Here is a 72,089-nt window from a genome sequence, read left to right as displayed (position 1 = left end):
CAGTTCCTCTACATACATAACATGAGGTGACATTGAGAGACTGGGCTATATGCTCGGCTAATTGCAAAAACAAATTTCTTATTTTTCCTGGAATTTCTGGTACTGGCACATTCAGTTTATCATAGAAGGGTTGAAATACTGGCTCAGATGAGCGTTTATAAACTTCTCCTCTAACCACAATATTTACTTGAAGATCCAGTCCAGTCCCATCAATTTTTAGGGTTACGTGTTCCTCTTTTTCCTAGAGAAGATTAAAGGGGTTGATTATTCCTAGTTCTAATGGGTTACACTGACCACTGGTACAGGAAGGGCCACTTTTCCTTTTCTAAAGTGGACAGGATTTTTTCATTTTTTATCCAAGTAGTCTAAATGACACAAGATCAGTATCCACATTTATTTTTATACAGTCCTAATTTATCACAAATATACTTATTTTCTGCCATATAGCCTCTTTTTAAATTAAGAGAACCACATCCTATTTCTAACTTATTACTATTAATGACAGCACAGGCATCAAATTTCAAGGTGACTTGTTTGAGCACCTCTTTTTTTTGTTTTGTTTTGGCTAACATTTTACTCGTATTGTTTATGAGCACCCACCAGTCTTCAGTTCTTAATCTTATTTTTAAAACTGTGGTCATGGGAGGCTCAGATGGGTCATAACATGCATCAGGTTGGTAATTTCCTGGGCTACATACCTTGTGTAGAATAACATTATACAAGCAAGTTTGTTTTTAGAGTTCCAGTACACTTATAATAACTGTAAAATAATAGGACCGTAGCAACCTTTTGTCCTACCCCAGTGACTTGATGTATACACCGGGAACAGTCCTCAGTCTGAGGAAGGTCAGTTGAAGTCCTTACTGTACAAGTCCAAATTTTAAGGAAAATGAGTCCCGCGATGAGTTTCCTCATGATTTGGCCATGCATGGACCAGTCAGCTTCCGGGTGTGACTGGAGCAGGTCTTGTCGTCTTCTTCAGAGTCACTTTGCAGGGGCTGGTGATGCTGCTCCCGTCCACGTACAGCTCCCAGTCTACAGATGTTCAAGGATGGTCTTGGAAGTTGGGCCTGCTAGAATAAACTGAGTCCAATACCTCTACACAGTTATGTTTAACTGGGCTCTCTGATACCGGGAACAAGGTGGTGGGGTTTAGGGTATTGCAAATGTCAATGGTTATGTGGGGATTTTCACATAGCAAACTTTTGTACCTGGTTAATCTAGCATTTGTTAACCAATGATGTCCTTTGGTAGTCATTAAGGTTACCACAGCATGGAGGGCCTTTATATTCAGGTTTTGCCTAAGGGTTAATTTACCTACTTCTTGTGCTAACAGGGCCATTGCTACCAGGGCCCTTAGACATGGGGGGGGGCCAGCCGTTGGAAACCCCATCTAGTTGTTTGAGAGATAGGCCACTGGCCTTGGACAGGGACCCACAGTCTGGGTTAAAACTCCAACTGCCATTTTTTCTGTTTCTGACACATAGGGTATAAAGGGTTTTCTCAGGTCAGGTAGCCCCAGGGCTGGGGCTGACATGAGTTTTTTTGTTTTTTTGTTTTTTTTTTTTAACTCATGAAAAGCTTGTTGCTGTTGGTTGTAATAGATGTAGTTCATCTAATCTACATTTTTATTAACTGTCACCTACTAAAATATTGACTTAAATCCTGTAGTTATTTGATTTTAAGCTTTAAATTGATCTGGTATTCCTTGTGGGTCTCCAATTGCATCTAAATAGATGTGAGAGTTGAAAGACCCATAAGGGGCTTCTCTTGCTTTACAATGTCTTATTTTTTTTTTCCTTCTGGTTGATGAAATGCCAGGGTGAAAGGGATAGCCAAATGGACTAAAGCACAAGTGCCACTCCAGTTATTCGGCAGAGTGCCCAGTAAAGGTCCACCACAATACCACCACACTCTGCTCAGGGATGAACAACAGCTGACTGATTGATAAGCTCTTGAAAATTCTTAAGTTCATCGCATCCTTTCAGGTCTCCAAGGAATGCTGTTTCCTCCCTGTTGTGAGAGACACGAAGTGAACTTAGTTTTGGGAGATAAAAGCTGGATGGCCCTCAAGGGCTGACCCGCAGAGTGCCAGACTTCGGGATATAGCAGAGAGAGCTTGGCATGACTTATTACTCCAGGCTGTAGAATCCTGGAAAAGAGCTATCATGCAGCCTATGGCTGGTTGACTGGAGGGCCACCTGAGTGGAAGGGAGACAGTCTGGGCCTCTGGTCTGCCATAAGCACAAATATAACAATTGGTTTTGTTTAACATGCAGATGGAATATTTGATCCACTTTAACTAGGCATTTGCATCTTGATATCCTGTCTTAATTGCTAAAGTTTGTTTTAAGTCTTTAACTTCTATGATCCTCTGGCAAAATGAATGTATGATTTTAGGAAATTACAAAAACTGGTTGGGGCAGTCCATCCTTGCTCTTTAGTGCTCCACAGAATGTTGGATCAATTACAGCATAAAAGCTCTACATTGGGGGGTGCACCCAAGATGGCTGAATAGGAAGAGCTCCAGCCTCCAGGTCCCAGCATGAGCAACACAGAAGATGGGTGATTTCTGCATTTTCAACTGAGGTACCAGGTTCATCTCACTGGGGCGTGTCGGACAGTTGGCACTGGTCTGCGGGTGCAGCCCGACCAGCGAGAGCTGAAGCAGGGCGAGGCATCGCCTCACCTGGGAAGTGCAAGGGGGAAGGGAATTCCTTTTCCTAGCCAAAGGAAATTGAGACACACAGCACCTGGAAAATTGGGTAACTCCCACTCTAATACTGTGCTTTACCAAGGGTCTTAGCAAATGGCACACCAGGAGATTATATCCCACACCTGACCCAGAGGGTCCCATGCCCATGGAGCCTCCCTCATTGCTAGGACAGCAGTCTGAGATCTAACTGCAAGGTGGCAGCAAGGCTGGGGGAGGGGCACCCACCATTGCTGAGGCTTAAGTAGGTAAACAAAGCTGCTGGGAAGCTCGAATTGGGTGGAGCTCACCACAGCTCAAGGAGGCCGGCCTGCCTCTGTAGACTCTCCTCTGGGGACAGGGCATAGCTAAACAAAAAGCAGCAGAAACCTCAGCAGAGGTAACTGCGCCTGTCTGATAGCTTTGAAGAGAGCAGTGGATCTCCCAGCATGGAGGTTGAGATCTGAGAACGGACAGACTGCCTGCTCAAGTGGGTCCCTGACCCCTGAGTAGCCTAACTGGGAGACATCCCCCACTAGGTGCAGACCGACACCTCACACCTCACACAGCAGGGTATACCCCTGAGACGAAGCTTCCAGAGCAAGAATCAGACAGCAACACTCGCTGTTCAGCAATATTCTATCTTCTGCAGCCTCTGCTACTGATACCCAGGCAAACAGGGTCTGAAGTGGACCTCAAGCAAACTCCAACAGACCTACAACTGAGGGTCCTGACTGTTAGAAGGAAAACTAACAAACAGAAACGACACCCACACCAAAACCCCATCAGTATGTCATCATCATCAAAGACCAAAGACAGACAAAACCACAAAGATGGGGAAAAAGCAGGGCAGAAAAGCTGGAAATTCAAAAAATAAGAGCACATCTCCCCCTCCAAAGGAACACAGCTCATTGCCAGCAGTGGAACAAAGCTGGACAGAAAATGACTTTGACGAGTTGACAGAAGAAGGCTTCAGTCGATTAAGCTTCTCAGAGCCAAAGGCGGAACTACGTAACCAGTGCAAAGAAACTAAAAACCTTGAAAAAAGAATGAATGAATGGATAACTAGAATACTTAATGCAGAGAAGACCTGAAAAGAACTGATAGAGATGAAAACCATAACACAAGAACTACATGACAAATGCACAAGCTTCAGTAACTGACTCGATCAACTGGAAGAGTATCAGCGATTGAAGATCAAATGAATGAAATGAAGTGAGAAGAGAAGTGTAGAGAAAAAAGAGCAAAAAGAAATGAACAAAGCCTCCAAGAAATATGGGATTATGTGAAAAGACCAAATCTATGTCTGATTGGTGTGCCCGAAAGTGATGGGGAAAATGGAACCAAGTTGGAAAACACTCTACAGGATATCATCCAGGAGAATTCCCCAACCTAGTAAGTCAGGCCAACATTCAAATTCAGGAAATACAGAGAACACCACAAAGATACTCCTCGAGAAGAGCAACTCCAAGACACATAATTGTCAGATTCACCAAAGTTGAAATGAAGGAAAAAACGTTAAGGCAGCCAGAGAGAAAGGTTGGGTTACACACAAAGGAAAGCCCATCAGACTAACAGCAGATCTCTCAGCAGAAACTCTCCAAGCCAGAAGAGAGTGGGGGCCAATATTCAACATTATTAAAGAAAAGAATTTTCAACCCAGAATTTCATATCCAGCCAAACTAAGTTTCATAAGTGAAGGAGAAATAAAATCCTTTACAGACAAGCAAATGCTTAGAGATTTTGTCATCACAGCCTGCCCTACAAGAGATCCTGAAGGAAGCACTAAACATGGAAAGGAAGAACAGGTACTAGCCATTGCAAAAACATGTCAAAATGTATAGTCCATTGATGCTAAGAGGAAACTGCATCAACTAACGAGCAAAATAACCAGCTAATATCATAATGACAGGATCAAGTTCACACATAACAATATTAACCTTAAATGTAAATGGACTAAATGGTCCAATTAAAAGACACAGACTGGCAAATTGGATAAAGAGTCAAGACCCATCAGTTTGCTGTATTCAGGAGACCCATCTCACATGCAGAGACATACATAGGCTCAAAAAAAGGGATGGAGGAAGATCTACCAAGCAAATGGAAAAAAAAAAAAAAAAAGCAGGGGTTGCAATCCTAGTCTCTGATAAAACAGACTTTAAACCAACAAAGATCAAAGGGGCAAAGAAGGCCATTACATAATGGTAAAGGGATCAATTCATCAGGAAGAGCTAACTATCCTAAATATATATGCACCCAATACAGGAGCACCCAGATTCATAAAGCAAGTCCTTAGATACTTACAGAGAGACTTAGACTCCCATACAATAATAATGGGAGACTTTAACACCCGACTGTCAACATTAGACAGATCAAAGAGACAGAAAGTTAACAAGGATAACCAGGAATTGAACTCAGCTCTGCACCAAGCAGACCTAATAGACATCTACAGAATTCTCCGCCCCAAATCAACAGAATATACATTCTTCTCAGCACCACATCACACTTATTCCAAAATTGACCACAAAGTTGGAAGTAAAGCACTCCTCAGCAAATGTAAAAGAACAGAAATTATAACAAACTGTCTCTCAGACCACAGTGCAATCAAACTAGAATTCAGGACTAAGAAACTCAATCAAAACTGCTCAACTACATGGAAACTGAACAACCTGCTCCTGAATGACTACTGGGTACATAACGAAATGAAGGCAGAAATAAAGATGTTCTTTGAAACCAATGAGAACAAAGACACAACATACCAGAATCTCTGGGACACATTTAAAGCAGTGTGTAGAGGGAAATTTATAGCACTAAATGCCCACAAGAGAAAGCAGGAAAGATCTAAAATGGACACCCTAACATCACAATTAAAAGAACTAGAGAAGCAAGAGCAAATACATTCAAAAGCTAGCAGAAGGCAAGAAATAACTAAGATAAGAGCAGAACTGAAGGAGATAGAGACACAAAAAACCCTCCAAAAAATCAATGAATCCAGGAGCTGGTTTTTTGAAAAGATCAACAAAATTGATAGACCGCTAGCAAGACTAATAAAGAAGAAAAGAGAGAAGAATCAAATAGATGCAATAAAAAATGATAAAGGGGATATCACCACTGACCCCACAGAAATACAAACTACCATCAGAGAATACTATAAACACCTCTACGCAAATAAACTAGAAAACCTAGAAGAAATGGATAATTTCCTGGACACTTACACTCTCCCAGGACTAAACCAAGAAGAAGTTGAATCTCTGAATAGACCAATAACAGGCTCTGAAATTGAGGCAATAATTAATAGCCTACCAAGCAGAAAAATTCCAGGACCAGACGGATTCACAGCTGAATTCCACCAGAGATACAAGGAGGAGCTGGTACCATTCCTTCTGAAACTATTCCAAACAGTAGAAAAAGAGGGAATCCTCCCTAACTCATTTTATGAGGCCAACATCATCCTGATACCAAAGCCTGATAGAGATACAACAAAAAAGGAGAATTTTAGACCAATATCCTTGATGAATATTGATGCAAAAATCCTCAATAAAATACTGGCAAACTGAATCCAGCAGCACATCAAAAAGCTTATCCACCATGATCAAGTGGGCTTCATCCCTGGGATGTAAGGCTAGTTCAACATATGCAAATCAATAAACATAATCCAGTGTGTAAACAGAACCAAAGACAAAAACCACATGATTATCTCAATAGATGCAGAAAAGGCCTTCGACAAAATTCAACAGCCCTTCATGCTAAAAATTATCAATAAATTTGGTATTGATGGAATGTATCTCAAAATAATAAGAGCTATTTATGACAAACCCACAGCCAATACCATACTGAATGGGCAAAAACTGGAAGCATTCCCTTTGAAGACTCGCACAAGAGAGGAATGCCCTCTCTCACCACTCCTATTCAACATAGTGCTGGAAGTTCTGGCTAGGGCTATCAGGCAAGAGAAAGAAATAAAGGGTATTCAATTAGGAAAAGAAGAAGTCAAATTCTCCCTGTTTGCAGATGACATGATTGTATATTTAGAAAACCCCATTGTCTCAGCCCCAAATCTCCTGAAGCTGATAAGCAACTTCAGCAAAGTCTCAGGATACAAAATCAATGTGCAAAAATCACAAGCATTCTTATATACCAGTAACAGACAAACAGAGAGCCAAATCATGAATGAACTCCCATTCACAATAGCTTCAAAGAGAATAAAATACCTAGGAATCCAACTTATAAGGTATGTAAAGAACCTCTTCAAGGAGAACTACAAACCACTGCTCAGTGAAATAAAAGAGGACACAAACAAATGGAAGAACATATCATGCTCATGGATAGGAAGAATCAATATTGTGGAAATGGCCATACTGCCCAAGGTAATTTATAGATTCAATGCCATCCCCATTAAGCTACCAATGACTTTCTTCACAGAATTGGAAAAAACTGCTTTAAAGTTCATATGGAACCAAAAAAGAGCCCACATTGCCAAGATAATCCTAAGCCAAAAGAACAAAGCTGGAGGCATCACACTACCTGACTTCAAACTATACTACAAGGCTACAGTAACCAAAATAGGATGGTACTGGTACCAAAATAGAGATATAGACCAATGGAACAGAACACAGCCCTCAGAAATAATACCACACATCTACAGCCATCTGATCTTTGACAAACCTGACAAAAACAAGAAATGGGGAAAGGATTCCCTATTTAATAAATGGTGCTGGGAAAATTGGCTAGCCATAAGTAGAAAAATGAAACTGGATCCTTTCCTTACTCCTTATACGAAAATTAATTCAAGATGGATTAGAGACTTAAATGTTAGACCTAAACCCATAAAAACCCTAGAAGAAAACCTAGGTAATACCATTCAGTACATAGGCATGGGCAAGGACTTCATGTCTAAAACACCAAAAGCAATGGCAACAAAAGCCAAAACTGAAAAATGGATCTAATTAAACTAAAGAGCTTCTGAACAACAAAAGAAACTACCATCAGAGTGAACAGGCAACCTACAGAATGGAAGAAAATTTTTGCAATCTACTCATCTGACAAATGGCTAATATCCAGAACCTATAAAGAACTCAATCGAATTTACAAGAAAAAAAAAAACAACCCCATCAAAAAGTGGGCAAAGGATATGAACAGACACTTCTCAAAAGAAGACATTCATACAGCCAACAGACACATGAAAAAATGCTCATCATCACTTGCCATCAGAGAAATGCAAATCAAAACCACAATGAGATACCATCTCATACCAGTTAGAATGGCAATCATTACAAAATCAGGAAACAACAGGTGCTAGAGAGGATGTGGAGAAATAGGAACACTTTTACACGGTTGGTGGGACTGTAAACTAGTTCAAGAATTGTGGAAAACAGTATGGCAATTCCTCAAGGATCTAGAACTAGAAATACCATTTGACCCAGCCATCCCATTACTGGGGATAAACCCAAAGGATTATAAGTCATGCTGCTATAAAGACAGATGCACACATATGTTTATTGCAGCACTATTCACAATAGCAAAGACTTGGAATCAATCCAAATGTCCATCAGTGACAGACCGGATTAAGAAAATGTGGCACATATACACCATGGAATACTATGCAGTCATAAAAAAGGATGAATTCGTGTCCTTTGTAGGGACATGGATGCAGCTGGAAACCATCATTCTCAGCAAACTATCGCAAGAACAGAAAACCAAATACCGCATGTTTTCACTCATAGGTGGGAATTGAACAATGAGATCACTTGGACACAGGAAGGGGAACATCACACACCGGGTCCTATTGTGGAGCAGAGAAGGGATAGCATTAGGAGATATACCTAATGTAAATGATAAGTTAATGGGTGCAGCACACCAACATGGCACATGTATACATATGTAACAAACCTGCATGTTGTGCACAAGTACCCTAGAACTTAAAGTATAAAAAAAAAAAAAAAAAAAAAAGAAGTATAGAATGGGCAAGCCCTCCCAGACCTTGTTGGGGAGCTAACCACAAACCAACAGATTCTTAAGGAAAAATATTACTGTGCATTTTCAATTTATGTCTTGAATTCATTAGAGTGTCATGTTACGAATTTACTGTGATCATGATTTATTCAAATCTATTTTTTTTTTTGCTGTAGTGTCTAAAGTATGTTAGATCCAAGTTTGTTACCTACTTTTGATCTCTATCAGGAGCTACCAGTCCAGATTAAAGAACTCATGCTGTGAATTGAAAAGGCGAGAGTATTGCCTAAATACAAATAAAGTGCTTATTTCATTCCAAAATAAAAAAATCATATATCTCCTTCTCACAGTTACTCATGCAGTTACCCCTGTAAGAGGCTTCCCAGCACTATTACTTTATAATAAAATGTTCCAGAGTGTCTATATATAAACTGAAGCTCAACTTGTCCATGCAATCTAACTTGTTGCATATGTATTGCAAAGAAAAAAAACAAAAACAAAAACAAACAAACAAACAAAAGCTGTACATTGGGGGGCAAGACTCCTGGTTGTCACTGGGGTCTTTATCAAAATCTCCCCAGATTAAATGGTCCTAGTTTACTAATGCCAAGTCTGAGGAGAGTCAGGAGGGACAGAAGTCCTTTTCTGAAGTAGAGAGCTGTCTTTGACTTGGCAAGCCTCCACAGGGTATAACAAGGCAAACATTAAAAGCAATAATTGGAGGCAAAATTGACTTTGTTATGTTAATAACTAGATAGTTAGCAATAGAACGAGGAAAGAAGAAAGAGTAATAGAATAGATGAAAAGAGTTAAATTTTTCTTAGCTTTAGTTTGGTAGGGTTTTCCCCTGGGACTATGGCCCACGACTCTGGAGGGGGTGGCGCTTTCTTGACTCGGGTGTGATGAGTCCATCCTTTTTTGCTGTATGAACAGCAGTCTTGGGGGTTAGCAACACAAGGTAGGGTCCTTCCCAGGCTGGCTCGAGTTTTTCTTCTTTCCACCCTTTGATGAGAGCGTGATCTTCAGGTTGGTGCTGGTTTACCAGAAATTCTAGGGGTGGTACATGTGTTAAAGATGTTTAGTTTTTGAGAGAAAGGAAAGTGGAAGATAAATCAAGTATATAATTTTTAAGAAATTGACCTTTTGTTTTAAATGTGGGGACCTTGGCAGTGGACTTTATAATCCTCAGTGCCATTTTACTGAGAAATTTCCTTAAGCAACTATTTTTATTAGTTTTTAAACCAAAGAAAGCCAAATACCATTTTACATTTAACAATGCTTTTTGTATGATTTTTATAACAGATAAGCTAAATTATACCTTTATATTAGTGTGTTATTAATGTTAAACCTAATTTTAATAAAACCTTGTAGACATATTTATCCAATGTTTAATGTTTGACCATAAGCTAATATTTTATAGACTCTTTTTAACCTTTCATAATTTTTGCTAAAGAGCAGGTTGGTGCTTTAAGAAAAACCTGCTATGCTTTTATTTTAATGTCCAGTTTACAGAAAAGCTGGATGAAACCTCTTTAATTTTAGCCAATGTTTACACACAGAATTTTCTTTCCAATTAACATTTTAAAACTTGATTAAATCTTTAAAACAAAATACACATTTTTAAAACTTTTTAATGTAGGTAAAATTTACATTCTTATGCTTCCTTATAATCCTTTTACTAAAGGTATATTTTACTTTCCTTATACACCTTGTGCATAAACTTTTTTATTTAATAGTTTTACATTCGGGAGGCCTAGTTACTTTTATATTATACAACACTTCTTGCATAAATTCTTTTTTATTTTTATAACATTTTTCCCTTTCATGACTTTTGCAGACAATTCTTCGACATGCCTCAGCTTTCTGACTTATTACAAATATTTCTTTCTTTAAACAACCAGTTAATTTATTTCAGGACAAGAATTTACCATATAATACTCTATTTACATAAATTCTGCCCCCCCTTTTCTTCCTTTTTTTTGTTGAAGATGATAACCATTGTTTTCCAAAGCAAACTTCTTTTATGTCTGTAGACTAGACTGTCTAAGGCCACAAGAGTAGAAGCTGGTATAATACATGTTACACCATTAACTTTTAGCAAACTTTACTTTTGTTGAAAACCTTGTAAGTTTGGGATTTTAATTATCCTTTGCAATTAATAAGAACTTGTTTTGTCCAAATTAACTTAGAATTGGTATAGACGGCTTTTTTTTTTTTTTTTCCTTCAATTACCCGGTAGGAACTATCCATAGTCCCTGTCCTCAAGGGAGTTCCTGCTAGGTCTGGTTGGACCTTGGTATGGTAATTAAGATTTAGATCCCCTGTTAGGAAACCTGCTGGGTTAAGGGAATTTTCAGTGGTTAATGTTAAATCATTCTTTTTTGAAAATTTTCAACATAGTTTCTAGTAGGGTGGGCTTATTTGTGCCTGACCCATGCTTCTTCAAGACAAAACACCACGCTCACACCACACGCAAACCACAAAACAAAGAACGGGTAAAAAGGGCACACACATACTTTTGCAGTTTACACCAAACCAAAATCAAAACCAAAATCAGAGTATCCAGAAATCCAAGCCAGGTCAAAACCAAAACCAAAGTATCAAGCAATCCAAGTCAAGTCAAAAACAAAAACCAAAGCGTCAGTACAGGCCCACCATGGGTGATTAGGCCATACTTCTACTCAAATGGAGTAGGCAAGTTCCCAAGACCAGTCCTGTCAAGCAATTCAAACCAAGTCAAAACCAAAACCAAAACCAAACCAAAGTGCCAATAAAGGCATGCTGTGTGTGATCAGGCCACGCTTCCACTCAAATGGAGTGGGCAAGTTCTCGAGACCAGTCTTACCAAGTTTCAGATGTCCAGACTCCAAGTACCAGTTCCTTCCCGGTGTTCAGCCACTGCATTGATCCTCCATGGGGGCCTGCCACACACTGCTCTGGAGAGGCAACCCACTGGGGCAAATGCCTACACGGGAGCGCTCTCAGGATCCGTGTCACTCGGGCTGGTCGGAGTCCCCCACAGGAATGTTCCACAGGACATGCTTAAGCCCCCTAAGGGGCTGCCTTGACCATCCACCAGTCACCTCGCTTCCCGGTCAAGGAACTGAGAAATATAGCAGGATGAACCACAGAAAAAATTCCTCAGACACCGAGTTAAAGAAGGAAGGGGTTTATTTGGCTGGGAGCATCACAAGACTCCTGTCTCAGGAGCTGAGCTCCTCGAGTGAGCGATTCCTGCTCCTTTTAAGGGCTCACAACTTTAAGGGGGTGCGCATGAGAGGGTCATGATTGATTGAGCAAGCAGGGGGTGTGTGACTGGGGGCTGCATGCACCAGTAATCAGATCAGAACAGAACAGGACAGGGATTTTTACAATGCTTTTCCATACAATGTCTGGAATCTATAGATAACATAACCGGTTAGGTCAGGGATCGATCTTTAACTACCAGGCCCAGGGCACAGCACTGGGCTGTCTGCCTATGGATTTCATTTCTTCCTTTTAGTTTTTACTTCTTCTTTCTTTGGTGGCAGAAATTGGGCATAAGACAATATGAGGGGTGGTCTCCTCCCTTAGCAGAATCTCACTCTGTTGCCCAGGCTGGAATACAACAGCAAAATCTTGGCTCACTGCAACCTCCACCTCCTGGATTCAAGTGATTCACCTGCCTCATCCTCCTGAGTAGCTGGAATTACAGGCATGCGCCACCACACGCAGCTAATTTCTGCGTTTTTAGTAGCGATGGGGTTTCACCATATTGGCCAGGCTGTTCTTGAACTTCTGACCTCAAGTGATCCACCCACCTCAGCCTCCCAAAGTGCTTAGATTACAGGCGTAAGCCATGGTGCCCAGCCTATTGTGTTCTTTTCTCTTTTATTGTGAACGGTAGAAAAAGCTCTTCCTTTCTTTCTTCCTTCCTTCCTTCCTTCCTTCCTTCCTTCCTTCCTTCCTTCCTTCCTTCCTTCCTTCCTTCCTTCCTCTCTCTCTCTCTCTCTTTTTCTCTCTCTCTCTTTCTTTCTCTCTCTCTCTTTCTCTCTTTCTTTCTGAGACAGAGTCTTGTTCTTTTGCCCAGGCTGAAGTGCAGTGGCCCCATCTCAGCTCACTGCAACCTCCACCTGCTGGGTTCAAGCAATTCTCCTGCCTCAGCCTCCCAAGCAGCTGGGATTACAAGCACGTGCCACCACACCCAGCTAATTTTTGTATTTTTAATAAAGACAGAGTTCCACCATGTTGGCCAGGCTGGTCTCGAACTCCTGACCTCATGTGATCTGCCCACCTTGGCCCCCCCAAAGTGCTGGAATTACAGGTGTGAGCCACTGTGCTGGCTGAAAAAGTGTTCTTTATTGTGAGAGACTCATTTTCCCTCTTTACCAGGTTGTTGCTCAAGTCATATACTGCTAATATTGGCGCGCACACACGCACAAAAAGAAAACCAGTTATTTTCTTGACTAATTTATCAGTTTTAAACCAACAATTATTAATTAAAATTAGAAAAATACATCTTAATTTTAAAGATGTTCAGATTTAAAATACTTCATGTATGAAAGTTTGCATTTACCAGACCAAAAAGAAAAATTTACCTCACAGTTTGTTCTTTGTTTCACAGTTTTAAATTTTAAACACAAAAATTCCACACTGAATGACAGAATTGAAGTGACACAAGTTCTGTGTCATCTTTAAAACTACTTGGCTAATCCGTTTCAAACATAGGGATGTGTAAGACCACAGAGGAGTGCAGACACCAACCTCCCTGAGTAAACTTCAACAGTTACATGACATCCAGAACTCACTCTTGAAACTAATACATGTGGCTGAGTTGGGATAACTTTATAACTAGCTTCCCAAATTAGTTACCTTTACCACACAATGTTTATTAATGGGTAAGTGACCAGGCACGGTGGCTCATGCCTGAAACCCAGTGCTATGAGAGGCCGAGGCGGGAGGATTGCTTGAGCCTGGTTCGAGGCTGCAGTGAGCTCTGATTGCATCACTGAACTCTAGCCTAGGTGACAGAGCAAGACACTGTCTCTACTAAATAAATAAATTCATTAAGGATAAGTAACTGAAATGTACTAACTTGAACCTTAAATACATTATTAAAACCCAACAGTGGTGGGGCGTGGAACCTCACCCCTGTAATCCCAGCACTTTGGGAGGCTGAGTTGGGCAGATCACTTGAGGTCAGGAGTTCAAGACCAGCCTGGCCAACATAGTGAAACCCCATATCTACTAAAAATACAAACATTAGCCGGGTGTGGTTGTGAGCGCCTGTAGTCCCAGCTACTCAAGAGGCTGAGACAGGAGAATCGCTTGAACCCGGCAGGCAGAGGTTGCAGTGAGTGAGATGGCGCCACTGCACTCCAGCCTGGGTGACAGAGCAAGACTGTATCTCAAAAAATAAATAAATTGATTAAAATAAAATAAAATAAAGTTAATTTTTTTGCCTACGCTGATATTTAATTCTGCTTTCATCTCAAAACCTTAATAGCAGTCTTTTTCCTGCCACACCAAAGGGAAATTGACCTGCTTTATTTCCAGGCTCTTCAAAGTACAACCCCACCCACTTACCAGTAATTCTTCCAATTCTTCAACTTCCAGTGGATAGGACAACTCCCCACCCCCTGCCAATGTTCCCTGAACTTGCCTTGCTTGTTCCTGCTCCTGGGCATTTGCTCACCTTTCTTCTCTTGCCTGGGACACTCTTCCCTCGCCCAGCCACCCTACTCACCTTACTCACCCTGCAAACAGCTATGTCAGCTCTCATTTAATTAAAAAAAAAAAATGGCAGGAGTGAGAAAGACCTAGACTAAATGCTCCATACGCCCCCTAGATCCACTCTCCTCACCTCCCCACCCAGCTCTGAGCCCCAGGAGGCTGACCTGTAGAAACTACCCCAGTAGTCTGTTACTCTCTGGCTTCTGGTTGGAACTCTTACCCTCAAACTTTGTGAGGATTTTGTTGTTTTATTTCATTTTTTTGAGACAGGGTCTCTCTCTGTTGTCCAGGCTGGAGTGCAGTGGTGTGATCATGGCTCACTGCAGCCTGTACCTCTCAGACTCAAGAGATCCTCCTGCCTCAGCCTCCTGAGTAGCTGGGACCACAGGCACAAGCCACCATGCCCGGCTAATTTTTCATTTTTTTCCAGAGATGGGGTCTCACTCTATTGCCCAGGCTGGTCTTGAACCCCTGGGCTCAAGTGATCCTCCCATTTTGGTCTCCCAGAGTGCAGGGATATCAGGCATGAACCACTGCACCAGCCCTAACTCCTACTTTGTGAGATTGCCCTGGGATTGGTGGTGTCCCTTGACCAAAGGTCATTGTTCCCTTCAAGGTGGCCTCTTCTACATGAATGTCCTGATTCCAGTAATTATACTCTTCCCTAAATCCCTCCAGCCTGGACTTGGTAAAAGCTCTGCTACTACCAGCCCAGAGCTATCAAATTATCCCTCATGCTTCCCTTAGACTGCTATCTCTAGAAAGAGTGCCTTTATGAATAGATTTTTCTAACATTACCTTAATTTGAATGTCTTATCTCTTTTCTTTTGGAACTCTGTATCAGATACAGTTTACACACCTCCTCAGGTTCCCCTGGTCCCAGCTGTCTCCCGTGCCCTTGGTTGCTCACTTATGGAGACCCCCACCACCAGCCATCACTCCTCTCAGTGCCACATCATCCGCTGGACTGACAGCCCCCAAGCCTCCACCCAGGGGGATGCCCAGCTCCAACACAGCCCCCATTGCTCCCACTCTGATGGGAGTTGCAGCAGCTCTGATGCCCAGGCGTGACCAGACCTAGAAGGCTCTAGTCTTTTCTTTCACTGATAGATTTGGAGGAAGTGCTGATGTGTAGCGTGTGGAAACTGGCTTTCCCAGCAGCTGCGCGAAAGTGTCTGGAGACACAATCCAGAAAGACGGGAGAGTGAACACTCATGGGAGAACCCTGACCAGTGGGAGACAGGAGAGAGGAGAGAGAGAGAAAATAGATTCCTCTCCCTTTTCCCCTTCAATGGGCTGTACTGGGACACTGTGTTCTCTATGGCTTCTGTGAAGACAACCCGTGTGACTAAGCAACTAGCTGTGTGTTTTCCTGAAGCCATGACAAGTTCTGGAACGTGGCTCCTTTTATTTGCTTCCCCTCCCCTTCTGAGGCGATTCCCTCTTCCCACTTCCCACTTCCCTCTTTCCTTACTCTCACTAACCTGGAATTGGGCCTCCCATGACATGTTAGCAGTTCATTAAGCTTTGTCTGATGCTCACTTTTCTAGGAAGCCTGGTCCAAGAAAGACTCTTAACTAGCAAAAAATAAATAAATGAATAACAATTAATTAATTTAATTTAATTAAAGAAGCTTGAGGCCAGCCATAGTGGCTCACACCTGTAATCCCAACACCTTGGGAAACTGAGGCAGGACAATCATTTGGGCCCAGGAGTTCAAGACCGGCCTGGGCAACATCGCAAGACCCCATCTTTACCATTTTTTTTTAACTAGCAAGTTGTGGTGGTGCACATCTGTAGTCCTAGTTACTTGAGAGACTGAGGTGGGAGGATCCCTTGATTACAGGAGATCGAGGCAGCAGTGAGCCATTATTATGCTACTGCACTCCAGCCTGGACAATGGAGAGAGACCTTGTCTCAGAAAAATAAATAAATAAAAATTTTTTTAAAAGGAGTTTGAGCCAGGCACAGTGGCAGATGCCTGTAATCCTAGCACTTTGGGAGGCTGAGGTTGGTGGATCACCTGAGGTCGGGAGTTCGAGACCAGCCTGGCCAACATGGTGAAACCCCATCTCTACTAAAAATACAAAAATTAGCCAGGCATGGTGGCACGTGCCTGTAATCCCAGCTACTTGATAGGTTGAGGCAGGAGAATCACTTGAACCTAGGAGGCAGAGGTTGCAGTGAGCCAAGATTTAGCCATTGCACTCCAGCCTAGGCAAAAGTAGCAAAATTCCGTATCAAAAAAAAAAAAAAAAAAAAAACGGAGTTTCCCTGAGGCCGGGCATGGTGGCTCACGCCTGTAATCCCAGTACTTTGAAAGGCTGAGGTTGGTGGATCACTAGGTCAGGAGTTCAAGACCAGCCTGACCAACATGGTGAAACCCTGTCTCCACTGAAAATACAAAAATTAGCTGCACGTGGTGGCAGGCACCTGTAATCCCAGCTATTCAGGTGACTGAGGCGGGAGAATCGCTTTAACCTGGGAGGCCGAGGTCGTGCCATTGCACTCCAGCCTGTGTGACAGAGTGAGACTCCACCTCAAAAAAAAAGAAGAGTTTGAGTGCCATAGAGTTAGTTCACTGTATCTACCCATAACCACATCCCATAATTCTCTCTTTTTTTTTTTTTTTTTTTTTTTTTGATACAAGGTCTCGCTCTGTCGCCCAGGCTGGAGTGCAATGGCACGATCTCGGCTCACTGAAGCCTCTGCCTCCCAGGTTCAAGCGATTCTCCTGCCTCAGCCTCCTGAGTAGCTGAGATTACAGGCACGTGCCACCACACACAGCTAATTTTTGTATTTTTAGTAGAGACAGGGTTTCACCGTATTGGTCAGGCTGGTCTCAAACTCCTGACCTAAAGTGATCCACCTATCTTGGCCTCCCAAAGTGCTGGGATTACAGGCGTGAGCCACCACGTCCGGCTGCATCCCACAATTCTTGAGCCCATTGCAGGTATGGCAACATTCTGTGTCATTGTTCACCTTAATGAGCGGCTCGTGACTTTATTTTCTTGCACCAAATCTCATTGATTCCTCTCCTTTAGTATCACCTTGATTTTGCATTCATGGTAGAGTCTCTTCTTTATTTTATTTTATTTTAATTTTTTTATATTTATTTGTTTATTTTTTGAGAAGAAGTCTCGCTCTGTTGCCCAGGCTGGAGTGCAGTGGTGCAATATTGGCTCACTGCAACCTCTGCCTCCCGGGTTCAAGCGATTCTTCTGCCTCAGCCTACAGGTGCATGCTACCACACCCAGCTAATTTTTGCATTTTTAGTAGAGATGAGGCTTCACCATATTGGCCAGGCTGGTCTCGAACTCCTAGCCTCATTATTAGCCTGCCTTGGCCTCCCAAACTGCTGGGATTACAGGTGTGAGCCACCGTGCCCAGCTGATCCTGTCTTTACAAAACAATTAGCAGTTAACTGAGTATGGTTGTGCGTGCTGGTAGTCCCAGCTACTCAGGAAGCTGAGGCAGGAGGATCACTTGAGCCCAGGAGTTTGAGGCTGCAGTGAGCCGTGATTGCAACACTGCACTCCAACCTGTGGAACAGAGTGAGACCCTGTCTCAAAAAATAGATTGGGCCAGGCGTGGTGGCTCGCACCTGTAATTCCAGCACTTTGGGAGGCCGAGGCGGGCGGATTACTTGAGGTCAGGAGTTCGAGACCAACCTGGCCAACACAGTGAAACCTCGTCTCTACCAAAATTACAAAAATTAACTGGGCATGATGGTGCATGCCTGTAATCCCAGCTACTTGGGAGGGTGAGGTAGGAGAATTGGTTGAATCCAGGAGGCAGAGGTTGCAGTGAGCCGAGATCTCGCCACTGCACCCCAGCCTGGGTGACAGAGTGGTACTCTGTCTCAAAGAAAAAAGAAAAAACAATTAATTAATGAATTCATCTAATTGAATTACATACTTCCTCGTAATTTTTGGGAAATAGTCTGTCAAAAAAACAGATGGGCTGGATGAGGTGGCTCATACCTGTAATCCCAGCACTTTGGAAGGCTGAGGCAGGTGGATCATGAAGTCGGGAGTTCAAGATCAGCCTGGCCGATACAGTGAAACCTTGTCTCTACTAAAAAATACAAAATTAGCTAGGCGAGGTGGCATGCGCCTGTAATCCCAGCTACTTGGGAGGCTGAGGCAGGAGAATCACTTAACCTGGGAGGCAGAGGTTGCAGTGAGCCGAGATCGCGCCATTGCACTCCAGCCAGGGCAAAAAGAGTGAAACTCCATCTCAAAAAACAAAATAAAACAAACAAGAATGTAGAGAGCTATGTATAAAGTATGCTACCATGTGCACCTTTGTTGTTGCTTATAAAGAAGAGTATTATATAATCATTATATCATCACATATGTTTGTGTATGCATAGACTATCTTTGCTAGAAGCAATTGCTTCTGGAGAACAGAATTGGGGAATGTAGAATGTAGGGAAGTGTATAGAGGAAGAGCGACAAGCTGAAGAGGCAAATGAGGAAGGCACAAGCCAAATCTTTCTGTTCCCTCTTGCTTGCTGGCCAGACCAAAAAAGGACCTTTCAGTTTCAGTGAGAAAATCTGAATTAATTCCTTTGTTCTTTCTCTTTCTTCCCTAAGTAACTTAATTAAGATAGAAACAATTGGTGCTTTCTTGCTCGCTGGTCCTGGCAAGGGCTCACAAATTAGTCCACACAGGGAAACTGTGAGAGATTCTGGGAGCCTCCTAGGCTTGGAATCAGCTCCTAGCCCTCTGTCTTTTTGGGAGCAAAACTTGAGCAAGATGCAAATTTCCAATCAGAAGAGAGATATAGGTAGCAAGAGATGAGTTGTGTGTATATGCGAGGTTGACACCATTTCCTTTTCCCACAAGCCCAGACATTGACAGAAGACTGTCTTAGTGCCAGCTGTTGTCAGCCTATAGCCTCTCTCTATTATCTTTTTTGTGTGTGACAGGGTCTTGCTGTGTTGCCCAGGCTGGAGTGCGGTGGCATGAGCATGTCTCACTGCAGCCTTGAACTTCTGTGGTGAAAACTCCTGCCTCAGCCTCCCAAGTAGCTCGGACTACAGGCGCATGCCACCATGCCCGGCTAATTTTTTATTTCATTTTTTGTAGAGACAGGGTCTCTTTCTGCTGCCCAGTCTGGTCTTGAACTCTTTGCTTCAAGCGATCCTCCTGCCTGAGCCTACCAAAGTGCTGGGGTTATAGGCACGAGCCACCATTCTCAGCCCTCTTTCCATTAGTATCAGTCCCGTGGGCTTACTGTCACTGGTGCATTTGCAAAAAGCAAGAATGAACCAAAAGTTAACTCCACTACAAGCTCCAAGCCTTCCTTCAGTAGTGCCTATTACCTCTCTTTTTGTTGAAAATATTCTTCTTCCTTCTCATCTCTCTTGATGCCTTGGAAGAAAGTTAATTAGGCTGAAAAGAGTCAAGTCTATTCAGATTTATAAACGGACCAGTATGAAGATATGCTCCAATAAAATGCTGTCTGAAATTCTACATACATATGGGAAAGATAAAGTGGAATTTCATTAAGCTTCGTAGGAGAACATTTAGCATTAATGAATTAAAACAATAATAATGCCAATATTTGTAGGGAAATTCCATATATCCTCTAATCTTTAATGTTATTCATGTAATGATACAATTGCTAGGCCAACTCAGGGTACCTTGGTGTAGAGCCATAATGAGAGACCGCTATGCTCTTAGCTGATTGTGCATTGATTTGTATTTCCAGTTGACCTCCTTGTATAGTCACCAGGATGAACAAGATGTTGTTCAATCAGCGATTATGCTCCAGGCAGCCAAACAGCCAGTTATTATCACCTTTGGTTCTGTAATATGTGGTGAAGTAGATATCTCGAAATTGGTTAAGTGCTCAGAATTTATCCCAACCCTGAAAATAAACGCAGCGCATGCTTATGTGTGCTGGCTCTGAGTGGTCATCTCTCACTGTGATTCTGAAGTGTGACAAAACAGATTTCCCACATTGAGGTTAAACATAGGCAATGTGGGAAGAAATCTGTACTCCAAGTTCCAGTTGTTGAAAATGCAGCTGTTGCTCCCAGAGCTGAGGACCATTGCCCAACAGAACAGAGACATGATTCTCCCTCCTGTCCACACTTGTATCTGCACACCCTGCCTAGAGAGAGCTGAGCACAAATCCGGATGAGAGTGTTTCACAGATGAGTACAAAAATGCTTGATGATAAGATCTTATACCTAGAAAACCCTAAAGGAAAAAAAATCCTACATTTGATAAATGAATTCAGGAAAGTTTCAGGATACAAAATAAACATACAAAAATCAATACCATTTATTTGTATCAGTAACAATCAAACTGAGAACCAAAGTAAGAAAACAATCTCATTTACAATAGCTACTAAAAAAAAAAAAATACCTAGGCATATATTTAACCAAGGAGGTAAAAGATCTCTGTAAGGAAAACTACAAGACACTCCTGAAAGAAATCAGAGATGACACAAACAAATGAACAAATATTCCATGCTAATGGATTGGAAGAATTAATATTGTTAAAATGATGATTCTGCCCAAAGTGATCTACAATCTACCGATTCAGTGTAATTCAAAACGCCAATGTCATTGTCACAGAATTTTTAAAAACCCCTAATATTCATATGAAACCACCAAATAGCCAAAGCAATCCTAAGGAAAAAGAACAAAGCTGAAGGCATCACATTACTGGACCCTAAATAATATTACAAGGCTGTAGTAAACGAAACAGCATGGTACTGGTATAAAAACAATTGCATAGATTAATGGAACCCAGAATAGAGAACCCAGAAACAAAGCTATACATCTATAGCCAACTGATCTTAGACAAAATCGACAAAAACATTAAAAAAGAAAACATGTAACATATAACAAAAACATAAATGTGGAGAAATAGGAACACTTTTACACTGTTGGTGGAACTGTACACTAGTTCAACCATTGTGGAAGACAGTGTGGTGATTCCTCAAGGATCTAGAACCAGAAATATCGTTTGATCCAGCCATCCCATTACTGGGTATATACCCAAATGTTTATAAATCATGCTGCTATAAAGACACATGCACACGTATGTTTATTGTGGCACTATTCACAATAGCAAAGACTTGGAACCAACCCAAATGTCCATCAGTGACAGACTGAATTAAGAAAATGTGGCACATATACACCATGGAATACTATGAAGCCATGAAAAGGATGAGTTCATGTCCTTTGCAGGGACATGGATGAAGCTGGAAACCATCATTCTCAGCAAACTATTGCAAGGACAAAAGCCAAACACCACATGTTCTCACTCATAGGTGGGAACTGAACAATGAGAACACTTGGACACAAGTGTAAGTAAGGGGAACATCACACACTGGGGCATGTCGTGGGGTGGGGGGAGGGGGGAGGGATAGCATTAGGAGATATACCTAATGTAAATGACGAGTTAATGGGTGCAGCACACCAACATGGCACATGTATACATATGTACCAAACCTGCACGTTGTGCACATGTACCCTAGAACTTAAAGTATAATAAAAATAACGTGCAGGTTTGTTACATATGTATACCTGTGCCATGTTGGTGTGCTGCGCCCATCAACTCGTCAGCACTCATCAACTCGTCATTTACATCAGGTATAACTCCCAGTGCAATCCCTCCCCCCTCCCCCCTCCCCGTGATAGGCCCCAGTGTGTGATGTTCCCCTTCCCAAGTCCAAGTGATCTCATTGTTCAGTTCCCACCTATGAGTGAGAACATGCGGTGTTTGGTTTTCTGTTCTTGCGATAGTTTGCTGAGAATGATGGTTTCCAGCTGCATCCATGTCCCTACAAAGGACACAAACTCATCCTTTTTTATGGCTACATAGTATTCCATGGTGTATATGTGCCACATTTAAGTATAATTAAAAAGAAAAAAAATAAAGTTTCTGAATATATTAAAAAAAAGTATAATAAAAATAAAAAACAACAAAAACAAAAAAAAAGCTTAGTAAATGACTACTTTGCATTTGTCCTCTCTCTGGCCCAAAGCAAACTTTTTTTTTTTTTTTTTTGAGACAGAGTTTTGCTCTTGTTGCCCAGGCTTCAGTGACTGCAGCGGCGCAATCTCATCTTACTGCAACCTCCACCTCCCAGGTTCTAGCGATTCTCATGCCTCAGCCTCCCAAGTAGCTGAGATTACAAGCATGCACCACCATGCCTGGCTAATTTTTTGTATTTTTAGTAGAGACGTGGTTTCACCATGTTGGCCAGGCTGGTCTTGAACCCCTGACCTCAGGTGATTCGCCTGCCTTGGCCTCCCAAACTGCTGGGATTACAGGTGTGAGCCACTGCGCCCGGCCCAAAGCAAGCTTTTGAAACCTGATGCTGATTGCCTAAACCATGTTCTTTTAGTCATCATCTTCTTATGCATTGGCGATTCAATGGACATTTAGAAAGCCAGCTCACAGGCAAAAGGTAAAATTTCAAGTAAATACTTGATGAAAAAAGCCTTTTTGGAGGCAGATGGGGATATACATTAAATCAAAGAACCTCCTAACAATTCCAAAATGGAACGTGCTTCCTTTCAGCAGAGAGTGGATAAGTTAGAGGGGCCAGAATCTTCTCTCACTTGTGTCCCCTTCAGGGCCCAGCACAGTTCCTTACCCAGAGTTGGTCCTTATGAGACTTCAACTCTCCATTAATAGGCCTGCTCTCCTGCTGGGCACATTCCCTCCTGGGTGCGCATGGGGCATGGCATCAAGCAATCCTTACTCCTAGTCACGTTACAGGCCTATGAAAAATATCCCCCAGGCCCTCCAGAAAACACTGACCTTTCATAACTTGTTGTCAATAAAAGACCAAATTGCTTGTGTCTGCCAGACAGGGAGCATGGGTCAGCAAGGAGCCCAGGGGACTGACAGAATCCCTTCCAGGTCCCACCGTGTTGCTCAGTGACATGGCAGTCATCGGTAGAAATTTAGCACCGCGGACACTGGCTGATCCCCAGATGAGAAGCATCTCTCCAAGGCTATGCAAATTCCCATCAGGTCCAGTAAATTCCTGGTACAGTCTCCATCACCTGCTTCTGAATATTTTACAGACCTCAAGGAAAATACAAAGGGGGCGGTGACAATCAGAAGATAAGACACTAGCACTGGTTGTGTGACCTCTAGCAAGCATGTAATCCCAGCACTTTGGGAGGCCAAGGTGGGCAGATCATTTGAGGTCAGGAGTTCCAGACCAGCCTGGCCAACATGGCAAAACCCCATCTCTACTAAAAATACAAAAATTAGTTGGGCATGGTGGTGCATGCCTGTAATCCCAGCTACTGGGATTATGGAGGCTGAAGCAGGAGAATTGCTTGAACCCGGGAGACGGAGGTTGCAGTGAGCCAAGATTGTGCCACTGCACTCTAGCCTGGGCAACAGAGTGAGACTCCATCTCAAAATAAATAAATAAATAAAATAAAATAAAAAGGGGAGGGGTGTGGGATGAAAAACTACATATTGAGTGTAACATACACTACTCAGGTGATGGGTCCATTAAAGTCTTATAATTCACCACTATATAATTCATTCACGTAACCAAAAACCACTTATACTCCAAAAGTCATTGAAATAAAAAATACATTTAAAAAAATTAGGAGGCCGGGCGCGGTGGCTCACGCCTGTAATCCCAGCACTTTGGGAGGCCGAGGCGGGTGGATCACAAGGTCAGGAGATCGAGACCACGGTGAAACCCCGTCTCTACTAAAAATACAAAAAATTAGCCGGGCGCGGTTGTGGGCGCCTGTAGTCCCAGCTACTCGGGAGGCTGAGGCAGGAGAATGGTGTGAACCCGGGAGGCGGAGCTTGCAGTGAGCCGAGATTGCGCCACTGCACTCCAGCCTGGGCGACAGAGCGAGACTCCGTCTCAAAAAAAAAAAAAAAAAAAAAAATTCGGTACAGGACTATGGAGGCGCCCATGCAAGTAAGGAGCCCTGAGGCTGAAGCTTCATTAGCTTCATGGTCAATCTGCCTCTGCCCTTACCAGAGGGGCAGAAAAGGAAATTGTTTCCTCTGCAGTGTTGATCTCTCACTTACAAGCAGCAACGTATGAGGGAGAACATGTGTACTGGAGTCAGAAAGGCCTGGGTTCAAATACCAGCTGTTTCTTCACTTGCTTTGTGGTCTTGAGGAATGTTACTTACCCTCGCTATGCCTCAATTTCCTTCTCTGAGAAAAAAGAGGTAGCAATGCATATGTCATGTGTATTTACATGGATTACAAGGGATGGCATGTTTTACATAACACATGTAAAAGTGTTTAATACTATTAGCTATGTAGATGATAGACTTCCATTCAACAGCTTTCACTAGATTTGATGTATGTATGTGAGTTAAAGCCACCTTCTACAATGGCTAGTTATTAGCTTGCCACGTAACAATGGACAAAGAGTATGCAAGCGTGTATTCAAGGATAGTATAAATGTATAAAAATAGGATGCAAAATAGAACCACATAACCCTAAACCAGTGGCTCACAATTATTATTTTATTTTGCAGGGGGACAAGGCCTCCCTCTGTTATCCAGATTGGAGTGCAGTGGCATGATCTTGGCTCACTGCAACCTTCACCTTCCAGGCTTCAGTGATCCTCCCACCTCAGCCTCCTGAGTAGCTGGGACTACAGGCGTGCACCATCACACCTGGCAAATTTTTGTATTTTTTGTAGACACAGGATTTCACCATGTTGGCCAGGCTGGTCTCGAACTCCTGGGCTCAAGCAGATTTCCCACTTCAACCTTCCAAAGTGTTGGGATTACAGGCACAACCACAGTTACTTTTTCTACCTCAGTGTACCAGGGGGATGCAAACCATTCCAATTGACAATAGCTTCATACAAGAGCAATAGAAAAGGAGTGTGTTAATACAATTTGCAAAGCTCCTGGTATTTTTTGCCTTCTTATGATACACATTTCCTTCCAGTCTATATCTCAACTCCTATAGCCCATCCTCAGTCCCAGTTGAGAATCACAGGCTTCACGACAACTAAGGCAAAATACTGAATTTATTCAGTTGATTTGACCAGTCACATTGGACAAAAGTGTTGGGTTTTATTTGCATAATGTAAAACACAATTTACTTAAGACTACTCACATACTTTACAATGTTACAAATACATATATATACACACATATATGAAAGATTTATGAAGGCATTTGATATAATACATACACAGTATGCTATTTTAATATACAAATGCTTAAAAGAAAATTGAGTCATAAGAATTACAAAAGGAGCATCATCAATAATTTACAAAAGTGTTCATTTTTCTTCTCATTCTCATCCTTTGGGATGTACAAAAATTATGTGGTTTACACAGTTGTATCCACATTCAAAACATCATGTTTTGAATGTCTTAAGCATAGCATGTACAGTACAAAATGTTTCCATAGGAACACAAAAGAAACCGTCACTAGTGGCCTGCTGTCAGATGGCTTCTAATTCATCAGTTAGCCATTTTTAAGACACTAGTCCAGCTTATTGCTACGATATTCAAGTTGTTCTATTCACCTAAATTATAATGAATTCAATGTATACCAGAATTTACCAATAAAGGCTCAAAGAGTTATATAATATACACCAATATACACAAAACAACTATTCTGAGTAAAATGAAGATTCCATAATTAAATAAGAACCAAGAATAGTAATTTTAGGCTACTCTGTTATCCTCGTGATGGGTATTTTTAAAATTTTGAGCAAAGTGCACAGTGAATGGAACAGTCAGCGGACACGATCCTTCTGTGAACTCTCAAATTCCTTCCTTAGAATCACATCACCTGAGAAATGAGAACCTTGAGACCTGGTGCGTTATCAGATAGCTTCACAAGTCAAACACACAGGAGCCACTTGGAGGCACATTCATGGGTCACGGGAGGTCACACTGCTCCTTCAAAACTGGCACCATTCACTGTCCAGGGCCCCTGTGTCAAGGCAGCAGAACCAGCCCCCAAGGAGATCAACGCTATCTTAATTTAGAGCAAACATGACATGTTTTTTGAAGTGGCATGCCAAAATATGCCACTTCAGCCATATTCAAGTGTTGGTGGTCCCCGAACAAGATTGAAGTAGCCAGCCAGAGCGCCGAGGTCTATGTAGAGAGAGCGTTGTCTCTTGAGCATCTCAGATTCCTCAGTGCTTCCTGTGCATGAAGAATCTGAAAAGGAAAACATTAAAAAGTAAGTTACAAGAAAACCTGTCAAATAATACCTGTTCCTTCTGCAGTGAAATAAATCCTTTGGGGCCTAATAAAACAGTGTCTTAAGTGTGAAAGATGGGTCTTGGAACATTATGGATAAGTTCACATAATAGGACATAGAACAAAAAGTTCAAACAGGAGTCAATGGAGACAAGAAATTAGTTAGAAATCCTGGCATATTTTTCCAACAGCCAGATCGTTCTCTTTAAATACACAAAAGTCAGACAAGCAGCAAAGAAATATAAATAAGTGCGCCAGGTTTGACATCTGGGTTTGGACCTAAATGGATTAAGAATGCCACAGATTTTTAATAAAAATGGAAACCCTTGTCTGTGCATATTCAATGCTCCTGGAATGCATACAGACTTTCTTAAGTGGGAAAAATTTACAACTGGCAAGATTTTAAGCCAAGGAAGATGGAAATGCAAGTTGACTTCAAACTCAGTATTTTATCCGTGCAGGGCAGTGCCATGATGTTCCCCCACCAAGGACTGGGGTGGCTTAATATAAATGAGTTAGGCTGGGCACGGTGGCTCACACCTGTAATCCCAGCTCTTTGGGAGGCAGGTGGATTGCCTGAGGTCAGGAGTTAAGAGACCAGCCTGGCCAACATGGTAAAACCCTGTCTCCACTAAAAATACAAAAATTAGCCAGACATGGTGGTGGGCACGTGCAATCCCAGCTACTCAGGAGGCTGAGGCATGAGAATCACTTGAACCCAGGAGGCAGAGGTTGCAGTGACCCAAGATCATGCCACTGCACTCCAGTCTGGGCAACTAAGCAAGACTCCATCTCAAACAACAACAACAACAACAACAACAACAACAACAACAAAAAGGTGAGTTAAGACAAACGTTGCAAAAAAGCAAGTTGTAGAAAAGCAAGTCAGAAGCATTTTCCAGTGACTGTGCTACCTACACTTGCACTGAAAATCTATTATAATTTGGTGCTAAATTAGCCAATTAAAAAAAAAAAAAAACCTGCTTCTGTTAATCTTGCTGAAATTTCTCAAGCAAGGTATGGTACTCAAGAAGTTATTTCCCTTTTTTCCAAGTGCTTTCATGAACTACATTAGAGGCTGGATGTGGACAGAAACAGAAGGGAAGCAAGGGTACGGCACACAGCAGCGTGTCCTTACCAGCAATGTTCTCAGGAAGTTCCAGCTCCTTCCTACTCAGCAGCCTCTTGCGCTCAAAGAGGGCAGAGTCCAGACTCTGACAGCGTGGCTGATCCTCTCTGGGCGGGTTCAGGGCCTCATGTTTTAGTAGGTCTGCGGCTCTTGGGCGGTGATTGGGGTTTCTCTCCAGCGCAGCTTCTATCAGCTCTCTCATCCCTGGACTGCAGTCATCTGCAATGTCTTCTAGTGGAGGCGCTTGCTTGTGGATCTATGAACAAACCAGCTCTCTTAGCATCAAAGGTATGGAGATACACCCTCAACAGCAAACGCACGGTAGTAACAGGACCTAGAAAGTAATCCGTTTCCCACCACATGCCCTGCAACAAATGCAGTTCGTGCCCTTAAGCAAGCAAGTTTCCCTTTAATTTATTTTTTCTTTTCCCTTTGACACAGGGTCTCTGCTCTGTTGTCCAGACTGGAGAGCAGTGGCATGAACACAACTCACTGTAGCCTCGAACTCCTGGGCTCAAGTGATCCTCTCACCTCAGCCTCCCACGCAGCTGGGACCACAGGCCATACACTACCACACCTAGCTAATTTTTTTTTTTATTTTTTGTAGAGATGGGGTCTTGCTTTGCTGCCCAGGCTGGTCTTGAACTTCTGGGCTCAAGAGATCCTTTTGCCTTGGCTTTCTAAGGTGCTGAGATTACAGGCGTGAGCCACCGTTTAATTTCTAAAGGATACCAGGTTAAACCCATCTTCTGGTTTAATGTTACAAAAGATAAGTGCTAGGTTTGAATGTCAGTGACAGCTTCAAATCAGTGGCCCAAAAGTCACTATGTAGTAACAGGGAAGTGTCTGCTCCTGAATTTATCAACAGTAAAATGGGAATTGCATGTTCCACTACCAGCCACCCTGGTGTGAACATTAATAATAAAAAATGTTTTAAGTGTTCAAAGAACATATACAACTTCAGTGGCTGATACACTTACGCTACTCTGATGCTAGTAGTATTGCATTATTACACATAAAATGGAATAGCATAATTATGCCCAATGCACATTTTAGTAAGCTCCCAATAAAATAGCTATGTTTTCTTTGCAAGAATGGAGCTTGCTTCTACATGGGAAGAACTTGTAGCTACCTGTCATTTCACCATTCCCTCATTCAGATGGCGGTGGTATAGAAGGCAGAGCAGTCCCTCCCAGCCTGCGGGATGCATAACTCAGCCCCTACCCCGCCCCAGGCCTGGTTGAACCCCACTTACTATGTACTTACTATGTACAGGTAGGAGGGATAGGCTGAGCGAGGGTAGCGCTTCACCCAGGGCGGGGTGCCCGTCTGCATGTGGATGAGCGTGGCTCCCAGGCTGTAGATGTCTGCTTTGGTTGAATGGCCCCTGCATAGGATGACCTCTGGGCTCATGTAAATCTGAAAAAGAAGTGGCAAACATTCAGCTTCATTCCCCTCCTTTGTGTGGGGTTCCATTTCCCTACTCCAGTTTAGGAAATTGACTCATGCGCCTTAAACTAGGAGAATAATGCAGGCATTCCCCAGGAACCATGCAGCTCTTGCTGGAGGTGTCCCTGCAGTCCGATAAAGAACACCTGGCTGGGCGCAGTGGCTCACACCTGTAATCCCAGCCGAGGTGGGCAGATCAGTTGAGGTCAGGAGTTCAAAGCCAGCCTGGTCTCTACTAAAAATACAAAAATTAGCTGGGCATGGTGGTGGGCACCTGTAATCCCATCTATTTGGGAGGCTGAGGCAAGGAGAATTGCTTGAGCTTGGGAGGTGGAGGCTGCTGTGAGCCAAGATCGCACCACTGCACTCCAGCCTGGGAGACAGAGTGAGACTCCGTCTCAAAACAAAACAAAACAAAAAAACACCCTTTTCTGGTTGATCTGGCAGCAAAGAGACTAGAACCAGGAATCTATCCGGGACTGCCACTCATCAAAGTTCTGCAGTACACTGATCAGGTGCAGCTAAGTTTTCTACTAACAGCCAATTCCTTTTATATTTAAATGAACTACAAGTAGACTTCTTGATCTGTTTGTTGTTACATTGCTAACCCTCTAAATATCTGCAATGATAAAAGGCGATATAAATCTATAGGGTATTAACACAAATGTCTTGAAAGGGAAAAACTTAAAAAATAAAGTGTAATGTTGTGAAAGTGATTCTAAAGAGTCATTTTTACAAACTATCTGTTATTTTTACCTACCATGTAGCCCAGTGACTAAATATTAAATGCAGCCATATTAACATTGTATAAGTTATTTTTGGTTTCATGAGTCCATGCTGAATAAACGGGGTTGGTTTTATAAATAGTTTCTCTAAGAAGCATTTATTTCTAAACTTAAGAAAGAAACAAAGAGAGGTGGGGCATGGTGGCTCTTGTCTATAATCTCAGCACTTTGGGTTTTTTTGTTTATTTTTGGTTTTGTTTGAGACGGGGTCTCCGTCTGTCACCCAGGCTGGAATGCAATGCAATGGCGCGATCTTGGCTCACTGCAACCTCTGCCTCCCGGGTTCAAGCTATTCTCTTGCCTCGGCCTCCCAACTAGCTGGGATTACAAGCGTGTGTCACCATGCCTGGCTAATTTTGTATTTTTAGTAGAGAGGGGGTTTCACCATGTTGGCCAGGCTGGTCTCAAACTCCTAACCTCATGATCCACCTGCCTCAGCCTCCCAAAGTGCGGGGATTACAGGCGTGAGCCACCGAATCTCAGCACTTTGGAAGGCCGAGGCAGGAAGATTGCTTGAGCCTAGGAGTTTGAGACCAGTCTGGACAAGATGGAGACCCCCCATCTTTACAAATTAGTTAGTTACCTAATTTAATTAAACATTTTTTTAAAAAGGAATACAGTAAACACTGGTGACCAGTTATTTGTATTCATGGCTGGTGCAGACATATAGTAGTTAATATCCTAATTATCAATATTTCGCTTGAAACAGCTTGTACACTGTCTGCCACGTGAATAAGAGAACGGAGGTCAGTGTTCCCGGAATACATTTCAGGGTAAGTAAGTAGAGAACTAGCTTACAAAAACCGAAGAAACTGCCCAGTCTCCCCACCCTAACCCTGCTCAACTCCTTCCTACAAGCCACTTCCGGGCCAGCTTCCTTTTGCTGTCAGCAAACAGGTCAAACTGAGCTCCTGTTCTCAAGCTTTCCCTGCAGCAAAGCCAAAGGAATTTCCAGAAGGACTTTGCTACTAAATAGATCACAAAGTTAAAAAATTAATGCACAACATTGTACCTATAGTCAACAATAGTGTATTGTATACTTAAAAATTTGTTGAGAGGGTAGAGTTCATGCTAAGTGTTATTAACACAATCAAATAAAAAAAGAAAAGGAAATGCAATGGGTATTATTAACTGTCCATAGAGGATGCCTACCTTCTCTCCTGTACCCCCTCCTCCCCGCCAATACAGCAAGGATTGGGCCGAGTGCTCACTGCTGGTGTAGGCAACAGGGGTTGTGCAGAGGTGGCTCTGCAGGTTCTACGTGACTGCACGCCTAGGCAGCCTGGGGAGATGGAGCATCTGTAAGCCTGGTGGCCTGGGTGCTGCCCCTCAGGCAGAAACCCTGGCTCAGGGCTCTTGTTCTTCAAGCTCTACCAACTACCAGATAGATCACGGAGCAGCAGAGCATGATATTCAAGCACTCTGGCTGATTAGAAGGCATGAAACATCCCTGGTGGGGCCAAGACAGGGCTCTCTGAGAGTTCTGCACCCTTGGGGCTGGGCACCAGAGCAAGAGAAAACCTTGATGTCAGTGATCGAACCCTTCACCTCTCAATATGTTTATTAGAAAGGGAAAGAGACCGTATGTGTGTGTATATGTGCGTGTGATGATTATATAGTTAACTTACAAAAGTAAAACCTAGCAGACTTAGAAGGACTTTTCAAAAAGGACCAAGTTCTAAAAGTAATTCTGATTTGTTATTCACATTCACAATGTATTCTTTCTCTGTACCATGTAACTCAAAAACAGTTGGTTCTGTACACACCAGATTAACCCTGTATGTGTATTACATGGTTACAGTAGAATGCTCTGAATACCGATGCTTAGAGAGAGAAATCAAACAGGGGTAAGCAGGATTTGCATTTGGGAGCTATACTGCAGAAATCAGAAATTGTCTATGACTGTGCAGTAGCCACATGATCAAATTCTAACATCAGCCAATCTGCACAGTTGACTGACTAATTTGATCTCCTAGCTCTTTAAGTAGGAAGAGCAAAAGCAAGCTTGTTGAAAGGTTTCATTGGTGACTTCACAACTTTGTTCATTACCAAACTTCAACTCGTGTGTATTAGGCAGATAGTAAATGCAGGCTGATTAGAAGAGGGTTTATATTTATAAACACCGAGGCTCAGTTTTGCACCTCACAAAAAGCAATTTGCATTTGCCAAAAATAACCTGATCCAAATACTACTCAGGAGTAAAATATGTTATTATCTCACATTCATGCATTCTGCTAGACAGCCCCAGAAAGAACACTTCTTTCTCCAATGTTGCAAAATGTTCGACTTCACCACACTGCCAGGAAGAGAAAAGTATTTTCCATCTTTCATACCATAAATAGTTTGTTTCTTAAACTGGTTCCAGGAAAAAGGGTGGTGGAATATTACATATCTGAACTCCTGACTAACGCCAAATATGCTGAAACATTTTCCAAAGAAAACATGTCGTAAGCATTAAGTCTTATGAGATCTCACATTTTGGTAAAGTATTTTTAAGATCTAGGGACTAAGCATTCTTAAAAACAAACAAACAAACAAACTACAGTTTCCCTTCTGAATATTGTTTGGCTCAAACTATCAAGAATCCCTGCTTGAGTATTTTCAATAATAACTTCGGTAATATTTGCAAAAGAAGGATTTCTTCTGTTGCCCCGGAGAGTCTTGGCTTTGAGAGAGTTGAGAAAGCACTTACAGAATCTTGTTTTTTTTTTTTTTAGGACAAGGTCTTGTTCTACTGTCCAGGCTATGGGTGCAGTGGCATAATCACAGCTCACTGCAGCCTCATCCTGGGCTCAAGCAATCCTCCCACCTCAGTCTCTTGAGTAGCTGGGACTACAGACATGCACCACCATGCCATTTTTACAAAAGTAAAGTTTTTGTTTGTTTGTTTACTTTTTGTAGTGATGGGGTCTCATAATGTTGCCCAGGCTGGAAGAATCTTGGTTTGAAAGGAAGATAATTTTTCTGTTGCTGCAATCCAGTTCAGTGCAACACGTATACTAGCTAAACTAGACTAAGGGCTGTCATCTGATTGAACACCAAGACTGACCTGGTAACCTTGACATAGAGGTGCAGTCAAAGACCCTCTCTCTATTTCCTATGGGCACTTCCAGCAAAGAGAAGGGCATGGGGCTGAGTGGCTCAGGCAGTGAAGCTTCCCCCAGTAGTGGTGAGGGGCCAAGGAGGCAATTTTACACCCATTTACCTTCCTGCTTGCACCCAACCTTGTGCCCATCACAATCAACTGTGAACTAAACTGTTGTGCTCTTTCTTTTCTCTTTCTTTTTCTTTCTTTCTCTTTCTTTTTTCTTTCTCTTTCTTTCCTTTCTTCCCTTCCTTCCTTCCCTTCCATCATTCCTTCCTTCCTTCCTTTCCTTCCTTCCTTCCTTCCTTTCCTTTCTTTCTTTCTTTCTTCTCTCCCTTCCTCCCTCCCTCCCTCCCTCCCTTCCTTCCTTCCTTCCCACTCTCTCTCTCTCCCTCCCTCCCTCCTCCATTTTCCTTCCTTTCTTCCTTCTTTTTTTTTTTCAAAAGAGATGAGGTCTCACTATATTGCCTAGGCTGGTCTCGAACCCCTAGGCTCAAGCAAACCACCCCCACCTCCTTGGCCTTTCAAAGGGTTGGGATTACAGGTGTGGGAACACCATGCTCATCCCTAAACAGTTGCTCTTTTAATAATTCAGGTAATTTAAAGTAAGTCCCCCTACCAAAGAGTGAGGATTGCTGGAGTACCACTAAGGCTTGCTCCTCATTGCCTTGTCTCATGCTTCCTTGTTGGTGCCCACAAGAACCTGCCACATAGCAGATGCTCAGCGGACACTTGCTAATTGAATCAACCAGCCAGCATAATGATGTGAATGTTAAATATATTATTTGGAAGCCCTCGAATGAATTTTTCAGAATCTCATTTAGAGTCAGGAAAGAAAGGCTTTTCTGGGTTGTTTTTTGCTTCACAGATGAGTTAAACATGAGTGCTATTTTACATCTTTAAATAAGATACATTTATGCTCACTACTTGAGGTTTATTATAGGATTCCTAGGCTCAAAGAGAGGCCTTCAAAGTCCTCATAAATATTAATGATCATGATAATTAAGACTGTCATTGAGCCAAAACAAAGTGATATTAGTTATATCAGTAATATATTTTAATAATGTATATAGTAGTATATTTTTTTAAAGTTATGTAGCAGTTAGACTTTAGGGTTAGACTTAGAAAGAACTGGGTTCAAGTCCAGAGTCTGTCACTGAGTGACTCTGGACACTTTATTTTAATCTCTGCAAACTTATTTCCTTTATTGTGAAATGAGAATAACAATAGAATCTGCTTACAATAATAGTATTTACAACAACTGGGTTGTTGTAAGGATTAAATAACATACTGCTTTTTAAGGGCTAAACTTATTATAAAGTTAACTATAATTCTACAATTATTATGAAAGCTGAACTGTGGGCCAGACACGGGGGCTCACACCTATAGTCCCAGCACTTTGGGAGGCGGGAGGATCACTTGAGGCCAACAGTTCAAGACCAGCCTGGCCAACATAGTGAAATCCCCATTTCTACTGAAAAAGCAAAATAAACAAAAAATTAGCTGGATGTGGTGGCACACACCTGTAATCTCAACTGCTCAGGAGGCTAAGAAGCGTGTGAACCCAGGAGGTGGAGATTGCAGTGAGCTGAGATCATGCCACAGAGTAAGACTCTGTCTCAAAACAAAACAAACCAAAACCAAAACCAAAACCAAAACCACACAACATAAAGCTGAACTGTGGATATGATCTATTTGTGGGGGAGGGGAGGGTTTGAAACAAGGTCTTGTTCTGTCTTCCAGGCTGGAGTGCCCATGGCTCACTGCAGCCTTGAACTCCTAGGCTCAAGCAATCCTCCTACCTCAGCCTCCCAACTAGCTGGGACTACAGGGGTGTACCACCACACTGAACTAATTTTTTTTTTTTTTGAGATGGAGTTTCACTCTTGTTGCCCAGGCTGGAGTGCAATGGCGCGATCTTGGCTCACCTCAACCTCTGCCTCCCGAGTTCAAATGATTCTCCTTCCTCAGCCTCCCGAGTAGCTGGGATTACAGGTGCCCACCACCATGCCCAGCAAATTTTGTATTTTTAGTAGAGATGGGGTTTTGCCATGTTGGTCAGGCTTGTCTCGAACTCCCGACCTCAGGTGATCAGCCCACCTCAGCCTCCCAAAGTGCTGGGATTATAGGTGTGAGCCACCGTGCCCAGCCTGAACGAATTTTTTTTATAGAGATGGGGTCTTGCTATGATGCCTAAGCTTGTCTCAAAGTCCTGGGCTCAATTAATCCTCCCACCTAAGCCTCCCAAAGCACTGGGATTATAGGCATGAGCCACCACACCGGGCAAATATGATCTATTTTGTCATTACATTGTTTATAAATGTTCTATATATGTTCTATATATAGAAATGTTCTATATATCAACATGTATATTATATTACAAATACTATTATGTATTATAAATAACATAGCAAAAAATAAAATAAAAAATCAAGTGCTAAACTTAGTACTTGACACAGAGCAAGTGCTCATTAAACGTGTTCCAAGGATAATAATGATTTAATGCAATGGATTTCTTTCCCTTCTTTGTCCTTCATTCCCACGATAATTATAGAACAATTTTTCCTTTTTTATTCTTAATAAAATAGTAACCCTTTTCATGTGAATATAATTACCTCTGTTCCCCGGAGGTCCTTAGGAAAATAGACATCTTCGGTCATTTGAACACTTAGGCCAAAATCCACCAAAACAGCTTTTGTGGACATGAAAACAATGTTGCTAGCTAAAATGAGAGGAAATTTTTTAAGATAAAATTTTTTATATATTCATAAGTCAAATGAAAACATTATCTGAAACAATAATGAATCTCAAATCAGAAAAGACTGAAATGCTTCCTCTAGTGAGATGGGTGTATTATATTCAAAAGGGGAGAATGCATCTCAGATTTTAGGTGAAAATCACTTCGGATCCATCAGGAATTCAGCCAATGTGGGTATGAATGATTGTAGCCATTAATAATGGTCAAGAACTTGAGTTTCAAACTCTACGACATAAGCATATTGTTGTCAAGCCACTTTTCTAAAGCAGAAAAGTAAAATACCCATTTTTTTCCCCCAGTAAAAGTTATGCCACTCTAATTTAGTACCGGCTATTAAAGGTTTACCTATTTCCTCATCATATCAGACTCCTAGAAAACAGTTATCAAAGTTGTGTTTAATGGATTATTATTACATTGGTATACAAAATGAAAGAGGTATTTGTTTCTCAAAAATATTTGTCTCTGTGTTTGTATGTTTTTAAGTAAATCGCATTTTTTTTGGTGGGGAGGGGACGGAGTTTTGCTGTTGTCACCCAGGCTGGAGTGCAATGGCGCCATGTCAGCTCACTGCAACCTCCGCCTCCCAGATTCAAATGATTCTCCTGCCTCAGCCTCCCAAGTAGCTGGGATTACCAGCACCCAACACCACGCCCAGCTAATTTTTTTTTTTTTTTTTTTTTTTTGTATTTTTAGTAGAGACAGGGTTTCACCACATTGGCCAGGCTGGTCTCCAGTTTCTGACCTCAGGTGATCCATGTGCCACAGCATCCCAAAGTGCTGAGATTACAGGCATGAGCCATCACGCCCAGCCTAAACTGCAATTTTAAAAGCCTTTTTAACAGAGCAGTACCTAAGAGGTATGTAGCTATAACTTTTCAACAACTGTTCAAAGTAATCTTTCTGTATGACTTGGAAAGCTCTAGTAACCCCGCATGATTCTAAGACATGTCTCTGGAGAAGGAAGATGGACGGTGCTCTGAGGGAGCTTTCCATCCTTCATGGAGGGTCTTCAGATTACAGGAAGGAGCTTGTTTGTCTCCTGAATAACTAGTCTCTTTGAGCCAAAAAGGTGTATGTCCAAAGATACTTACGTTTAATATCATGATGGATTACTTTCTTTGAGTGTAGAAAATCAAGTCCCTTGAGAACATGCTTTGTCACCCAAATAATTTCAAATTCTCTCATTGGTCCACAGCTCTCCAGTTTCTCCAGAACAGACCCTCCCTCGCCTGCTTCCATAAAGAGATGGACAGTTTCACCCCACAGGACTGCGCCATACAGCTCTGCGATGTTCTCGTGCCGGAAGCAAGCCTGGATTTCCACATCAGATGGCTTAAATTGATCTACTGGGATCTGGAACACAAAAATACGAGCGAGATTCTAAACAACCCCAAAGTCATCTTAAAAATATATAATATAGGTCAATGCAAAAACCAAAAGGCAAATAAATGTCCTCAAGAATACTCTGCCCTGTGTGAAAACGGACTGCCCAGGTACAATACTGTTTGCCTCAGATCTGCCTTTAACTATGTTAGTCAGCTTTCAGTATAAAATTCAGAACAAGAAAATAAAAAACAAAATAATGAGTTATTATTTTCACTTAGAAGTCAGAAATCCATCCAATGTTTTCAAATTATGAATGAATCAAAAAAGAGATAATTTCCCACCTATTAGACAACAGTATCTTTGGTACCTAGATTTTAGGTTGTATTTTCAATATTTCAGTTTATTGTGAGATAGTATGAAGTGTTTGTTGCCACAGTTCATACTCTATTATAGCAACGTATTTAAAATAAGCACTGAAAATGGACACGGTGGCTCATGCCTGTAATCCCAACACTTTGGGAGGCCAATGTGGGTAGATCACTTGAGGCCAGGAGTTCAAGACCAGCCTGGCCAACATGTCGAAACCCCATTTCTACAAAAAATACAAAAATTAGCCAGGCATTGGTTGTGCACGCCTGTAATCCCAGCTACTCTCTTATTACAATAGGAGAGACCAAGACATAATATTTGGCAATTATTTATTTTATTTTTTGTTAAATCAAAAGTGAGTGTATTTTTTGTTGTACTTTTTGAAAAATTAATTAAAGCAAAACAGACATACAAAAAAGTGTAAAAATGATGAGTCCAACTCAATGAATTATCAACTGAATGTACAAATGTAACCCCCATCTAAATCAAAATGAAAAACCACATCAGGCCAGGTGCGGCAGCTCACGCCTGTAATTCCAGTGCTGTGGGAGACCAAGGCAGGTGGATGGCTTGAGGTCAGGAGTTCGAGACAAGCCTGGCCAATATGGCAAAACCCCATCTCTACTAAAATATGAAAATTAGGTGGGCATGGTGGTGGGTGCCTGTAATCCCAGTTACTTGGGAGGCTGATGCAGGAGAATTGTTTGAACCCAGGAGGTGGAGTTTGCAGTGAGCCAAGACCCTGACACTGCACTCCAGCCTGGACAACAGAGCAAGACTCTGTCTCAAAAAAAAAAAAAAAAAAAGAAGGGATAGGGTCTTTTCAATCATTGATATATTTAAATTCAGCCTTTTAAATCTGCCTTCCTGAGAAGGCTACCTCCTTCCCAATCTGCCTCTGCCTGGCCCCCTCCGCAGCTGAATGAAAGGAGAATCACATAGAATTGCTTCTACTTCGCAGGATGGCTCTTCTCTACCTCTCTCCAAGAGTGATGATGTTATTTATCCAAATCAGTGCTTTAAAAACCAGCACTTTCCTTGTAATCATCTAGATTAAAATCAACTATGCTCCTAAACAGAGATTTTGGGGCTGAATGGCCCCAAGTAGCCAATGAATTCAGAAAAACAAATGCTTTGAGGCAGTGCACCCTTAGATAAGATCCAATCAAAGGATAAAAATCTTTGGTTAATGCAAATGGACAAACAAACAAAAGCCAGAATGCCAAACACACAGTGTGGGTTATCTAGTTACATAACACATACCAGTTTACACGCCATTCTTTTCTTCGTCTTTATATCTTGTGCCAAGTATACCTTTCCAAAGGCTCCCCGAGGAATAAAATCAGAACCAATATTTCTGTAAGTCAGCTTCCAAGGGATCAGGAGAACATCAGAGTCTATTTGGTAACGTCCATTTTGAGGAGTGATGACCTACAGCAAAATAAAAATGTGAGAGGGTGAGGACTTCAGTCAAGTTGACTTTTTCTAAGTTTCCATTAGGAGACTGGTTATTTTAGCAGCATTCTGATACACAGTTACAAAATTAATGTCACCGTGCTTAATCCTACCAACTGTACAGACCTATATTTAGAGCTTGAGGAAGTCAGAGAGAGCATGTAACAGACACAGGTGCCTGGTCAGACCTGGTCATATTTCCACCTACTCATGAGTAATTAATTGCCAAATAGAACTTTAAAAATTATTTATCTAAAAAAGCATGACTACGGCAACCAGAAGGTTGAAAATAAAGATTGCGTAAATATAAACCATGCCTGCAGGTTGACTTGTTTCTATTAAAATGTGCGAACCTGTTAGTCCACATAGCTATTACTCACACATGATGCATACAGAGAAAGAGCATCAAAATTAACTGATGATCATGGAAGATTTTGGAAAACCACAGCGTATGCCAGAGCTATGAGTTGACAATGCTATGTAAATTAAGTGAGGGCTGAATTACTTCTCATCTACTTACTCACTTAATATCTATTGCATGCATTGTATCTATTGTGTGCAAAAAAGTTGCTAGGCACTGTGTTTGGCGCTGCGGAGGCAGCCATGAACAAGAGATGGCTGATCCTTGACCTCCCAGGGTTCACAAGCAAGCTGACTCTTAGAAGTTTTGAAACTAGTTGATTCAAACATTGAGAGACAGCTGGGAGCAGTGGATAACGCCTGTAATACTAGCACACTGGGAGGCTGAGGCAGGAGGCTATCTTGAGGCAAGAGCAGCCTAGGCAACATAGCGAGACCTCATTTCTACAGAAGGAAATAAAAACACAATATAAATTTTAAAATAATAAAACAAAAATTAAGAGGTCTACTCTGATAGCAATGTGGGTTCAAAGGCACATGCATTTGTCAAAACTCGTAAAATTGGACATTTAACATCTGTGTATTTGGCTATATATAAAATATATTTCAATTTTTAAAGAGGAAAAAATTAGAAGAGAAAATAATTATAATCAAAATTAAAACAAAATAATATGGTAGTTCATGGGAAATGCGATCTGGAATACCTGTCTGTAACATGTCCAAAGTGTTCTTTCAAGGGATAAATCACCTCAGTACCAGTTTCTCCTCAATGTAATCAGTAATATTACAGCTTCTGATTCGGAATTCAGGAATTATGAAACTTCTTCTTCTTCTTTTTTTTTTTTTTTTTGAGATGCAGTCTTGCTCTGTTGGCTAGGCTGGAGTGCAATGGAATGATCTTGGCTCACTGCAACCTCTGCCTCCCAGGTTCAAGGGATTCTCTCATCTCAGCCTCCTGAGTAGCTGGGATTACAGGTGTGCACCACCACGCTCGGCTAAATTTTGTATTTTTAGTAGAGACGGGGTTTCACCATGTTGGCCAGGCTGGTCTCGAACTCCTGACTTTAAGTGATCCACCTGCCTCGGCCTCCCAAAGTTCTGGGATTACAGGTGTGAGCCATGGCGCCTGGCTCAGGAATTGTGAAACTATTAAAGGACCTTAACTTATTTCAAGTAACAGAAGAAGCTGAACAACTAGGTGTGGTGGCTCACGCCTATAATCCCAGCACTTTGGGAGGCTAAGGTGGGAAGACTGCTTGAGGCCAGGAGTTCAAGACCAGCCTGGGTGACACACTGAGAACCCATTTCTATTTTGTTTAAAATTTAAAAGCAGCAGCAGCAACAGCTGAAGGGAAGGTGACAAATCCCCAAATCTACCACATGGGAAGAGAATGAACTCGTGATTCTTTTAAAAGAATTGTTTTTGTTTAAAATTCAAAAGCAGCAGCAGCAGCAGCTGAAGGGAATGTGACAAATCCCCAAATCTACGACATGGGAAGAGAATGAACTCCTGATTCATCTGCAGATGCGTGGGACTTCTCACTTGGGACAAGGCTACAGAAATAGTTCTAGTAACTGTAAGGGCCATTCAGTCAGCTCCACCACTGCTAAGTTTAGCTACACATCCCACAAACAGATGTGTTCACTATTAGGGAATAAAGCAGAGACTAACTCTAATGCTTAGAAATATGAAGTCATTAAATTTAGAAACTATTTACTGAGCGTTTCTGCTGTGTGAGACCCTGTGCAGGGCCCTAGGGCTAACATGAATAAGTGCAGATGGCGGTCTTGCCTTGTTTGAAAGATGACTTCCTTTCAAGAAGTATGTCGCCTCTGGTTGCTGGAAGCCTCTTTTGCAGCATGCTGAGAACATGATGGATTTAGTCCCTTTTGACATTTAGACACTCAAGAGCACTTGCTGATTTTCCCTTTCTTGTCATTAAATATTTACAGGCCTGATTTCAATGCACCCTCCAGTGAACCATCTCTATGTTTAACTCACTTTCGTGAAAGTTTTATCAACCTAAATTTGTTGTAACCCAATTTGGGTTTTTTTGTTTGTTTTTGTTTTGAGACAGAGTCTCGCCCTGTCACCCAGGCTTGAGTGCAGTGGCTGGAGTGAGTTCTCCTAGGCTGGCCCTGAATTTCTAGTGTAATGTGCAAGTCCTGACCAGTTTGTAGTTCTGCAAATGCCTGGTTCTTCCCCTAGCCCCAGGTCCCCTGTATTTAACTTTCTTTTTTTGTTTTGTTTTGTAACGGAGTTTCGCTCTTGTTGCCCAGGCTGGAGCGCAATGGCATGATCTCAGCTCATCACAACCTCCGCCTCCTGGGTTCAAGTGATGCTCCCGTCTCAGCCTCCCAAGGTGCTGGAATTACAGGCATGTGCCACCACACCCAGCTAATTTTATATTTTTGGTAGAGATGGGGTTTCTCCATGTTGGTCAGGCTGGTCTCGAACCCTGTATTCAAATTTTAGATAGGTGTTTTTCTTCTTTCTAGGGGCCCTTATAATTTTTTTTTTTTAAGACATGGTCTTGCTCTGTCACCTAGGCTGGAGTGCAGTGGCCCCATCACAGCTCACTGAAGCTTCAACCTCCCAGGCTCAAGCGATCCTCCCACCTTGGCCTCCCAAGTAGCTGGGACTACAGGTGTGTGCCACCTCACCTGGCTGACTTTTTTATTTTTTGTGGAGATGGGTGTTTCACTATGTTGCCCAGGCTGGTCTCAAACTCTTGGGCTCAAGTGGCCTCAGTCTCCCAAAGTGCTGGGATTATAGGCACAAGCCACCACACCCAGCCCTATCAAACCATCTTAGGGAACGCTATGCTGCTTATCTCTGCCAATTCTTCAACTTATCAAAATCATCTCTAAGGGCAGGCATTATAAGCACACTTTCTATTTCCTCATCCAGATCACCATCATTTATACTAAACAACACCAGGCCAAGAAGCAGCATATTGAGAAAAATTTTTAAGTATTATAGTAAGAATAAATTCCACAAGTGACCTGTGTGATATGCTACTATGAAACAGACATGGTATTGATCTCTAGTCATGCAGGCATATTATCTAGCACAAAGGCCAAGCTAGCTCTGTCCTACTCTGCTGATCACAACGAATGGATCCTCACATTCAAAATATGGCCCCAAGATAGACACCAATACCAGCTTGAGTTCACAGCGTCCTGCCCAGATGATGAGAAAAGTTAACAGTACAATTCATGAGAAGTCATGGACACAGTTGGAAATGCATGTGAAAGAAGAGAGAAGATCTGGGGAACATGCAATCTGAAAAATTTTGGAAGGACTGTCATAAGGAAGGGGTGTAACAATTGTATACAACAGCAACTCCCACAAGGCCTTGCGTCCATTTAACACTCACTATGTGTAACTAGGTCATGTGTATTCATTGATTGCTCCAAATATCAACCCTATGGAGTGTCGTGATGTTATCCATTTTATAGACGAGTAAACTGAGGAAAGGACGGGTGAAATGACCATCCCAGGGTCACACAGCTAATCTGTTTCAGAGCTGAACTACATAACACAGGTACTTTAATTCAGGGCCCATCATCTTCAAAACTGCTCATGATATGTACTTTTTTTAATGGCCAACAAGTAGGGCTTGCACTAAATGGTCAGAGATGAATTTTGGTTCTATATAAGGAAGGGAACTTTCTTACAGTCAGGACTGGACAAATAGGAAACTGTGTCCCAGTGTGTAATAAGCTCCTTGTCACAGTAGATTTTCAAGAATAGACCAAAATGTTCTACCAATTATTGGAGATGATGAACAGCGTTATTTGAGTACTAGACGGAGGGCTGGACTCAAGTATCTTAAATGCTTTTTCAACTCTGAGAAGCCATAACTCCATGACTAAGCCCTAAGGAACATCTTCAGCATTTCACACTTATAAAGTTGTAAAAAAGTGAAGGAATGGGGTCCTTCAGTCCCCATAAAACCACCACAAAGTTGAGTGTTTGGAACCCATTTTAGATTATTTGTTCCCAGACCAGGTTATGAATCAGCGTAGATTCTAAATAACATGCAGCACTCTTACCCAAAGCAATTCCCAGGTTAGTCTCCCAAAGCTTCTTCCCCAGGTCTTGCTGGATGTTGGTGGGATCTTTAACAAATATTATTTTTAGTAAAATCACACACACACACACACAGTCACTGAACATGACTGTGCTTCAGGATACTTTTGTAATTCCTGGTTCTGCACCCTGTCTAAATAACTCTATGGTGTTGTGGTTGTTGGCTGCCTGAACACATCAGGTCTCTATGTCTCTGGGTCTCTGCACATGCTGTTGGAACCCTCTCTACTTCATCCTGCTGACTCCAGTTCAACGCTTCAGACCTCGGCTTAGGCATCAATCCTTCTTGGAAGGCTGTGCTGGCATTCTCCTTCCTTCTACCACACTCATGGCTATGTAAGGTATCCTGCCTGTGCACTGCCAGAGGAAACAGGGTGCAGGTATGCTGGGAAGCAGCACATTCTACTATAAATGCCTATTTAACTGCATCCTGCATGTACCAGGCAGCAAGGTCCCAGAGGCACAGACTGTTCCATACTATCTCTAGCACCTGACGCACTGTAGATGTCCAAGCTATGTCTAGCAAATGAATAGGTAAATACTTGAATGAAAGTTTCCCCATCCCTATGTAGATACACCGTATAGATGGATTTTACCTAGGAACCAATCGTGTAATAGATAATCAGCTGCTATTTTCCTAAAGCTGAGAGTTAGAGAGCAGCAAATGAAGCCCAATGAGTAAAGTTTTTGATAGGGTAGTGGGTGGAAGATGATGGGAACAGAAAGATCTTGAACATTGGGTGGTTCCAATGTTCCATGTGAGGATGAAAGGGAGCCGAAAGCAAGCCTTGCCTCCCTCACTACTGTCTTGAAGTGACTATGTTCAGAGATGACAGTCCCAATCCCTAGGCTATCATTTATGAATCATGGAGCTCTGATGGGTTACCTAGCAGGCACAGCAATGTAGTCCATCTTTAATGTGAGTAGCAGGAAAGTCAACTGCAGTCCCCCAGAGCCATCAACCACTGGGTCGATTTGCCTAGTGAGGCCATGTCTACGATCCAGTGGATTTTAAGGTCCTCCTCTTATTCTATTCTGTTTTTCAGTCTTCTTGTTTTATATGTTATATTCTTGATCATTTTTAAAATAAAAATCTTTTTCAAGTTTTTCAAGATCCCTGCCTTTACTTATGTATTTGTTTACTCTTAAAATTTTTCCTGGCCAGGCGCAGTGGCTCACGCCTATAATCCCTGCACTTTGAGAGGCCAAGGCGGGTGGATCACCTCAGGTCAGGAGTTTGAAACCAGCCTGGCCAACATGGTGAAACCCCGTCTCTACTAAAAACACAAAAATTAGCCGGGCGTGGTGGCAGGCGCCGGTAATCCCAGCTACTCAGGAGGCTGAGGCAGAAGAATCACGTGAACTCATGAGGCGGAGGTTGCAGTGAGCCAAGATTGCGCCACTGCACTCCAGCCTGGGTGACAGAGCAAGACTCTGTGTCAAAAAAAAAAAAAAAAAAAAAAGAATTCTCCTTAATTATGTACTTGTTCATTTAAAGAGTACAGGACCCATGGCAGGTAATGACAACATTTTACTCAAACCCTTTGCTGATACAATTTTACCCTCCTCTTAATGTCTTAGTCTCTCTCCTTTTTAGGATTAACTTTTCTGGCCCCACTCCTAAAAGACTTCAGAAGGCTATTTTTTTGTATTTCTTCTAATTTTCCTGAATTTCTTTCTGTACATTCCCAGATAGGCCAGGGGAATAGGCAAACATACCTAAGTCTTTGCATGTTTACAAGCAAGAATAATTTGGTTTTTTCTGCATATTTTCATTTAAAATACTCATTTTTATAGAAGGAGCAGGATTTAAAAAAATTAATTCCCACTTTAACAAATAAATACATTAAAAATGAGAGAAATACACAAACAATTATATTTCTCGGTATAGACATATATATAACTTTGAACCCGAGTTCTCCAACTATCCTTTAGTTGGGAAAATCAGATATGGCTTCTAGTTCAAATGATTACTTCTCATTTATAAAAGGAAGAAATATTCTGAAGGTAAAGTACTTAGTCGACTATTAAATAGAGCTTGATAGATCCAGACCAAAGCAGTCACACAACAGTGCAAAATATGATCTTGCTCCATGGTGAGCTATGGTTGAATATGACTGGCTTCTGACAAAACAATTCACTACATACCTGACCTAAATTACTGTGTTGTTTCTAATTAAATGAATGTAGTATGCAAAGAAAACCAAAATAATTAAGTACTTTGTCTGGACTCCATACTCACTCAGCACTGACTTTCCCCCTACATTAGCCATTTTGCCATTTAGATACACCAAAAGAAAGGGCGTCACTTTCATCCATAAGCATGTTTTGTAAGTTACCACCTACTCCTTTGCAAATTATTCTTTTTAAAAATATTAGGTTACCTTTAGCCAGCACCTACGTTCACCTCTGCCATACTAAAAGCCTGACAGAATCCCAGGCACACCTAAACACATCACCTGATCTACTATTAGGGCAACAAAATGTTGCCACAATATTTTGCATGATTTGCATACTTGCGATGATTAAGCAAATATATCATTTGCCATTCATACTTTGCCAATTAAAGAGAGTGAATCTGTGGATAGCTATTTACTGCCTACATACTACATTTTTGCAGAAATAAATTAATAACATTTCAAGATGTGACAAGAAAAGAACAAATAATTCAACCTTCAAGAAGATTAATTAATGACAAAGTGTTTATTCTCCTCTCAGACAAAGAAGTCTCATTAAGCCTTTCTTTTCTGCATAACTGATGAATAAACTTTTTAGTGAATTGTTAAATTAAAACACATTCTTCTTTGTTGTTGTTGTTGTTGTTGAGACAGAGTCTCACTTAGTCGCCCAGGCTGGAGTGCAGTGGTGCAGTCTCAGCTCACCACAGCCTCCACCTCCCAGGTTCAAGGGATTCTCGTGCCTCAGCCTCTCAGGTACCTGGAATTACAGGCGCCTGCCACCACACCAGGCTAATTTTGTATTTTTAGTAGAGACGGGGTTTCACCATGTTAGCCAGACTGGTCTCTAACTCCTGACCTCAAGTGATCCACCCACCTCGGCCTCTCAAAGTGCGGGGATTACAGGCGTGAGCCACTGTGCCCAGCCAAAATACATCCTTCTTAATGACCTATTTGTAGAAATACTACTAAAATATGATCAAGAGTCTTTAAATAGAACTTTTAATGAAGACTTTTTTTTTGCATCTTTGACATGGAGGTACTTCTTACTGATGATTACATCTTTTAAAATCATACCTGGCAGCCCATCTAAACCAAATTCAAACACCACTCTGCATTAAATGAAGCTGCAGTAGGAAAGCTGAGCACACAGCACCCAACTGATCGGAAAGAAACATACCATGTTTAATAAAATTCCAGATTCTTGTGGTCGCTGTCCATAAAAATGCTTTGCAGTGTTGGATATATGGTTTGCAAAAGCCAGCAAATCCTCCACGGTTCCATATCTGACTGATGACAACCATGGTACCTCTTGGCCACTAAGCAGCAGAGACTTAGAACGCTCATCGTTTTGATTGCTGTCTTGACACATGGTCATTAGACTGGGTTCATAAACTGCTGGCTCTTCACTTGCATAAAGATTTTCCATAATGTCTATTACATCGGACACATTTAAATGTTTAATTAATAAATCAATCTCTTCTTTATTGTCACTTCCAGTGCTCATGTACTCCATTACTGTTGCGCTTTCCAGAGAGTCTAGGAAAGAAAACACAAATCCTTAGTTTACGATATTTGTATCTGCATTCAAGACCAATGGGAAACTAGCATACAAGGATTGGCAACAGGATTTTATATGCCTTTGTTCAGAAAACGAGGGTTTTGTGTCAACTGTGTGTGTGAATTCAAGTTGACAGTGCAGAAAGGGACCTAAGATAACCTTTAGTCCAGCTCACTTTGCAGAGGGGAAACCTGAGACCCAGAGAGCTTACTGTTACTCACGGAGTCAGTGGTATCAGCTACAGCCACTGAAGACAAACTTTCACTACGCATACACACCAATCAAGAGCAGCTCAGGAATCTTTGAAGAACTCAGGCTTCCGGCTCTTTAGGGCTTCCAACTTTACACAACCCAGCTATTCCCCCAAAGTGGCACCCTCCCTGCAAAATTCGCTATGGCTTTTTTATGCCTCCGGTGACTTGAAAGAAAAATAACCTCTTCACGAAATGCAGGAGCTAACTTGGCAAATAAAACTCAGGCCCTGAAAGCCAGAAGCTGGAAAAATGGATTTCAATCTAAACAAATTTGATGGCAATAGGTCAAGTTTCCGGAATGATTCTTATGCAAATGAGTTAAACAGCTAATTGGAAGGGTGACAGGGAACCTTGTTCTCCCAGCGATGAGTATGAGAAAGATGACGATGCATTTAACCTATGATTCAGCTGTCCTCCCTTAGGACCAGAATTCTTTAATAGTGCAAAGCAAACATCTTGAGGGTCCCAGAAGATTACTATCTAGATAAACAGCCCTCTAGAAGCTGTGAATAGTAGAAAGAAGCCAGGAAAGTCAAATATATCATAAGCAAGGCCAAGTGACTATATTAACCAAAATTGCATTTCAGCTCTTATATACAAATCAGCTGCCACACTTGGAGATCTGTAGATGAGAAAAAGAAAGTAAAGCAAGAGTAAAAACTGATGTTGTTACTCAGGATTTTAGAACAACTCTGTTCTGAAGGAGAAAAGACAAAAGCTCTAAGAGATCTAAGAGAATTTCAAGGCACATTGGTCTACTTAAATCATCGTTTGCACTCCCAAAAGCACAGCCTCTTTCTGAAAGGTATTTCAAGTTCTGAAAGGCAGAAGCCTTTAACACACAGGACACTCAGGGCTAAAGCCACGCATCTCTGATCAACCTGGAGCTTCATTTCAAAGCTCCAGGAAATGCTCCACTGCAGAGCCACCTGCATGCATGACCCAGCCATCTGCCTCTCAGTGCATTTCATTTGACAAAAGAACCATGCAATTTAGTGTCATCATTCACTTACTTGATGGTCGTTTTCTGACGTATGAATTGCGTCTGAGGAAAGTGGTCTAGCATCCTGCAATCCAACATTGCTCTGGTCTCAGACTGCTTGGAGTCAAATCACATCACCTCCCCACCACACTCCCATTTACTGCTTGCATGACGTTGAGCAAGTAACTTAACCTCTCTCAACCTCAATTTTCCCCATCTGTAAAATGGAAGTAATAACAGCACCTACCTCATGAAGTGGTCGTGAGGATTAAAAGAGTTCAAGCTCATAAAGTGCTCAGTGCAGTGTCAGGGGCATGGTAAATAAGCTGTGTCATTTTTAGCTGCTTTATATGCATGAGAGAGAAAAGTACTGAGTCAGACTCCTGGCTTTGCAGATACTGCATTAGCTTCCTTTCTTATCTGCAAATGAGATGTGGCTACCTATTCCCCTGGCTTCTTCGCAGTAAGAAGATTGTATCTAAAACAAGACATAAAGAGAGAGAGAAAAAAAGGCAGAAACCCATGAAATGCTTTGATGGCTGTTATCAACACAGTGAAATCTAGAGTGAGGGGGCAGCTTCCCCTCCCGAGATCTTGTACATCTTTGAGGGAGATTGTGATTCAGGTTCTTGGAGTCTACTGAGTTAGGAAAGGAACTTCTTAGATTAATGGAGGAACATTTGACATCGGTTTTACTGAGCCATCTAGTTGCAGTTTCTGCTTGTCGAATTTACTGGAAACACAGAAGTTAAAACAAAAACAGCCTAATTTGGGGCCTCAGGGGTTGAAAGGATCCAAGTCTCCTGGACTTATTTATCAAATGGATGACTTGACAGAAAAAAAAAAAGTTCTCAGTACTAACACGACTCAAGAAAGAAAGAGGAAAAATGTCCACACAGTTCAAATTCACTCTGCTGATCCGGGAAGACAAATTTTAGAGGTTTTTAAAAAAAAAAATTAGTAGTAGTATTCTTTTTATTCTTTTATTTTGTTAATTGGGGGGTTTTCCTGTGAGGACTGGAGATTCTAAAAGACAAATCCTAAAAGAGCGGTAATACAAGGTTTTGGTTTTTAAATCCTGCAGAAAGTCTCAAGCATTTATATGTAAAACCCAAGAGCTTAAACACACACAACCACACCCCTAAACTGTGAGTTGCCTGGAAAGGGGAGAGGGAGGGAAGCAGGACCCGGGAGGTGGAGGAGTGTCTGACACTGAGACTTTTCTCAGTGCCTGCATTAATTCCTTAGCAACACAGGGCCCCTGTCACACAAATCTATGCTCCCCAGAAACCCTGCTGACCAGTTCGCCTGCTAACTGCTCCTGCAAAAAGCCTCAGCACTTTCCAGCCTTAAAGAAGCACACAATAAGCTAATGGTTTCTGAGTTATTCATGATCTGTAGCCACCTAGAAAGTTCAGATTGTGAAGGTATTTTAGTTTGGCAATAAAGACGTTTAGTATAAGATGATTTTTCCCTTGACACAATTTACAATAAAAGTCCTCATAAAATTCCTGCTTCCTAACCAAACAGAAAATTATGCCAGCTTTTGGAATTGGAGAGATGTGCAAATACAGTCAAAACTAGTTACACTGAATTATTTCAGAAATCAGCAATAAAATCACGATGAAATTCTGTTCCTAAACATTAACACAATACTCTTGGCTGCCTCCACATACATAAACAAAATGTGAGTGTTTCCTGGCAAGTGTGAATGAAAATGGCCAACGTACCAGCATATGCTTCTGCCTCACAAAGAATGACTATTCCTTGTGTTATTTCCCATTTAAAATTATTTTTTTTAGGCCGGGAGCAGTGGCTCATGCTGGTAATCTCAGCACTTTGGGAGGCCAAGAAGGGTGGATCACTTGAGGTCAGGAGTTCAAGACCAGCCTGGCCAGCATGGTGAAACCCTGTCTCCACAAAAATTAGCCGGGTATGGCGGCGGGCGCCTGTAATCCCAGCTACTCAGGAGGCTGAGGCAAGAGAATCGCTTGAAGGTGGAGGTGGAGGTGGAGGTTGCAGTGCGCCGAGATCGCTCCATTGCAATCCAGCCTGGGCGACAAGAGTGAAACTCCGTCTCAAAAAAAAAAAAAAAAATTGTATATATATATTTATACTAATATAGATAGATAGATAGATAGATAGATAGATAGATAGATAGATAGATATAGATAGATAGATAGATCCTGCCAAAATAGTATATTCTCCCTCAGGGCACATCTCTGATTATGTTTTTGTTCTCAAAAAGCCCCGGAATTATGCGTTTCAGGGGTATAGAAGGAAGGACCGCCACTCTGCTTCAAAACCTCTAGATGCCTCCACGTTCCCATTTTCTTTACACGACAAAGTCCTCATGGGCCATCTGCCAGACGACCTGCACACAAACCTCAATCCTTCGGAGAGAGCTGGGGGCGTCAGCTGGAAGTGGATTACACGTTCCTTGGCACACACGACTCAGGCTACAAGTATGTAAAGCAACTGCAAGAGCCTTTCTGTCCCCGTTTTTATCAAGAGCAGCATTTTATCTTGTCTTCCCCAAAGTGAAATAGACAAGCATCGCAACGTTTCACTCTTAAAGGCAGCGGGTGGCTTCCCCTGTTAACTATGGGGACTATCCCTGGGCGTCCTTCTCCGCCTAGAGCTAGAAAAATTTCAGTCAGTCCTGATCATGCATTATCGCTCGAAAACAACTTCCGTGAAAATAACTTTTTTTTTTCTCCTAGTATTCTTTCTTAGACCAAAAGCCCAGCCTTCGTGTTCTGCTATGACTCCTTTAGTCACGGGATACAGTCCAGGTTACAAACTTGAATGTAGTTCCAGCCATTCACAAGTCTCTGGGCTCCGCCAGCCCACACTCCCACTCCCTTCCTCCTGGTTCTCTAAGTCAAGGGAGCCTAAAAAGCTTGTAAATTATCAAAGCACCCAGCATTTGGGAGGGTCGGGTCCTCCAACCTCCGAGCTGCACTCACCGGGTCTGGGGCAGGGACAGCGCGGCCGTCCAGGCGGTGTCGGCGGCGGGAGGCGCAGTGACAGCGGGTCCCCGCTTCCCCGCGCACTGCCCGGACCAGCACTGCCCGGGCCCTGCGGATCCGGGAAGGAGGAGGAAGGGGGAGGAGTCGCGAGTCTGCACCCCGTGAGACCCTTGCGCAAGGTGCTTTCCAGCTGTGCCTGGTGCGGCCGGCGACCCGCGAGCGCAGCTGTGGGCACGCCCCCACCTCTTCCCACGCCAGAGTTTTCCCCTCTGCTGGGGTCACCCTCCATTTCTGCATGGGAATCCCCGGGGCACCCAGGCGGGACGCGACCCGAAAGACACGCCGGAGACCCCCAACCCTGGGTTACCTGCGGCTTTGGCGCTCCCACGCCGGCCAAGCGCTCCAGCCGCGGACCCCCGAAGGTTCGGTGCGACGCTGGCTGCAGGCCCGTGCGAGCCGGGCACGCCGGGCCACCGGGATCCGGCGGCAGCAGCGGCAGAAACAGGAGCCAGGGCGCCGGACCCCAGAGCGTGGCGCGCAGTCCAGACCCGAGCGGACTAGTGAGCCCCGCGTCGCCCGCACGTCCAGACCGCCGTGCTCTGCCCCTGACTCACGGCGTCTGAGCCGGCCCAGGGGCGGCGCAGCGGACGCCAGCCACCGCCTCCCCGACTTTTCCATTTCCCCTTTCTCTCCGTAAACAGAAAGAGACTGCCTAGCTGCAGGGGAAGCCAGAGCCCCCGCGCTGGGAAATTCCGCGTCCACCCCCCCCCCCCCCGCGGTCCCCGCCGCCCCTCGTTTACCCTCTGGGCGCCCAGGCGGAGCTGGAGGCGGGACTAGGGAGGAGCAGAGCTGCACGCGGGAGGGGCGCAGGACGTGAGCTGCGGCTCGAGTCGAGAGCCTGGGATGTGGACGAGTTTTCCCCCGGGCCTGGTGACCCAAGGCGTCCTGGTGGCGGAGTTGCAAGAGGCAGTTGTGCCCTTTCCCGGTCCCCAGGGAAGGTCGTATATCTTAGTGTACTCGCGCCCTCCGCGTTCTCTGGAGTCCCAGGGTCCGGCGGGAGGGCACGCTCCCAGGGGGCGGGGGGGGGGGGGGGTGCGGAGCGGTCACCAGGCCATTTGCCGCGCGCCCCGTGCTCTGGGGTGGGGACAGAGGCGCCTCGTGCCCTCCCCGCCGTGCTGCGGGAGGCTGGGGAAGCTTGGGGCTTCTCTGAACCGCGACTGTGGGTCCGATTACTAGCAGCACGGCCCCGCCTCGCCCAGATTTCGCTTCAAGTTCACACACAAAGAGGGCAATGGCTCACGCACACATTCCAGCTTAGAGATTTCCAAGAGGCTGCCTCAGGGTGGGCCCGGAACCTGGGTGTTGGGCGCTCGGCTGGGGGCCTGTGCACTCCGACAGCAGAACCTGGTTTTCTTCTTTGCAGTCTTTATTAAAATTGGTTATTTTGTAGCACCGCCTCATTAGGAAGAGTACCTGTACTGATCTCCCCCCTCCCGCCCACCCTCTCAGTCCTAGCTGCTCATCTGGGGTTTTCCTTCTTGAGTGGCAAGCGTTTACTCCAGGTGTAACCGGAAGAGAGTTCTAGAGAAAAGCGCCACTCTCCCGAAATCCACTCCGCGGGACATTCCCAATACCCCGCCACCCCCTCCCCCTACATTTCCCACGTATCAAGCATCCACTAGGAGCCAGGCATTCGGCTAGAGCGCGGAGAGCTAGGGACCATGTGAGGAGGACATCCTCTCTCTCTGCCCTACGGCCCAGGAGGTGGGGTGTCCCAGGCACAACTCAGATTCAAACGCGGTCACACTTCAAGTCCATGCCCTTTTCTTCACAGTGCCCAGGTACGTGCTCCTGGTGCAGTTTCTAAATTGCCGTGCGCAGTGGCGCACGCCTGTAATCCCAGCGCTTTGGAGGCCGAAGCGGGAGGATCACTGGAGGTTAGGAGTTGGAGACCACCTGGGCAACATAGCTACCCCGTCTCCACAAAAAATAAAAATAAAACTTGGCCAGGCATGGTGGCTCACGCGTGTCATCCCAGCTACTTGGAAGCTGAGGTAGGAGGATCCCTTGAGCCCAGCAGTTCGAGTCTGCTGTGAGCTATGATTGAGCCACAGCACTCCAGCCTGGGCGATAGAGCGAGGCCTTGTCTCAAATTTAAAAAATAAAATAAAACAAAAAAATTTTTTGAGACTGAGTTTCGCTCTTGTTGCCCAGGCTGGGGTACAATGGGGCGATCTCGGCTCACCGCAACCTCCGCCTCCGGGGTTCAAGAGATTCTCCTGCCTCAGCCTCCCGAGTAGCTGGGATTACAGGCATGCGCCACCACACCCGGCTAATTTTGTATTTTTCGTAGAGATGGGTTTCTCCATGTCGGTCAGGCTGGCCTCAAACCCCCGCCCGCCCGCCTCAGCCTCCCAAAGTGCTGAGATTACAGGCGTGAGCCCCCGCGCCTGGCCAAAAATAAAATTTTTTAAAACGATTTGCCTTGGACCTTCTCCAGAGCCCTCCCCATTTCTGCTATGGAAAATGAATTACAATTCCAACCCGAGGATGTACCGAGAGAATTGCCGGAGGAGGTAGGTTAGCTGAGGTGACAAACTAGGGACTTTTTGCAGGACCTTAACTCGCAGACAACAAGCCCAGGTAGCTAATCCAACATCGAGGGCCGATTGACTGGACACTGTCATCCCCGAAGTTATTTTAAATACGAGAGCGATTTAATTTATATTCATTCACCTCATGAAGCAGGGCGTTTGCCATTCCCTCCAAATATCCAGGCAGTCCCTTGCACCTAGAGGAGAACCACTTCCTGAAGCCTCCGCCTTTCTGATCTTGGAGCGAGGGAATTCCACCAACGCGGCAGCATTGACCCGGCAGAAGCAGCCTGGGCCAGGGTTGGGGAGGAGAAGCCCCGCTCGCCTGCGCGCCGGATGGGTGGAATTTGGCATTGGCTCAAGCGGGTTATCCCAGTCTCAGCTGAAGCCGAAGTTATTAGTACACTTTTGGCCTTTTCGCTGGAAACCGGGTTAGCACAGGTTGTTACCTCTGATTGTAACCTGAGAAACTGGGAGACGTCTCTTTCTCTTCTGCGGTGTTTAGACAACAAAGGATGATCTTTACAAGAGTTTTAAAAATAGAACCATGGAACCACTCCCCTCCCCACCCGCCTTGAGTGAGCTCATTAAAAACACACCTAATCTTCTGGGAACTGCCTTATTAGCCTTACTTCCTACATAGAAGTCTCCCAAATAGAGCTGCATTTTAGAGAGCTCGTGAAATGGCTGGTCTAGCAGGGTTCTCTCTTGCTTCTGGCTTAAGCCAGAGTAGGTTTCATCTGTTGGGGTGAATTAGAAGGTTTTACTTGAAAATATTTGTAAAGTTTTTAACAAGGTGGCCAAAAGGGAGAGAACAGCTGAAAAGAAATAAAACGTTTGTGGACTTCTTGTATGTATGTATGTATGTATGTATGTATGTATGTATATGTATTTGAGATAGGTTCTGGATCTGTCACCCTGGCTGGAGTGCAGTGGGGCGATCTCAGCTCACTGCAACCTCCACCTTCCTCCTCAAGTGATCCTCCCACCTCAGCCTCCCAGATAGCTGGAACTACAGGTGCATGCCACCACACCCGGCTAATTTTTGTATTTTGGGTAGGGTTAGAGACGGGGTTTTGCCATGTTGCCCAGGCTGGTCTCAAACTTCTGAGCTAAAGCGATCTGCCCGCCTCAGCCTCCCAAAGTGCTGGGATTACAGGCGTGAGCCACCGTGCCTGGACTCCTTGCATTTTTCTTGGTCTGGCTTTTCGTTTTTTATGCAGGCTTACTAAAACAATCCTGCGCTTTTAGGAGCAAGCTAAGTGAGTTTTAAACCTACCAATGAGAAGTCCCTTGAGCCAGAGTGCACACAACCTTAGAGGGTTATTCTGGAAACGATCCTAAAGCACGTTATGAAACAGCTCTCTAGAAGCTGTTTGAAGCAAGCAAAATGCATTTGCAAATGAAGTTGTAACCGATTGCAGTTTACCTGAAGAGGCTTGCTCCAACTCACAGGTTGGGACATTAATGGATTTGTAATTTGTGGTTTGGAAATCCAAATTATTTTACTCACAGAAACAAAATTATTAACAATGGGTAGGTAACCCTGTTGGCCTGTTAACCGATGTAACCACAATTGTGCTCTAGACTAATTAATATGATATGGGGCATTGTTTCTCAGTTTTTTATATTAGTAAAATATGGAATTTTGTGAATAAAATAAACTGCAATAAATTGGGAGCATAGCTATAGGTGGCTTGGTGAAAATATGTTGTTTTTTTGTAAAAAAAATAAAATTACAAAGTATTGAAGGAAGATAATTTGAATAAAGCTTTAAATGAGATATTTTTAAAGTTAAGAGGAACTTGAGCCTGATTTCATGATCATAACTTTTTCTTTATGGTTTCATGTTGAAACAGCTATACAAATTAAGATGTTTCAATAACAACTTATTTATACTTTTGATAATAACCGTCAGGTGAGAAGCTGTACGGACACATAGCTAATAAATTTACAACCATTATTATTGTCTTAAGTTGTAAACAACTTGAAATTGGATTTTAAAAATCCAGTAACTCTTTTTTTTTTTTTTTTCATTGATATGTGTAAGTTTCTTATGATAATGTGAGTGGATTTCAGATATAATTGAAGTTTTTCTGGCCAGGCACGGTGGCTCATGCCTGTAATCCCAACACTTCGGGAAGTGAGGCAGGTGGGATCACCTGAGGTTGGGAGTTCCAGACCAGCCTGACCTACATGGTGAAACCCCGTCTCTACTAAAAATCCAAAAATTAGCCGGGTGTGGTGGCTCATTCCTGTACTCTCAGCTACTTGGGAGGCTGAGGCAGGATACTCACTTGAACCTGGGAGGCAGAGGTTGCAGTGAGCTAAAATCACGCCATTGCACTTCAGCCTGGGGGACAAGAGTGAAACTCCATCTCAAAAATAAAAAATAAAATAAAAATAATTAAAGTTTTTCTGGTGTTTTTTTTTTCTTTTCTTTCTTTTTTTCTTTCTTTCTTTCTTTTTTTTTTTTTTTTCCAGACACAGTCTTATTCTATCGCCCAGGCTGGAGTGCAGTGGCACGATTTCGGCTCACTGCAAGATCCGCCTCCCAGGTTCAAGCAATTCTTCTGCCTCAGCCTCCTGAGGAGCTGAGATTACAGGTACATGTCACCACGCCAGGCTAATTTTTGTATTTTTAGTAGAGATGGGGTTTTGCGTGTTGGCTGGGCTGGTCTCAAACTCCTGACCTTAAGTGATCCACCCACCTCAGCCTCCCAAAGTGCTGAGATTACAGGTGTGAGCCACCACACCTGGCGAATTTTTTCATATTAAGAGTTTCAAGGGGGACATGGTGGCTCCCACCTGTAATCCCAGCACTTTGGGAGGCCAGGGGAGGATTTCTTGAGCCCAGGAGTTCAAGACCAGGTTGGGCAACATGGCAAAATCCTCTCTCTACAAAATAAATAAATAAATAAATTAGCCAGGCACAGTGGCACGCACCTGTAGTCCAAGCCACTCGGGAGGCTGAGGTGAGGCATAAAAATAAATATACATTCATTCACTGTAAGAAAAGTAACAGGTATTAGCCGGGCATTGTGGCGGGCGCCTGTAGTCCCAGCTACTCGGCAGGAGAATGGAGTGAACCCGGGAGGCAGAGGTTGCGGTGAGTGGAGATTGCACCACTGCACACCAGCCTGGGCGACAGATAGAGACTCTGTCTCGAAAAATAAATAAATAAATAAATAAATAAATAAATAAATAAATAAGAAAAGTAACAGACAAGGCAAGGGTTAAAAAGAAAATAACAAGTTTTAAGTTTTTCTCTGCCTAGCAAGCTCACTTCAAGGACAGTTATAAGATAATGCTGTCCAGAAAACCAAGGCCAAGGGAATGGGCTCCAGACAACACCCCCCTCCAGAGCAAGATTGAAGGAAAAAAAAAAAGAAGAAAAAGATAAATTATTTTACTGTTACTCCTTTCCCTGGTTTCTTAAGCATGATTATGTTTTACAAAAGTCTGTATTTAGCCACTTCTTGTTTTTCTTTTGACGCAGCTACAAGGTCACCTGCTATGCAATGCCACAAGTTATGCTAAGTCAACAGTTGTGCTGTAGATTACGTGACCTGTCACTGTATGATTAATTGCTTTTGTTTGGCTTTTGTAAGTTTGCTTATAAAAACCCTGCTCAGTCTTTGTTCAATGCTCAGCTTTTTGGATGTGAATCCACTGAGCCGGTGCGTACCTAAAATAAACAATCCTCCTGTTCTCCATATCGGTCTCTCTGGTCCTCAGTTTCCTGCAACAGAGGAAGGGGGATTGCTTGAGCCCAGGATGTTGAGGCTGCAGTGAGCTATGATCATGTCACTGTGCTGCAGCTTAAGTGACCAAAAAAAAAAAAAAAAAAAAAAAGGAGGGGCGGGATTTTCAAATTGACAAAGTAACATGCAGAAAATGCATGCATCCTTAGAGCAGTTAGCTTGGATATCACTGAAAAGGCACATCGGCCCAAAGAATGAAGTATCCAATGGAGGCAGAGATTTAGGGTTGCCTTTTCCACTGTGGGAACCGATAGCTCCACCCCATGCCCCATCCCTGCCACTGACTGCTCCTTGGACTATGGCCATCTGCTCCAATACCTAAAACATAAACTCCTTCCTCTAGCACAGACTGGGCCCTCTGTTCATGACCACGCAGTCATGAGAACCTGTTCAGCCTCACTTAGCATCTTGAGGTGGAGCAGAGCCATCCGACCACAAGGGTGCTTCATTAGATTCTGCTGCCCCCAGCAACCCTCTAAGACAACCCAGGTGAGATTGCAAAGACACCAGGCCCTGGAGCCACAGGCCCACCTGCCTGCCTTAAAGAATAGAGATGAGTATGTATAACGCATTCATGGTACAGCAATGGGCAAGGCTATGCCCTCAGCTCTTACAACCCTCTTCCCTTCCCATCCACCTTAGGACTATGGGGGAGGAATGCAGACAAGGTTGAAAGGGACAGTCTTCTCCATCCTCCTCCTTCCTTTTGCCTTCTCCTCCCCTTTGGGAGCATTTCTGTGCACACCAGCTTTTGCCTTTACTGTGTAAAGTGAAAACAGCAACTGAGCAAGGGAAATGGGGCCCCAGGCAGAGATGAGGTCCTCCCGTGGGGTAAGGGGAGAGAAGTCCCCGGTAACCCTGGGAAGGGAAGGGGAGTTCCTAAAATCACTCAGCTGTGGCTGTTGTTTATCTTGAAAGCTGGGTGTAAACTGGGCCTGTGTATGAACCAAGACCATCTGTTCTCATGTGCAGAAAACTAAAATGTAGGTCTCTCGAAGGGCCTAAAAAGCACTATTCTGTATGCTAAGTGTTAAGAATTGTATTACTTAGTGTTGTGGCTTCCCCAAATTTGAGGTTCTTGAGTGGCACTTTAAAAACAGAAACTATTGGTCTGTGCTCCTCTGTTCCACCTCCCAAATGGAAACTCCTTGTGCAGCGTTTCTTGGTCATGGCCTTCCGAAATGACCACAAGGCATAGGACTGCTGGCACCCAGGAACTGTGCAAGGTTCTGTCCTCATGCACATGCAGTAGCTTTCACTTGCCACCCTTTTTTTTTTTTTTTTTTTTTTTTTTTTGAGAGAGAGTCTTGCTCTGTCATCCAGGCTGGAGTGCAGTGGTGTGATCTCAGCTCACTGCAACCTCTGCCCCACAAGGTTCAAGCCATTCTCCTGCCTCAGCCTCCCGATTACCTGAGATTACAGGCATGTGCCACCACACCTGGCTAATTTTTTGTATTTTTAGTAGAGATGGGGTTTCACCATGTTGGCCAGGTTGGTCTCGAACTCCTGTCCTCAAGTGATCCACCTGCCTCGGCCTCCCAAAGTGCTGGGATTACAGGCATGAGCCACAGCACCCTGCCTCACTTGCTAAACTTTTAAAGGGGGAGAAAGACTCAGCAATCATGCTCCCACCAACTCCGTGTCTCTCTAAACTGCCTAGGGCTAAATGCTAAAGTGTAGCCCCAGTTGAGTTGGTGGAGATTTCCCATATGCCGTCTTAAGTGCCTCCTCTCACTCCTTTGCATATTAACCTCACAGTCCTCTCTCCCCCCAGTACAATGCAGGGCCTGAAAATACTGCACAGCGAAGGCTCTGCCTGTGATGGGAGGGAACTGCTGTCAACATATTGTTTGGGCAGGGGGAGGAACTAGTTAAAAAAATATATGTGCAATCTGATCCCCATCCTGTACATGCAAGTGTAAATGCATAAACAAAGAAAAAAAGGGCTGGGCATGGTGGCTCACCCTGTAATCCCACAGTTTGAGAGGCTGAGCTGGGAAAATCACCTGAGCCCAGGAGACCAGCCTGGGCAGCATAGTACTACAAGCAATTGCCAACAAATTCAATTTCTTTAGTGTGGGGGAGGGGATATTGCTTGCCTTTCTTAATTAAATCTGTGGATTAAAGCCCATCAGAACTTTTTTCCTTTTTAAAACAATATTTTAAATAGTTATTTATTTTTTTTAAAGACAGGGGTCTCACTATATTGGCTAGACTGGTCTGGAACTCCCAGCCTCTTTTTTAGAGACCCCATCTCTAAAAAAAAGATTTTTTTTTTTTTTAATTAGCCCATGTGGTGGGGGTCCCTGTAGTCCCATATAATCAAGAGGTTGAGGTGAGAGGATCGATTGAGCCCAGGAGGTCAAGACTGCAGCAAGCTGTGATCAGGCCACTGTACTCCAGCTTGGGTGACAGAGCAGGACCCTATCTTAAAAAACAAACAAACAAACAAATAAACAAAAAACATGCGTGACCAGGTGCAGTGGCTCATGCCTTCATGCCTATAATCCCAGCACTTTGGGAGACTAAGGCGGGCAGATCACTTGAGGTCAGGAGTTCAAGACCAGCCTGACCAACACGGTGAAAACCTGTCTCTACTAAAAATATAAAAATTAGCTTGGTGTGGGGGCGCATGCCTGTAATCCCAGCTGCTTGGGAGGCTGAGGCAGGAGAGTTGCTTGAACCTGGGAGGCAGAGGTTGTAGTGAGCCAAGATTATACCACTGCACTCCAGTCTGGGTGACAGAATTTTTTTTTTGACACATCTCAAAAAAAAAAAAAAAAAAAGAATGAAAGAGAACTAGAATATTATACTCTTCAAAAATAATTTGTCTTTTTGAAATGGTGTTTTTCCCATGCAACGGTTTGGGAAGTGGATTTAAAAGGATGTGGCATTCTTATCTTCATGTGAGACTTTGTTTTAGGCTGAGTTAAACACATTTTGTTCCTTGGCTTTTCCTTTCTTAGTCCCTTTTTGTGCTGCTATAACAAAATACCTGAGACTAGGTAATTTATAATGAGGAGAATATATAAAGAACAGTTCTAGAGGCAGGGAAGTACAAGATCAGGGCACTGGTAGGTGGGGCATATTTGGTTGTCTGGTGAGGGCTGCTCTCCCCTTCCATGATGGTGCCTTGTTGCATGATGGAATGTCAAAGGACAATGGAGCCACTGCTCCCTGAAGCCTCTTTTATAAGGGCTTTAATCCCATTCCCAAAGAAAGAGCCCTCTTGGCTTAATCACCTCTTAAAGATGCCACCTCTTAATCCTGTTGTCCGAAGCTTTTGAACCAGAGCGATCCATCTTGAATACAGCTGGGTAAAATAATGCTGAGACCTACTGGGCTGCATTCACAGGTTAGGCATTCTAAGTTCCAGGATGAGATAGGAGGTCGGCACAAGATATGGGTCACAAAGACCTTGCTGATAAAATAGGTTGCAATAAAGAAGCCGGCCAAAATCCACCAAAACCAAGATGGTGACAAAAGTGACCTCTAGTCGTCCTCACCGCTTATTATATGCAAATTACAATGCATTCACATGTTAAGAGACCCTCCCACGAGCACCGTGACAGTTTACAGATGCCATGGCAATGGCAGGAAGTTACCCTATATGGTCTAAAAGGCAGAGGAACCCTCAGTTATGGAATTGCCCACCCCTTTCCCCGAAAACTCATGAATAATCCACCCTTTGTTACCATATAATCAAGAAATAACTATAAGTATCCTTAGTAGAGCCCCTGCCCTGCCTATGGAGTAGCCATTCTTTATTCCTTTACTTTTTTTTTTTTTTTTTGAGACAGAGTCTCATCCTCCAGGCTGAGGTTCAGTGACACGATCTTGATTCACTGCAACCTCTGCCTCCCAGGTTCAAGCGATTCTCCTGCTTCAGCCTCCAGAGTAACTGGGATTACAGGCGTGCATCATCATGCCAAGCTAATTTTTGTATTTTTAGTAGAGACAGGTTTCACCTTGTTGGCCAGGCTGGTCTTGAACTCCTGACCTCAGGTGATCCGTCCACCTCGGCCTCCCAAAGTGCTGGGATTACAGACGTGAACCACCGCGACTGCCCCTTTTCTTAATAAACTTGCTTTCGCTTTACTCTATGAACTTGCCCCAAACTCATTCTTACATGAGATCCAAGAACCCTCTTTTGGGGTCTGGACTGGGACCTCTTTCCAGCAACACTATCACATTGGCAACACCTGAATCTTGGAGGGGACATATCCAAGCCATAGCAGTTATACTGCAGTACTAAAAGCAATTGCTAACAAATTCAATTTCTTTAGTGTGGGCAGGGGAGATTGCTTGCCTTTCTTAATTAAATCTATGGATTAATGCCCATCAGAACTTTTTTCCTTTTTAAAACAATATTTTAAATATTTATTTATTTTTTTAAAGACAGGGGTCTCACTATATTGGCTAGGCTGGTCTGGAACTCCCAGCCTCTGGCAGTCCTCCTGCTTGGCCTCCCAAAATACTGAGATTTCAGGCATAAGCCACCCCGCACCCAGCCCAGAAGGATTTTTTCCTTAATACTTAGATGCTTTGATAGATCAATTTCATAATAATGAAGCATCATCATACACTCTGACGGTGTTAGAAATGCTATTAAGTCCGGACATGGTGGCTCATGTCTGTAATCCCAGCACTTTGGGAGGCCGAGGTGAGCGGATCCCCTGAGGTCAAGAGTTTGAGGCCAGCCTGGCTAACATGGTGAAACCCCGTCTCTACTAAAAATACGAAAGTTAGCCGTGTGTGGTGGCGGGCGCCTGTAATCCCAGCTACTCAGGAGGCGGAGGCAAGAGAATAGCTTGAACCCAGAAGGCAGAGGTTATAGTGAACCGAGATTGCATCATTGCACTTCAGCCTGGTCAACAAGAGCGAGACTCCATCTAAAAAATAAATAAATAAATAAAATTTTTTGGAAAAACATTAATAGCAGCTGCATTTTGAGCATGTACTATGTTCCCGGGACTCTGCTAAGCCCTGTAAATGGATTATCTCCTTTGACTGTCACGACAGTCCTGAGGTGGGTCCTATTCTCTCCACTTACCCTCCACTTACCCGTAGGATTTACGTGAGTTTAAAGAGGTTAAGTGTCCAGGGAAACCCAATTCTAATCCATGTCTGACTGACTCTGAACTCAAATAAACAACTTCCTGCATCTACAGGCAGGGGCTCTGCCTCCTGCAGCAAAGGCAACTCTGTATGCAGCTGGTGTTTGTTGCTGCCCATTGGAGGATAACAGGGTTGCCATGCACCGGTTGTGAAATGCCTCAGCCTGCTCTCCCAGCCCAGCTTCTTTTCCTACGCAGGCTGCAGGCTGAAGACGTCAATGAATTTCAGGCAGTTTGCAGATCTAATGTTTTCATCTTTGATCTCTAACTCAGGGAAGGGGCTGTCAAGGAATTTCAGCTATTTCCTGGGACTAAGGATGTGAGAGAGGGCTGAGCTCAGGACACCTTCGAAATAGAACACTAGTTTTGCTTACCCTTAAAGTAGTCCTGCCTTAATTTCTCCAGGTTTGCAGGAACACAGAGAGATGCTGCCTCCTCTCACCCAGAGATGCTGAGGAAGTTCTGGATGGGACAATAGGAGGTGGGAGGAGGTATTGCTGGGGCTTCAGGCCTGTTTCTACAGTATTCCCAAGAATGCTTGAGGGAGACGGAGGCATCTCCCCATTTGCCCAGCCAGCTCTAGCACAAATCCCAGTCTTCAGGCCAACACTTTCCCTACAACAATGGTTCCCTGCCCAGAGACTCCTAAAGGCAGTGGCCTGCTGCAATCCCTTGTTAAGGCCTTAACCAAAGCCAGCATTAAACTTTTCAGGGATCTGTGAGAACGAGTTGTTAAACATAGCCATTATCAAAAATGAAATTCCTGGCTGGGTGCACTTTGGGAGGCCAAGGCGGGTGGATCACTTGAGCTCAGGAGTTTGAGACCAGCCTGGGCAACATGGTGAAAGCCCATCTTTAGAAAAAATACAAAAATTAGCCAGGCGTGGTGGTTCATGCCTGTGGTCCCAGCTACTTGGAAGGCTAAGGTAAAAGGATCGCTTAAGCCCAGGAGGCAGAGGTTGCAGTAAGCTGAGATCGCACCACTGCACTCCAGCATGGGCAACATAGTAAGAACCCGTCTCAAAAATAAATAAAATAAAATTTAAAAATTCCAAGAAAGTAAAGTATATATTAAAGACAAAGATAATAAATACAAAAACTCACCACTTCTGATAATTGTGATACATTTGTCCCTTCTTGAGGCTCTCCGGGTTACTTAGGTCTATCATATCTGTGTGGTGGAAACACTCCATAATGATGTACCTCTCTTTCCAACATTACATTCTGTGGCCTCACATTGGTAACTTGAAATACGTCGTGGTGGGAGAATTTACATCACAGAGACCAGCAAATACTACACATCAGGGCAGGGCTTTCAGAAAGCTGATTCTTAAATATTTACTAGCACACCACTGCCAATGGGCAGAGTTTGTATTTTCTGGTACTTCTGACCTACTTTAGGTTTTCTAATATTTATTTATTTATTTAAGACAAGGCCTCACTCTGTCACCCAGACTGGAGTGCAGTGGTGATCACAGCTCACTGCAGCCTCAAACTCCTGGGCTTAAGCAATCCACCGTCTTCAACCTCCCGAACAGCTAGGACTACTGGCATGTACCACCATGCCCCGCTAATGTTTGGGTTTTTTTTGTTTTTTTTTTTACAGTTGTTTTTTTAGAGAAGAGGATCTCACTCCATTGCCCAGTCTTGTCTCAAATTCCTGGCCTCAAGTGATCCTCCTGTCTCCCAAAATGTGGCTTTTTTTTTTAGACAGAAGAAAAGGCGTGATCTCGGCTCACAGCAACCTCCGCCTTCTGGGTTCAAGCAATTCTCCTGCCTCAGCCTCCCAAGTAGCTGGAATTACAGGAGCCTGCCACCACATCCAGCTAATGTTTGTTTATTTATTTATTTTATTTTATTTTATTTTATTTCATTTTATTTTTTGAGACAGAGTCTTGCTCTGTCACCCAGGCTGGAGTGTAGTGGCACAATCTTGGCTCGCTGCAACCTCTGCCTCCTGGGTTCAAGCAATTCTCCTGCCTCAGCATCCCAAGTAGCTGGGATTACAGGCTCCCGCTGCCATGCCCGGCTAATTTTTGTATTTTTTTTTTTCTAGTAGAGATGGGGTTTCACCATGTTGGCCAGGCTGATCTCGAACTCCTGACCTCGTGATCCACCCACCTCGGCCTCACAAAGTGCTGGGATTACAGGCATGAGCCACCTCGCCTGGTTAATTTTTGTATTTTCAGTAGGGACGGAGTTTCACCATGTTGGCCAGGCTGGTCTCCTATTCCTGACCTCAGGTGATCCACCCGCCTTGTCCTCCAGAAGTGCTGGGATTACAGGCGTGAGCCACCGTGCCAGCCGCCTAGCCCTTTTCTAATGTATAATACCACATCTGTCTATCTTACTTCTATCTGAGTAGCAAAATCACAGGCAATAAATGGTGACTGTGGCCTCAATTCGTTAGTCGAGGCGTTACTGTAGCTCCATCCTTATTCCAACAACATAATCAAGGGAAGAGGAGATTATCTGTCACCTGTCCTGAGGGGCAGGCTGTCGCCTTATGATAGCCCTTCATGGGCATGGCCAGCCTGTCACGGGGGGCAGTGAAGGGGACACATTCACTCAGAATCTTAACTCCATGCTGATGATGGCTTGGTTTTAGGATCAGTGATTCCCATTTGCCTCATAAGTATCACCTAGGAAATTCTCATTCAGTAGGGGTAGGCTTAGGCCCCTCAAATCTGAACTTCAGAAAGCAAGAGGGGAATGTTCCTGGGAAATACTCACCAAGTGAAAAGAACACTTTTTAAATTCAAATCTCTGCTTCCCCATTTTCTGTCCATGTGACCTTAGGCAAGTCACTTAAACTCGGAGAGCTTTGGTTTCTTTATTATATAACACAAAAAAGAAAAGTTATCTCGTTTTCATTTTACTTTTCATAATATCAAAACCTCTTAACCTACAGCTCTGACCATAGGAGAAAAGTGAAATCGTGTACTGCATGTATTTATACTGTACTAAAATGCTTTTGAAAAGCATACTTATTTACTCAGTTAATATCCCTGATGCAGTGACCCTGAAAGTTGCTGTTACAAGGCTTGTTTTGTATTTGAGGAATCTGAAATTTGGAGATTAGTAACTTGTCCAAGATCACTCAGATAATACACATGGCCAAAATTCTAACTCAAATATATTGCCTTCAAAATTATATAGCCATTGGATTATTATATTCTTGGACTTAGCAGGTGCTGAGTCATCCACTCATTCAAGAGACACTTACGCATATCGGTGGACTCCAGGGATTGCTATAGGTACTGGAGATACAGCCCACATTACTCATGGGCTGCTGTCACCCATGAAGCCACTGGCCAGCGCTCCTCACTTCTGCATGCAGCCCTGAGTTGACACCAGGTTGCCTCCCACATCCTTGTTTGCTTGAAACCCACCACCATAAGTGGTTCTAGCTGAGTAAACTGCTGCCCAGTCGGATCCCCCAGTTTTATCCGTCAGATCCAAGATTCACCGAGCAAAGGCTGGGTGCAGAGACCTCCTGGCAGAAGGAGGTACTGGAATATTGACATGTATCTTCTCTGCTCTAGTTAGTTACATTTGAGGAAACTTCAGATGCTCCCCATCCTGATGCACAGATTAGAGCTCTAACTGCTCTCAGAAGAACAGCAAATTAGAGAGCGTACCAAGAGTTTATACTTTTTAAAAGCTTAAATCTGATTTCAAAACAATTCCTCTTTACTAAAGACTTGCTAGAAAATAGGGATAATGAAATTTACCCACCAATCCCGACACTCAGATCAACGATAATTGCCGTCAACATTTTAGTGAACATAGTTCTGATTTTGTAAAGCACAGATATTAAGATTTTATAACGTTTATCTCTGGTATCTGCTTCTAAAATCAGCTTTGCAAGTGAGAAGAAAAGAATAACCACTACATCATTTAAAAGAGAATTCTGCTACTTCATCCGTTCATTCAACAAATACTTGAGTGTGTAGCATATGCCAGCCACAGTTACAGGTGCTGGGGAGCAGCAGTGCACAAAACTCGATGGCCTTTGTGGAGTCTAGAGTTTAGTCAGGGAGAGAAAGAGAGAGACACTGGACAAATAAATAAACACACATAAGTGCACAATTTATGACACGTTTCAAGAAGGAAATGAACAAAGTGAAGGAAGTGAACGGGATGGGGAGACATACTTTTGGACTAGAACTTACTTAGGTCAGGGAGAATATTTCTGAGACTGTGACACTCACATAAACATAATGCTCTAGATTATAGCAACCTGGTATAAGTCAAAAGTCACTGTGGGTGAATAAACATTTGTCACTTAAGTCCATGTTTCAATTTTCTTATTAATTGATATGGATAGATCTTGCCACTGCATTTCAGCCTGGGCAACAGAGCAAGACTTGGTCTCAAGAAAAAAGGAAAAGAAAAGAATATTGTAAAGAAATGTTGCTTTACATAGTCCCCATAAATACGCCATAATCAAATATAATCAATTACACAGTATTTGAACCTGTTTTAGTCCCTGGTGGAAAGTCTGAGGTAAAAGAAAAAAACATGAGCTTTAGTGTTATATAACATCCAGATGCCAATTTTTTTCTTTTTTGGCCTGATACTAGCTGTTGATTTAGAAAAGCTATTTAATCCCTTTGAGCTTTACTTTCCTTGATTATGGGAAAAAAATAAAAGGCATAAATAGAGTGAAAAAAATTAACCTCCTTGATGCTGGAGAAATAGAGTAGCGCTGGGTGGTGGTTGGATTTTTCTTTCAACTCAATAGGGCTCTGTTAGTAGCAGAAACCCCACATGGAGGTTTCTCCAGTTCCTGGAGAAACCTGGGTAACCGACTCAGCAGGTTGAAGCCTTATCACTGTGGTTTTTCTTTTTAAGATATGGAAACTTCCGGTTTCCTTTTGTGCCTCTTTTATTTCACTTACTTTATTGCATCACAAGCTATGTGGTAGTGGTTTCACTTTTACCATGTGAACTGGATTATCCCACTGCAAATCTCCCTTGAGTTCTTGGAAAAATATCTAGCATTGATAAGAAACAGGAAAATTTTAAGAAAATACCCAACTAAGGAACTATTGAATGTTTGACAGAGTTTGCAGAGACTTTAGGGAGATCTTAACAGGTTCTTTTTTTTTTGTTTTGAGACAGGGTCTCCCTCTGTCACCGAGGCTGGAGTGTAGTGGCATGACCTCGGGTCACTGCAACCTCTGGCTCCAGGGTTCAAGCGATTCTCCCACCTCAGCCTCCTGAGTAGCTGGAATTACCGGTGTGTGCACCACAGCCTGGCTAATTCTTGTATTTTTAGTAGAGACAGGGTTTCACCATATTGGTCAGGCTGATCTCAAACTCCCTACCTCAGGTGATCTGCCAGCCTTGGTCTCCCAAAGTGCTGGGATTACAGGTGTGAGTCACCTCCCTGGGCAACAGTTTCTTTCCTTCTTTCTTCCTTCCTTTCCTTTCCTTTTTCTTTTTTTTTTTTTTTTTTTTTTTTGAGATGGAGTTTAGCTCTGTCACCCAGGCTGGAGTGCAGTGACGTGATCTCAGCTCACTGCAACCTGCACCTCCTGGGTTCAAGCAATTCTCCTGCTTCAGGCTCCCGAGTGGCTGGGATTACAGGCACCCGCCACCACGCCCCACTATTTTTTTTTTTTTTTAGTAGAGATGGGGTTTCACTACGTTGAACAGGTTGGTCTTGGACTCCTGACCTCTAGTGATCTGCCTGCCTCGGCCTCCCAAAGTGCTGGGATTACAGGTGTGAGCCACTGTGCAGCCCTGCTAACAGTTTCTTTAGAAAGGTCAGTTTAAAGGCCTGTTTTTGTGTCTCAGGGAATTACACGCAATGTTTGTTTTTTAATACAATGGGACAAAGAAGAGCAAGCCTAGTATTGAATGTCCTGAGCCTTATAGCTATGCAGCTGGCCAGGCGGGCTTTTCTTTTCCTAACCCAGCTGGATTGCCATAGACCAAGGAGAAGTCTCTTGACCCAGGAAGAAAACATGGGTTCTATCCCCAGGAGTGGAGTCAGAGTATTTCCCAGATGCTGGTCCCCATCCAACTAGAGGCCGTTTCCTCTGCCTTGCAACCACTGGCAGGTACAGGCACTTCTGCCCACAAGACAATCTGGCAGCAGTAACACTTCCTAAGGGAGCCAGGGACAGATGGCTCTGACATGGTACAACAGCCTGCAGAGGAAAGAAACATGGGACAGCAATCTCTCTCCTCTATTGTCTCTTCCAATGACACTTTCTTTCTTCCTTTCTTATTTTGAAGAAAAGAAGACATGAGTTAGTATCAAATGTGGCAGGAATTGTGGGCCAGGCGCGGTGGCTCACTCCTGTAGTCCCAGCACTTTGAGAGGCCAAGAGGGGAGGATTGCTTGAGCCCAGGAGTTCAAGACCAGCCTGGGCAACATAGGGAGACGCTGTATCTACAAAAATAAATAAATAAATAAATAAATAAATAAATAAATAAATAAAATTAGCTGGGCACGGTGGCGCCCACCTGTAGTGCCAACTACTCTGGAGGCTGAGATGAGGGGATCGCTTAAGCCTGGGAGTTCCAGACTGCCCTGCACTCCAGCCTGGGCAACAGAGCCAGACCCCATCTCAAAAAAACAAAACAAAATAAAACAAAAAAACAAAGAATAGAAATGAGTAATGCTGTACTTGTACAGGTGACTGTGCATCTGAACTCATGGAATTATTGCGGTCTAAGTTCATAGAACTCATTATTAAAGAGGGGATCACAGTTGAAAATCACATGTAAGTAAATTAACAAAACTCTCTGTAATCTAAGTCAAAAATTAATATGAAGCAAACATGAAAAAAAAACATTTGCTTGGTCTGCATGGAGAAAAGTGCTTAACTCTAGCAATAACTGGATTTGATGAGATGTTTTTCATGTGGTAAAACACAGGGCTATGTGTTGTGGCTCATACTTGTAATTTTAGCACATTGGGAGGCTGAGGCAGAAGGGTCCCTTGAGCCCAGGAGTTTGAGACCAGCCTGGGCAACATAGGTAGACCTTGTCTCTATAAAAATAAAATAATACATGAAATAAAATGAAAAAAGAAAACCACATCCTTATCAGAAAATTAAATACAAAGAGTGGGCGTGGTGGATCATGCCTATAATCCTAGCACTTTGGGAAGCTAAGACTGGAAGATCTCTTGAGCTCTAGAGTTTGATACCAGCCTGGGAAACATGGAGACAATCTGTCTCTACATAAACTACAAAAATTAGCCAGGCATGGAGGCTCGCTACTTGGGAGGCTGACAGGGGAGGATCCCTTGAACCCAGGAGTTCAAAGCTGTAGTGAGCTGTGTTCACCACCGCACTCCAGCCTGGGTGACAGAGTGAAACTCTGTTTCAAAAACAGAAAGAAAAGTAAATTAAAAAGTAAATCTAGAAGTCCATGAATTGTGGGCACACATGTAGTGATGGTCTTCAGTAATGGTTCTCATGCTTTAGCTAAAACCATTTATAAATGCTAAACATTGTTTAAAAAAAAAAATACAGATTCCTGAATCTCACTTCTAGATATTCTGATGAAGTAATTTTAAGGGTGCAGCCCAGAAATCTATATTTTAGTAAGCTCACCGAATACTTCTGACTCACAAGTCAGTTCCCTGGACCAACTTTAGAAACTATAGTCTCCCAAAAACAGAAAGAAAACTTATTTGGGGCCGGGCGCGGTGGCTCAAGCCTGTAATCCCAGCACTTTGGGAGGCCGAGACTGGCGGATCACGAGGTCAGGAGATCGAGACCATCCTGGCTAATATGGTGAAACCCCGTCTCTACTAAAAATACAAAAAAAAACTAGCCGGGCGAGGTGGTGGGCGCCTGTAGTCCCAGCTACTCGGGAGGCTGAGGCAGGAGAATGGCGTAAACCCGGGAGGCGGAGCTTGCAGTGAGCTGAGATCCGGCCACTGCACTCCAGCCTGGGCTACAGAGCGAGACTCCGTCTCAAAAAAAAAAAAAAAAAAAGAAAACTTATTTGGGAATATACGAAGCCAAACTGCAAGAACATTAGTGTCAGATTCCAAAATCCAATGTTCCCACTTTAAAACATTTGCCCGTGGGCACTGGTACATGACTTTCAGTCTCACCGATCCTTCATCGTCTCCATAGCAACAATGGCTTAGAAAAGGAAATCACAGAGGAAATAAGAAAATTGTTAATGCTACTTCTTTTTTTTTTTTTTTTTGAGATGGAATCTCACTCTCTTGCCCAAGCTAGAGTGCAGTGGCATGATCTTGGTTCACTGCAACCTCCGCCTCCTGGGTTTAAGTGACCTCGTGCCTCAGACTCCCAAGTAGCTGGGATTACAGGTGCACACCACCATACCCAGCTAATTTGTGTATTTTCAGTAGAGACAGAGTTTTGCCATGTTGGCCAGGCTGGTCTCAAACTCCTGGCCTCAAGTGATCCTCCTGCCTCAGCCTCCCAAAGTGCTGAGATTACAGACAGGTGTGAGCCACCACGCCTGGCCAAAATAATGAAGTGTTTCATAATGACGATGTCTTACACTAGATAAAATATTCTATTAATACCTGTCTCCTAGGGTTTTCTGGATGTTAACTGAGCCAAGATACCTAAAATGCTTAGAATTATAAGTGGCTAATATTAACATTAATCACTTAATAAATGTAATATGTTAGCTGGGCATGATGGCATGTATGTAGTTCCAGCTACTCTGGAGGCTGTGGCAGGAGGATCACTTGAGTCCAAGAGTCTTAGGCCACAGTGACCTATGATTGTGCTTGTAAACAACCACTGCACTCCAGCCTGGGCATCATAGTAGACCCTGTCTCTAAAATAAATAAATATATGTGTGTGTGTGTGTGTGTATATATGTATATATACATATATGTGATATATGTGTAAACATGGATCTCATATGTTACATACTATGTCATATGTGTTATATATAACATGCATGTTTACATATATTACATATAATGTTTATATATTGTTACATAAAATATATATCATATGTAACACATATAAATATGATATGACATATATAGCATATAAATATGATTTATACATATTATATGTAACACATATAAATAGAGATCTATATTTACACATATATTACATATAAATTACATTACATATAAATGTGTAGTATAATACATACATATAATACATATATAACATAATATAAATTATATGTAACATATGTATAAACAGAGATCTATATTTATAATCTAACAGTAGTCTAATCTGTGGATAGATTACAAATTAACTAGTCCCCTCCTCACATTGAAACTGTAGATTGCTTCTAACTTTCCTACATACACGGCATTAAATATTCT

At 43.0% G+C, this 72,089-nt stretch overlaps 1 protein-coding gene across 6 annotated transcripts; it reads right to left on the bottom strand.

Annotated features, from left to right (window-relative positions):
* Window positions 1–25,346: 25,346 nt before the first annotated feature.
* On the bottom strand, window positions 25,347–52,277 carry MAP3K8 (mitogen-activated protein kinase kinase kinase 8). 6 transcript variants are annotated; one of them, XM_074001324.1, is made up of 9 exons: window positions 51,684–51,878; window positions 51,314–51,425; window positions 46,728–47,086; window positions 38,723–38,890; window positions 36,856–37,117; window positions 35,622–35,728; window positions 28,954–29,106; window positions 27,697–27,943; window positions 25,347–26,516 (listed from the first exon to the last, which is right to left on the bottom strand). In XM_074001324.1, exons 3-9 carry the CDS (start codon window positions 47,061–47,063, stop codon window positions 26,386–26,388), a joined length of 1,404 nt encoding a protein of 467 aa, XP_073857425.1. In that variant the 5' UTR covers window positions 47,064–47,086; window positions 51,314–51,425; window positions 51,684–51,878; the 3' UTR covers window positions 25,347–26,385. The 6 variants fall into 6 exon arrangements, 4 of the variants coding, with proteins under 4 accessions (XP_073857425.1, XP_065376547.1, XP_045255713.1 ...); XR_012417563.1 differs by lacking the exon at window positions 35,622–35,728; XM_065520475.1 differs by lacking the exons at window positions 51,314–51,425; window positions 51,684–51,878 and adding an exon at window positions 52,117–52,277.
* Window positions 52,278–72,089: the final 19,812 nt, after the last annotated feature.

Source organism: Macaca fascicularis, chromosome 9, assembly GCF_037993035.2.
Source record: "Macaca fascicularis isolate 582-1 chromosome 9, T2T-MFA8v1.1".
Lineage (NCBI taxonomy): Eukaryota > Metazoa > Chordata > Mammalia > Primates > Cercopithecidae > Macaca > Macaca fascicularis.
The sequence above is the reverse complement of the archived record's forward strand: the minus strand, read 5'-3'. Positions and strand labels throughout refer to the sequence as shown.

Coding starts and splice junctions, on each gene's coding strand:
- MAP3K8 (XM_065520475.1), bottom strand. CDS start 47,063: ATGGAGTACATGAGCACTGGAAGTGACAATAAAGAAGAGATTGATTTA. Junction 37,118..38,722: donor AAAGAATGGCGTGTAAACTG/GTATGTGTTATG, acceptor TTTGTGTTCCAG/ATCCCAGTAGATCAATTTAA. Junction 26,517..27,696: donor ACTTCCTGAGAACATTGCTG/GTAAGGACACGC, acceptor TTTCCTTTTCAG/ATTCTTCATGCACAGGAAGC.